General features: G+C 35.2%; 2 protein-coding genes across 2 annotated transcripts in view; both read right to left on the bottom strand.

The window, feature by feature from the left end:
• Window positions 1–10,523, bottom strand: part of LOC138705591 (kielin/chordin-like protein) — a 20,739-nt gene extending 10,216 nt beyond the window's left edge. Inside the window, exon 1 of the mRNA XM_069834193.1 lies at window positions 10,349–10,523. Coding sequence (XP_069690294.1) covers window positions 10,349–10,430 — 82 coding nt within the window. The 5' untranslated portion in view covers window positions 10,431–10,523. The remainder of the gene's footprint in view (window positions 1–10,348) is intronic.
• Window positions 10,524–25,844: 15,321 nt separating this feature from the next.
• Window positions 25,845–60,414, bottom strand: LOC138706018 (uncharacterized). Its single transcript, XM_069834910.1, has 2 exons — window positions 60,298–60,414; window positions 25,845–30,961 (listed from the first exon to the last, which is right to left on the bottom strand). The coding sequence occupies exons 1-2, from the start codon at window positions 60,341–60,343 to the stop codon at window positions 28,623–28,625; spliced, it is 2,385 nt and encodes a 794-aa protein (XP_069691011.1). The 5' UTR covers window positions 60,344–60,414; the 3' UTR covers window positions 25,845–28,622.
• Between the last annotated feature and the right edge of the window lie 11,675 nt (window positions 60,415–72,089).

Here is a 72,089-nt window from a genome sequence, read left to right as displayed (position 1 = left end):
CCGCTGCACTTATTAGAAATAAATATAAAGTACCGGTAATTACATAATTAAAATAGAACATTGGGTCCAGGGAACATTCGTGTTTGATAGTTATACAATATTTCGCAGAATATTAAGTTTTCTGTGAGTACAGATTTCTTTTCATCTTACCTCAGTCTTCATTTGTAGCATTACATCCATCTAGAGAAACTACATATTTCAAATAGTGAAGGTTAATTAGCTTCTGAGATTACTTCATACAAACACACAAAATATTCTCTGTCTATTAATATTGATAAACGTCAAGGCTGCCTTAAATACACGGAGTCACTTGTTTTGATTTCATTGTAGCCATCGTCGTCGTTCCTGCAATAACTCCTATGTCACATATCGATTTTCAGATTATTGCTCTATTAAATAACTTAAATAGTGATGCAGCAAATAATACAATATACTACATATAACTTAATTATATTTCTTTCTTTCGAAAATGTAAGAATTCACAATCTCCTATGCACTACTGCCATAGAATGAATAATTTTTTTTTCTTCCTACTAAAAAAATAATATTTTGCACATAGAAGTTACGGAACAACGACACTATAATCTGAGGCGGCGGTGGAAATGTATTGTATTGTTATTTTAAAACTCTTGTATATCCTTAAATATCAGTCCTACCAAAATTTTGCTTGGATAAAACTTAAATCGGAAATCATTTTTAAATAAGCTTTTGCTATGTAACATTTTTCACAAAAATCAATAATAAGCTAGATATTTCGGTTTATTTAATTCAGGACCCCTTATAACCCCCTTTTAAGTAATATATTTTGAATGCTATATAGCCTAAAATCTAAGTTACAATGAACTTAATTTATATTCCAATTTTCATCGAAATTCGTTCAGCCATTATCGTGTGAAAAGGTAACAAACATCCAGACAGACAGACAGACTTAAATATCAGTCCTATCAAAATTTTGCCTGGTACAAAATTTATCGGAAATCATTTTTAAAGAAACTTTTGTCATGTAACATTTTTCACAAAAATCAATAATAAGCGAGATATTGCGGTTTATTTAATTCAGGCCCCCTTATAACCCTCCTTTTAAATAAAATATTTTGAATGCCATATAGCCTAAAATCTAAGTTACAACGAACTTAATTTATATTCCAATTTTAATCGAAATCCGTTCAGCCATTATCGCGTGAAAAGGTAACAAACATACAGACAGATAGACAAGACAGACAGACAGACAGACATACAAACAAAAATTTCAGAAAAGCCATTTTCGGTTTCAGTGTGGTTAATTATATATGTTAGGACCAATTATTATTGGAAAATCGAAAATTACCAGAAAAATTTCGGCTACAGATTTATTATTAGTATAGATTTAATGCAACAAGCACTTGACTCAAATAAATAATTATGCTTACAAATGAAAAAAAAAAACTTCTGCAAAAAAAAAATAGAAAAATAAACAAAACAGTAAAAGCTTCATTAAATGTAGGCCTAATTTCGCTCTTATTTCGCAGAAAAACACATTTAGCATTTTGTATTCGATTTCGCATTTTATCGCGTATTTTTTATTATTAAATACTTTCCTTAAACAGGGATTGCCTAGAAAACAGAGTATACCGTATACAAAAACAACATTTTGAATAATAGGCCTACATATTTCATGAATAATTTATTATGAATATTAAACCAATGCAAGAAAGAGAAAACAAAATTACAGTGCAATGTCTTATCTGAGGTGATTTCTTATCTACGTAATCGAACCAATCGAATCGGATCGGACACTCGTTCACTTTATCCAAGTTTGGAAAACAGTATGATACAAAAAGTAAGCATGTAATTAGTTTAAAACATTAATTAACTCGGAGTTACCCGATTCCCTCCCAAATGCGCAGCCCCATTCCCTCCCGAAAAAAAATGTACAGGTTTATTCCTGCCCATCTGCAATCAACGTCACGGAGGTTATGGGTCAATTCCCTCCTTCTCATCTGAAATGGAAACACAAATTTCCGTCCCACTTGCAGACTGCGGACTATCGGAAGTTCAAATTAATATTCGTGGCTTTGCGTTAATACAGTTTCGAATTATATCTCGGTTCAGGATTTCGAAACTAACGCATTCATGATTATGCTTAATATTTCGTTCAATCATGATTCACAATTTGAATCAGCTTTAATGAAACACTTAGACCTACACTTTTCTTTAATGCATGTTCATCTTTATACACCGTCCTTCAATGTCTTCTGAAAACTGAATTTAAATCCATTATACAAAATTAAGTCCTTTCCCTTCTCACTTAAAATTTTCGTCATCTCATCATAGTAGTAACTAATCCAATACAACCACATAACAACTGTTACACTACATGTGAACACTGCTACAAAGCAAGTATATATAGAACTATTGCGCTAGAAGTGAATAGCGCATGCAGAAACAAAATCAATCACAGTGCGTTCACAAAATAATATTACTCCGTGTACAGAAATAAGGAGGGAAAGGGGCTACTAAATAAAATTTAGCCGTTAGGGAATGAGAATATTATCTTAAGATTTTAGCCGACCGGAAGGGAATTGGACTGTAGAAATTGACCGTGAGAGGGAACTGATTAAACCACCAACTCTATCAACGCTAATTAACCTAGTAGTTGATACAGCGTCGTTAAATAACCGAGTCAAAAATGGTTTCTGATAATTGATAAATAATTTGACGGTAAAAATAAATCCATATACATTTACATTGTATTAACCATACTTATCGACCCAGCATGCCTTTGAAATTGCCTTTGAAATCGACTGAAAAAAGTCTGTATTTAATTATACATATATTTTCGGAGAACTTACATAGGCCTAATAATATGTTCTTGGCATGTCTTTTATATTTTTCACCATCTAAATATTTTTGTTACAGAATTTGTGCTTGCAAAATAAATTGTCTTGTGCTATATATATATATATATATATATATATATATATATATATATATATATATTCACGAGTTATTAAAATTTATGTATATATATATATATATATACATACATAAATTTTAATAACTCGTGAATAAAAGACTTAAACAGCGGAAAAAATGGAATGCAGTGTGTTAAATTACCAACAAATAAAACAGTTTGTTAATTTTAACAAAGATTGATGAAAATCTCATTTTGTTTAATAATCTCTTAGAATGACTAACGGATTGTTAAAGTTTAACAGACGTTGATGAAACCAAGCAATAGAGTACCATCCTAACCATAGGCGGTATTTGAATCTACGACCTTGAGTTCCAGATGGATTCGAGGTTACATCTTAGACTCTGTGTACACATCGGGTAGGGAGTTTTCTCTACTCATACACATACACTGGTATTATGAAATAACAAACACTTTTTTTTTTTTTCATTGGAGTAACTTATTTCAGTATAACTACGAATACAAACATTTGATAAGGAATGGGAGTAGTTGTGAATGAAATTATCTTCCAAAGAAAAAGGAAAGGAGATTATCTTTTTCAATTAACAATGTAGAACAGATCTAGGCATTATTAACTGGATTCAGTCACTGCAGACTGTCGCTCAACTCCCCACTCCACTTTCCACGGCAATGTCAGTTATGTTTCTGACCGATACGAGTAGACAGGTAGGCAAGCATTGCTAAGTGACGGATTGCAAAAGTCAGAAATCATAGCTTTCGGCTCTCGCTGGTCGCCTAAAATTCACCACGATGCACAGTGCTGACTGTGTATTTGTTTCTAAAGCGAGTAAGCTAAAAGGACATGGGCGGGTGTATCTCCTTTTCTTTTCTCTTCCCCTTTATGCCCAGGCTGATGTAGAAGTTAAGTTGTATTTTTATTCATTTAAAATGGTCCCTTCATTTGAGAATTACTGTACTTACAGAAAATTTGTGGTTTCGAAGAAATATTCTTGAAATATAAATATATAGATATGAAGCAACAATTTCGTGAAAAGCTATGATAGCCTGATGCAGACTTGTATAAAATTTAATTAAAATTGTTTTTAGTTTTTTTTTTAAAGAAAGGACAAGCAACAATTTCGTGAAAAATTATGAAAATCTGATGCAGACTTGTCTAAAATTTAACAAAAATTGCTTTAATTTTTTTTATGAAATGACTTTTTTATACAGTATATATGCACTACCTTACAGTGCTATTTTCTCAGTTTTCTGTGTAATTTCACGTGTCTAATTGAAAATCTTTTCAATAGTGCAGTTTAATTTCCTTAAATTTTATCACTGTACTGAGGAGACCATTTAAAGAGCTGATACATATTTTTTTTAGGATTTAATAATAAAAGAGCAAATTTTTTTTATGTTTTTCGAAGTGTTAAAAAATCTGTTACAAATGTTATGTCTGTTTTATTTGAATAGCTCTAATTGCTTTGTTCTAAGAAATTATCTTGTAGTTCATTATAATCGCTGGAAATACCGCTCATGTAAATAAGTCACAAAAATCATTGACAGTTTTACAAACGATTAAAATCTCAATGAAATCTGTTATGAAGTGGATGAGGTAATGATAGTGTGACCTATCACACAAAAAAAATCAATGGAATCTTAATTTACGCTCTATTCACTTAGAAATAGAAATGTCTTCGATTAGAATGTAATTTTTAATCTTTTTTGTCATATCTGACAAATATTCTATGAGAAGAATATTTTATATGAAATGAAAACGTATCTTCTGATGAAAGCCTATGTCGTTGTGCCATAACGACTAGGCTACATGATAATAGGCCCATTCGTTCAAAATTCTCACAAGAATGAGGACAGAACGCCCAGGATTCTCAATTATTGAATAAGTAGAAGAAGAATATGAAGATGATGATGGTAATGAGTAGATAGTGAATGCGGGATGACATCGTTGAATGTAGGTGCACATTTACTATATGTTACATTTTTTTCATTCAGACCATTGGCTCAACAGGTTTTAAACGTAAACAGACGACGTCAACATGCTACTGTATCTTCGTACAGTCAGAAGGAAAAGAAAAATAACGTACTGTAGTACTGTAGTACATACAATTATTGAATAAGTAGAAGAAGAATATAAAGATGATGATGGTAATGAGTAGACAGTGAATGCGGGATGACATCGTTGAATGTAGGTGCACATTTACTATATGTTACATTTTTTTCATTCAGACCATTGGCTCAACAGGTTTTAAACGTAAACAGACGACGTCAACATGCTACTGTATCTCCGTACAGTCAGAAGGAAAAGAAAAATAACGTACTGTAGTACATACCTTGAAAGTTCAGTCCTCGTCATCATTGATGCAATTACCAGCGTTGCAGTAAACGACGATATATTCTCGTAAGTTGTCGAAGCTGAATCGTCTCCGCCTATCGCTTAGTTTTTGTATCGAGAGAATTTCTGAAGAAAAACTCTAAAATGGGGATCACTCAATTTCTTTAGAGGAATATTTGCACTGAGCATCATGTTGCACGTGTCGTTTAGACCCGCACAACTAAATGTTGTTGATGATGATGATGATGATGATGATGATGATGGTTCCTCAGATTTCATTCCAACGCATTTCCTGTGCGATGTACTGTTGCAATGTTTCTCTATAGCCTGAGTTGTTGTGGTTTTCATTTCAATTTAACATACATTACACACGATATTGTCTTCGTTAATGCATAAAATGTCACTCTCATACTTCTTAATTGCATTTCGTATCTCTAAGCGAATTTAACGTTTTGACTTCGACATTATGAATGGATCAGCACTACACTATTCAACTCGTAGTAAATACTTGAGCAGGATAACACAACTGCACACATTGCGTTGCAATGTGGACCGGGGTTCCTTCGTTATGTACGCTGCTTTACTCGTCAGGTACACAAAAGACGAACGACGCGGCACGTGCCATATACTCCGATACGAAACAACTTCACTTTTCCTTGAGTCATCCCGCATCTACTGTCTAGTAATGAGTGTAATGACGATGGGTATGATACATTTAAATAGGTATATTTCATCCTTATAATGAATTTAGTTAAGTTAGTTCTAAACATGACTAAGTTATATTTAGTTACTCACACTATATTTTAATCGTTTCATGCACTCGCATTGAAATTGTGATCTATACAAAATGAAGATTATTTTAAATTAGCCTTTGTAAGTGAAAAGTGACTTACTTTCCAAAAATTGAATTTCCACCTGATAAATCAATAGAACTTTAAATTGTACGATAAAACAATACCATTTCAAAGAAATTCTTTTTGATTTGTCTTAGCTGAAACCTTTTCTTTTAAGACTCAGGCCTACGTGAAAATGCTCGCGCGAGAATATCTATACTGCCCCACATGAAATTCTTCAGTACCTACATTACACAGTCGAATGTGGTCAAACTCAGCTTTTCTGCAGAAATAACACACTAGAGATGAAAAAGTGGAAAGGCGAAACAGTACATTAGCAGCTAAAAGTTCGTGACCAGTAAATATGCGAATTCTTGCTATCATTTCTTTCATTCGATAGTGAGAGAGGAATTCTATTATTATTATTATTATTATTATTATTATTATTATTATTATTATTATTATTCTGTTCCAGTTTCTCTTTATACTGTTAGTTCTCTGTGATTCTCATAATGTAGGCCCTATTACGTACAGAAAATTCTGTTGGGCTGAGTGAAATGATGATAATTTCATACTCTTGATAGAAGACCGGCTAATCATCCGTTATTGTGAATTCCACAATGCGAATATATCCACCGAATAGAAGTTCACCTTGGTTTTGTAAATGTCATAATATTAATCGAAAAATTATTTGGGAAAAATGGCACAAAATGATTACTTACTCGAAATCTGATATAACTGTTGTTTTCTCATTTCTTTCTCACATGAGAAATCGTGATGAAAAGATGATTAAGTAACTGTGTTTTGTAACCTCAAGTGTAGCACACGTTTGCATACAATGTAAAAACGGGAGACGCAGATAAACAACCTACGATTTCTTTCAACTGCATTGGTCATATAGCCTGATTTAAGTACGATTATGAACGTGTTAATAGTTGTAGTTTTATTTAATGACGTTTTGTCCTGCAGACATTGTTCAGGCCGAAATTCAATGTGGGCGGAAAATGAGCGAGACACTTTTCCTGAAGCCTTTTATCAGGGACATAGTGTCTCTACGTATCGTAAATCTACAACAAGGATCCGCAGTTTTACTTTTCTCTTGAGGAAAGTCATGTGAATATTTTATTATCCTTTAAAATTCATCCCCTCGGCCGGGTTTGAACCTCTGAGACAACAGCTACCGTTATTAACTAGTACACCACCAAGGATGATACGATGTTGTTATTAGAAAGAGACTTAAAAAGGGTGATGAGAAATTTTCCTGGTGCAGTTTTACATAGAATAAAAGGCAATTATTTCTCCACTATGGCTCGAATGGTAGCATTTATAGCGATAAATTCAGCGGATTCAGATTAGATATGCGGAAGGGAAGTGGTAATTTATTTCTTTCCCTTCGGTACGGGTGAGAGTGCCTTATTTATTTTATTTCCTATGTTTTCTATATTGATGTCTGGCACCACGGTGAGTAAATAACTGATCTTTTAATGTTTATTCAATGCTGCTTCAGAATTATTACATGACAGAGCCACAATATGTGAATGATGATGATGATGATGATGATGATGATGATGATGATGATGATGAACAACCTTACTTGTCTTTGCAGATAATACATAATGTTGTGTATATGAAATATTGCAACTTTTATTTCAGTAGGCTTAATTCGCTTGCACATTCTGTATGTGATATAAATCAGAAATAAAATATTTTTAAATCGTATTATTTAAATTATTTAGGCCTATCCGATTCAAGATTTATCACTCAAATATAAAAATTATAGAATATTGTTCGGCTGGTTTACACTAGCATTTTTATTTTGTTTTGAAAATCTCGATGTTGGAAAATTAATTTAGAAAATTTCACACACTTATACACGTGCAGAATCTCTTTAAAAAATTATAATGGTTCATGTCATGCTGTCTGTTCATTTTTCTCTCCATTTACTTAAAGTTCATTCATATATAATACGAAACAAAACACGTCCAATAATTTTGCACACGAAGTAAACAATATTTCGCTCCAAATCTGACTTTATAAACAATAACACAATATCACTATTTACATACAATTAATTGCAACTATCTTTCTTGTTCCTTTGAAGAAGAAACAGTGCTAAATTAAATAATATGAACCTCATGTATCCATAATGCTCAGTTCAAGGAAATAACAGGACATACTAAGTACTGGACTAACAAGAAGCTACAGAATGATTTCCCCGAAGAGGGTTGACTTCATTTACAGATTCGTAAACTCTGCCATTTAACTAGTCGTTGCAGAGACAACGATAACTTAGATAGAATGTGTTGGGATTCAATCCTTTAAGTCAGTGGTCGTCAGCACTTGCTGAAATGTGCAATGGGTACGCGGTGCCGTCCCGTGTGCACTGTCGTGCCACAGGGAGAGAGAGAGCATACCCGCTAGCAGCTACGAGAGCACTATAGTGCACTGCGTTTTCCGCGGGTAAGAGAGGCTAGCTCCAGCGTGCTCTGTGCTGACGAGCCCTGCTTTAAGTTATAGCAAATTTAGGTTTATTGTGAGCATAGAATCATTTATATTAGTCATATTAGTTCTATTTCGCTATCCAATTCAATGGTAGTATGGAAGACATGGTGATTTGGCATAATGAAATGTACGGAATATTATGTTTCCACGGAAACGAGTTTCTAGTATTTATAATAAAGGATAATACTTGCAATATGCCATACGTGTCTGCTCCAACTTGCGTAACTTACAGTTTTTCTCTTAAACAACTGTACAGAATTTTCTTATAATCAAAATGTGAGTTATTTCATCCGGACTACACATGAAATTTAAATATTTTGAATATTGAAAACATGAAACTTTTAAGCAATTTCCCGAAAAATGCCAAAAATTGCAATTTAATTTAAATAGGCAAATAAAACATTAACCTTCTTTTGTAATTGATCATCGTCGTCATCGTCATCATCATCAACTATCAACAAACAGTGACGTGTCGTACATATGTTCATGAAGCGAAAAAAGAAGACATTTATTGTTGAAATTTTATTTTAATCGTGAGAACTACGAATTATCTAATTTTAAAATGTCACAAAATTCTTCTCTGAGGCCTGTCCTGGTCGCGGCGAGGCGCCTATACTGGACGATATGGATTCCGTTATTTCCGTTCGATGATTCTGTTGCTAAGGAGAAGAGAATTTCTTTGTTCTTCAAATATATTCAGGTGAGTTGGCTGCTGTCAGTTTTGTACTATACATATACAAATTTATATTATTGCTTCTCTCGCATCGCACGCCACTGCCTACAAGGAATTATCTGTTATAGATAGCCTGACTGTTGGCAAGTAGATAATAATTATGTCCTTTCCCTCTTTTTTTCCGTTTTACCTCCCCTGTAGTACTGACTTACAGACCACTGCGCTGTAGGGGAGGGCGAATTGTCTCTGAATCAACACTAGACACCTACACATTGCGGGCCGCCCTGGATGTGGGATTGGCACAATGCAGGGCTACCGCAAGGACATCATAGGTCAATTAAAACACGACGGACAACCATTCAGTCCCATAGACGGAAGATACATTTCTCACATTACGTACGCCGGGAATCGATCCACTGAACGCCTGGCTGGGCAGCGCGTACGCTACCTCACAGTTACTGCGGCGAAGTAATTAACACATGAAAATCTCAGGCGAGATAAACAGCCACTCCGTAAGGAAGAAAAACAAAACTCTACTACTCCGCCGGAAATGACATCTGATTTCGCTAAACGTGAATCTGGAAACGATAAAAGCTTTATCCACAACGGTAGACATTATAACATTTTTATGAAGTAATTTCACAAATAACCGGCGTGGTCTAAGCGTTAACGAGATGGGCACAAGTTGCGAAACTACGCTCGGGCATGGTTCGAATCCCGCTTACATGATTTCCGAGATTTTCTTCAACTGTAATGTGGATATCGAGTAATTCCATGAAGAGTTCTCGAACTAATTTTGCCAAAATGCCACATCTCTTTCATCAATGCCATCGATTTTTAAATAACCTAGACTGATACAGCGTCATTAAATCAACATTAAAAGCATGATTTGACTCAAATAATTTTGTGTTATAATTTTTAAACCATGCTCAATATAGCTTTCAAGTATGCGATAGGACACGAAATATGTAGTTGAGAAACACACGTTGATTATAGTCAGCCGTAGTAGAAGATAAGCTGTCATACTTTTGTAATACCGGTATGCTATTTGCCAAAGAACGAAAGCATTGACAACGATAAGCACATTCACTCACCTCCAGAGATGCCAGGCACCGGTCCGACACGTGTTGGTATCATAGCAACGCCGGTATGAGCGCCCCGTGGCGCTCTCCGCATTGTTATATCTACAGTCTACACAAAGGTCACGGGCTGAAATAGAGAAAAATAATTGCACCCTTCACACGACGAGTCTGCAGACACCGCTAAAATCCAGCATCTTCCTCAAATTCCCCCTCCACGAGTGAAGAGAGGGGAGTATCTGCATATTCACAATAAGCTTTTGTTATTGATATAAATTAAGAAGTGAACATGCTGCATCGTCCTCGCAACGCACTTCCTCTTTACGTAACTATTGGCGCGTCATTGCAATCACATGAATCAACGTCAAATAGCTGCACTAGACTCTTCACCAAAATGTTACCCCACCACAGGTACCTAATAAACTGTCAAGTAACGCCTATTTTTTATTATACCCTACCAGGTCGGTTTTGAATTGTTCCTTACCGTGTGTGTCCTTCACATGTCATAGACGAAGATTCAGTCTCAAGCGGATTGTGATTCGATGATCGACAGACTTTACATTTTCATTACCGAATATTCTAAAAGTTTTGATTCATTTTGATGAAAAAGTAATATTTCCAGTTTTGTTTCATATTAGCCAAGGAACAAGAAATAATGACTATTGTTATAAACAAATAATAAAATTAAAACTTTCCAAATAGGTGGATGGATAGAATTGCCGAATATTATTGACTCTGTATTCACCTGATTTGAAAACTTAGTTTCTATTTTCTGAGAGCTTAATAAAGTTTAGAGCATGCAAAATAAAATTTAATAACTTTAATTAAATTGACATTTGGACTCTCACTTTGAGAGAGGAACAGAGGTTAAGGATGTTCCAGAATAAGATGCTAAGGAAAATATTTGGGGCTAAGAGGGATGAAGTTACAGGAGAATGGAAACAATAATACAACACAGAACCACAGTCTAGTATTTACAATCACGAAGCTCAATACGTAGTAAATATGCATCCATAGATAGTTGCTAACCACTAGGATCGCTAATATCGCCTCATTACAGACAATTCGAAATAGTACCTGCACAGTCTATTGTGCCTAGCACCCTCACAACTCAAGTTTCGTGACTATATATACTAGACTGTGACAGAACTGCACATATCGCATTCTTCACCTAACATAATTAGGAACATTAAATCCAGACGTTTTGAGATGGGCCGGGCATGTAGCACGTATGAGTGAATCCAGAAATGCATATAGAGTGTTAGTTGGAAGACCTGAGGGGAAAAGACCTTTGGCGAGGCCAAGACGTAGATGGGGGGATAATATTAAAATGGATTTGAGGGAGTTGAGATATGATGCTAGGGGCTGGATTAATCTTGCTTAGGATAGGAACCGATGGCGGGCATATGTGAGGACGGCAATGAACCTCCGGGTTCCTTAAAAGCCATTTTTAAGTAAGGAACTTTAGTTAACAGAGGAATCGATTTACATTGTATTTGGGACCATTACAAATAATTGGATAGAAGATATTTTCAGAACAACTAAGTATGCAACATTTAGAGCATTATACATAGAATTGGAACCTGGACCAAGATTTAACCAGTCTTTTCTTATTTTTTAGTTGGCTATTTAACGACACTGTATCAACTACGAGGTTATTTAGCGTCGATTAGATTGGTGATAGCGAGATGGTATTTGGCGAGATGAGGCCAAGGATTCGCCATAGATTACCTGGCATTCACCTTACGGTTGGGGAAAACCTCGGAAAAAACCAACCATGTAATCAGTCCAAGCGGGGATCGAACTCGCGCCCGAGCGCTACTTCAGACTGGCAGACTAGCACCTAACCAGTCTTTGTAAGTACTTTTCCCTCTGTAACAAAGACGAAGGACGTGATGCTGACCACTTTATCTCCGTATAATATTCACGTTATTAACTAAATAAATTACATCTTTCTATCTTCATATGCTTTATTTGCATACTGGCATGTAAGCTTCAATTTTTTAAGTTATTAGATTTTAATTATCTCCTTGTGTCAAGGAATTTTCAAATTTTGGAGACAGTGATCTATGTACCGTACACATAAACTGTTGAATCGATATGCAGTAGACGTATAGAGTGTGAAAAGAATATCACTTGGTGTATTGGTTGGTATTGCATTATTGTTTTATTTTTGTATTAGATACGTTCGTGATGTAATATTTGTGCAGTAATTCAATGAATATTTAGCGTACGTAAAAATAATTATAAAATACATTGTCAACATTCACATTCTTTGAAATCCCCCTTTTCTTAAAGAGTGAAAGCTTTAAAAATACAACTAATAACCAGTGAATAAGTCTTAGGAATAAATAAAATTATAAGTTACTCAGAGCGAAATATATATGGAGTCATAGGCTATATAATTTTTTCTTTGAAAAACATCAAACCAATTAGGGTCTATTTTGGTAAATCACTGTTTTATGGAGATTTGGTACTGTATAAGGACTCCAAATAAAAAAATTAAAAATTGTAATTTTATTTTACAGAGTGAACCGTAAGTAATGTCATTAATAGAGCGGTGCAGACGGAGCACATGACAGACAGAATGGCATCATAGCAAGGGTTCCGACGTTACTCGGCGTGTTCCCTGTGTACAAGCGACGGTAATGTACACGATGTGTTGACGTACAGACGACACAATAGAAATGACACAGTTCCCTGACGTTTCTGCAATTAATTTTCTACATATGCTTTAATAAGATTTCAAAATTACAAAACTAATTAACCATTTCATCCCAAACAAATAATACATACTTTACATGTATGATTTCATATAGAACACAAACAAAATCACTGTTTATTTGTAACGAGTTCACGATATTCTATTCGCAAAAGCACTTGAACAATTGTTTTTTGTCTTTCCTTTTCTTTGCAATGAGTGTGATTTATTAATTCACATGTGATACGTTATCAGGTTTCTTCCAAATATTGTTACAATGCACAACAAGTGACATTTGTAAGTTATGAACAGAAAACGAATGTCGTCTATCTGATAGCATGGCCTTATATGTGGAGAAGCTTCTTTCTACGTCTGTTGAAACAACTGGGGCATAGACTACGTAAAATCCTGTGCAACATTTTTTTCAACTTCTGTTAGTTCTTCAAAGGAAGCCTTATCTCCAGAAATACTGTCAGTAATGATGCAAAGTTTATAATATCCACCATTTTTTCAACATATTTGTTATTTTCGCAGATATTATTTTACCAATTTTATCGACTACTTGAGTCACTTTCTTCCACATTTCTTCATGGAACACGGATGAAGAACTATGACCCTCCTCACATTTTCCACCTTCTTCTTTCAACTTCATGAGAGCACGTTTGTGTACATCCCTATTTACATGTCTTCGAACATTATATACTCTATTTACTGCTGGTTGGCAAGTTGGTATATCGCTGGCCTTCTATGCCCAAGGTTGCGGGTTCGATCCCGGGCCAGGTCGATGGCATTTAAGTGTGCGTCGTTAAATAAACCATAACATTAACATTCTATTTACTGAAACTGATATTTTACACAATTTTCAGAATAGTTTATCTTTGTTGCGACAAAAAATATCACCATATTCGGAAATAAGTCCCTTAAACTTTGCCGAACGAATTTGCTCCCCCTTAGGCATCGTAACACTACGTAGAACCGAACTGTTCTTATGTTTCTTCAGTACTGACGTTTGCTTTACTACGCTGTACCTACTGCTTGCAGCTATCCTGTATACCGCAGAGTCAGACCTCTGCAGGTACGCAAGGTGAATTAACAACCCTTGCCCTGTTGCTGGTGTGTCGAACAACTGCTCCCTTTGCACTGCTCTAGTCATTAATTTGAGGGGGTTATTCTTTGAGATATTTCAGACGAAAAATTTAATACAATTTTACTCGGTTTTGCTTTCTTTGCGAAATAAAATATTGTTTTATATGAAATATTTCATAGCGTATTTTGGGAAAGCCATTGATTTAATTCCCAAATGCTCTGTCAATTTAAGAAAGCAATGTATGTATTATGATAATAAATGATTGAAATAATTTTAGTTTCTTCCTTCAAATACGCAGAAATTTGATTCGAACATATGTAACATTTTAAAATTCCTTTTCAGAACGAAGATGAACGGACGAACACATATTATATCCCGAAAATTGTTGTGGTATACCATAATAATTGGTATAAATGTTGAAGACAATAAAATAAAAATAAATATCCCGATAATCAGTTTTCCGATATTAGGAATTCTGCAATCGTATATTTCAATGAAAATTTCGAGGTAGGAATTTTGAATCACAATATTTTCTTCATATTCTGTATATAAAGCAGACTACTAAGCAATTTTATTATAATATTATACTAGATCAAAATTAATGTCAGTGTGGCGTTCACTTTAAAGATGGAATGTGGTTACATCTGATGTGGAGAATGTGTAAATAAGTGAAACCAACAAGCAGAAGACCACACACTAGAGTAATTTATTGTAAATACTACTCTCTTTAAGCAAAATAAAATGTAAACAAAAATGAAGTCATTCTTATATAACGAGTCCATATAGGATCCCTTCAGAGACCTTGGCGAATTGATATATCGTTTGTTTGTTTCGCCCACATGGATAAGACATGAACAACTCCTTTTATTGCATTTTATATACTGCAAAAGATAGCACTATGCATCACTTTTCACTTCGCTTAGCCGTTACGTTCAGTTTTCTTACTGTAAAAACTCGGATTCAATCCCCGATATCCCAATCTAGACGAAATTTTTTTGTTGTTTATACGGGCTTCATCAGAACGTACTATGTATATAATATTTAATTGTGTTTCATAGATACAAATTAACTACTTCAATTGAATCAGAAAATTCAAACAAGCTAACAAGCCGAGTTCTGATATTATTTTCACAAAAATCGCCACTAGACTATGTTGACTCTCTTGTATCGCAGTGTTAGTACACGGGTTTATTATTTTCCGATTCTGACGTTGAATGTGGTAATGTTTGTGGAAAACAACATGGGGGGATCAAAGTTTTCCCAAATTCTCCATCCTCACTTAGTAATATACACAGGGTGGAAGTTAAATAATCCTGCAGATTAAAAGGGACTGTAGGGTACACGGAATGAATAGAAAACCTACGTATATTACGTTTTGTGATTAAATGCACGATTAATTAGAAAATCAAGTTGGAAGTTTCAGTAGTCTGGCAACATCGCCGCTAACACGCTCGCTTTTCTTCTCGTAATACAGATGTAAGAGGTCAACGAACTCAGGTCTGTCTCCCGAAAGATGTACCTCTCACCTCTCTCTCTGACTACAACGTTGCAATCTGTTCGCATCGTTCGGTGGATTGAAATTAGTGGTTTTTAAATTAAAATAACACGAAAACCGTTCACGCTACTGAAGTACGTCAGAGGGATGAAGGATTCTTGATAAAGCGTCGTAAAATAACCTACTAAAATAAAATACATACATACATACATACATACATACATGGTGCTTTTTTTCTCCTGATGACAATTGTAATTTTATTTATAATATCAAAATTAGGGCATATGTCCGCCGAGTTAGCTCTGCGGTAGCGGGCTCGGGTTCGATTCCCGGCGGGATCAGAAATTTTAGTGTAAAATTTCTACCTCGGGACTAGGAGAGGTGGAGGTGCACAACTTCTGATCAGCAGATTGTGTATCAATATATCTGGATTAAATACCAAATCTCTCCGCAGTGCATATGAAGAGAATTCATACATATGTCACTGCTGATAGTTATTCGTCCGTCGTACTGGGACGTTAAGCCTGGCGGGACCCTTGGTAGTATTTGACAGGAGTAGGCTACGTGCCGGCACCGGGTTCCCCTTCTCCCTTCCTCACCTTCATCATCATCCTCACCCATTCTCTACACTACACTTACACTTACCCTAATTAGTACACGACATAACTCTCCACAGATACACATCATGTATAGCGTGGCCCCCGAAGTGGTGTGCAATTTGAAATTTCAATAAAATTAAACCTTAAGAAATGAAATCACTACCAAATAAATAACTTAAATTACCCCAACAAAATAAACCATATATATGAGTAGAATATATAAATAAAAAACATAAGAGAAGTATTAACCACAGTCCCGCCATCTGTCCGCAGCAATATGCGGAACCCGAATCACAATTGAGTAGGCAATAAATCCTACTTGATATTCCAGACAAATTCTGACATACAAAATGAGTTGGAATAAAAACGCTAGGCCTAAGTGAACGTTCAGAAACATGTAACGAAATCGTTAATCGTAATTGAACACATTGCTAATGTCTGATAGATGATAATGATTGCGAATGTGGATTTTGTTTGTAGAGAAATTAATGTGATGTGTCTAATATCTTTTAGTTATTTTCTCTTATAGCCTATTGTTAAATGGTTTTGCTTTAAGAATCAGCTATTAATAAAGTTTTCCTTCAGATTAAAATTTATTCTTCGACATTTCCTTGTTTAATTTTAACAACAATAAAGCTAACAAAATTGTACCTAGTTATCCTTGTATTGTTTTTAAATCTGTCTTTAATTTTTAATACGACAGCAATATGTGGTTAAATATTCTGTAAAATTATCATTATTTTCAGGACTGAAACTTTGAACTTAGGCATTTCTTATTCCTGAAATGAAGTTTCGCATTTTTGAACAGAAATACCTGCCCTTCACAAACATGAGCACTGTGTGTATATGGAGAACGGAATTACTTGGAACAAACCTGAAAGCATATTCAAAAAGATCGTGCAAACTTCACTTAAGGAGTGTTAAAACCCCAAAGATTACAAAATTGGACTTAGACATTTTTTGCACTGGACCCTCCAATTACACTTCTCTCCTCCTCTGCAGGCAATGTTTACTTCTTCTGTCATACATTATGGAACGAAGCATAGATCGGCAATGAGGTCCCGATCGCTGAAACCTGGTCTTGCGGCTAGCCGCCATCTTAAGATACTACAACGTGTATGATATTGTATACATGATCGTTACTAACGAAACGGTATAATAATGCTTTATGGTAACGTAACGTAACATGACATAATGTGTTGTGTACAGAAAGAGGCATGAGTTCTTAATTTTATGCCATTATATCATTATGAACAGGTTGTTACTACATCCAATATCGTGCGCAATCGGCTTACTATGGCACGCATGCCAATAATAGCAATGACGTATTCTCTATGACGTAATACCGGAACGCTTGGGTGGGGATGCAGGCAAATCGTCTGCCTTTCTTGCTTACCGCTTCTACGCGCCACGTAACAGGGAATGAAATGCAGAACAGAAGGTAACGTAGCCTATCATTTATTTCCAATCTTTAACAATTTTGCGTCACTTTTGTAATATCACATAAAACAATTCTGTGGTTCAGAGAAACTATATTAACAAAATAAAAGAACATGTGTAACATAAAATTAGATACCTAAGTTATAACTGGAGTTTGTTTTTTCTTTTTTATTCGGTTATTTTACGACGCTGTATCAACATTAGGTTATTTAGCGTCTGAATGATATGAAGGTGATAATGCCGGTGAAATGAGTCCGAGGTCCAACACCGAAAGTTACCCAGCATTTGCTCGTATTGGGTTGAGGGAAAACCCCGGAAAAAACCTCAACCAGATAACTTGCCCCGACCGGGATTCGAACCCGGGCCACCTGGTTTCGCGGCCAGACGCGCTGACCGTTACTCCACAGGTGTGGACTAGAGTTTGTAATACCTGCAAGGTCATCTATTTTTCTTTATTCAATGTCAATTCTATATGAAGACTTTGTCTTTTTCGCTGTGTTAATTACTTCTTCCGGAAAGTCAGCCATTTTTTACTCATTCTTTGTTCAATCCCACTGCCAGGCGCAACTAATCAATACGATCAATACGAACATATCTACACTTATGTCAGTAATGGATGCCGAATCATTTCATAATTTATTTCCTACAATTTATAATGTAAGATGTCATAAAGTGTTGTGTCCAACTCGTGGATAATCTCATTATGACACTCGTGAAAATTCACTCATGCCATAATCATCAAGATTATCCACTTGTTGCATAAATAACTATTATTGCGTTTAGTTATTATTGTAATATTGAGGATATTTTCTCTTAGATTAGACTTTCAACAGTTCTGAACTTCATACACAGCCTAAGATTTTCTCTGAAAATAATAATAAAAATAATAATAATAATAATAATAATAATAATAATAATAATAATAAACTTAAGCTTAAATAATGTATGATATATTATAATTTATAAAGAGAGGCTAGTAATGTTATAGTTTTATAAATTTACTGGAAATGGGATGGGCCCTATTCCATTCAGCCATTGAATTGTCTAACCCTACTGGTATACTGCATATGATTTCATGTTAAAGTTGCAGTTACTGCGTACAAAAGAAGAATACACAGCAGAAAAAATAATGACATTAAATCTGCAGTCAACTCCGGATATAGTGAACCTCTGCGGATTTGCAGATTTCGTTCACTGTATCCGAAGTTCACTAAATCCGAATTGTCTTTCCCCTAACCTTAAATGACAGGAATGAATGAAGTTGTGAACAAGAAAATAAAATACTATACAGTAATTAAAATATTTCATTTTTGTTGAATGGATTACGCTGTATACTGTTACTCACAGTTGATTTACTTAAACTATGCTGTCGACCCACGTCCGCTTGCGAAAGACCACGTTCAATGTCACTTGTCTTATAATATTCGCCTTATCTCCCAAAGAAAACACTTTACGCTTCGACATTTTTATACAGTACATTCACTGTTGGAACACTAGAAACAGACTGATCATCAGTTAGAAATGACAAACGTTGTTATGGTGTGACTGCGTACTCAGTCTTGGAATTTCCCGGATCACTTAATGGAAACTAGGAGAGGATTGATAGAGTTTGAAAGCCATCGGAATCTTATCTCCATTTATGTTCTGGTTTACGTCCAGCTAACCATTGCTAGGTATGTCTTTGTCCATTACAAATTTTTGTAGAGACAATGAGGCTTAAGAATTCTACCTTTCGGCACGAAGAATGAGTGAATTAGTCACTTGAATATCTAATAGCCAGGTCTAAGTCTAATTGCATGTGGTACTGAAATATTAATGAGTTTCCTGCTAAAGTTAGTGAAGTGTATTTCCAAATTGGATAATCATGGTCTCTTTCACATAATTTTTGTTAACATTTCCTCATGAGATTAACTGCTTTATTGTTCTTAATGTTGCGTAATACGAAATAAGAATGAACATGACAGCAATTCCAAGGAAAATAAAACAGAAACATCAAATAGGAACCAATAGAACCGTATGATGACATATTTAACTTATGACTTGCAGATAGGAAGATATGAAATTTCACTCCTACAGTTTCTTACTTCTCTTAAGATAAACATCAGTTATTAACGGCCATAGTTAGAGTAGGCTGGTGCAAAGGTGCGCACTTGATATTTTTTTGGTCTTTTCCTGCTACTTTTCTAGTTATATGACAATGAAAATTGTACACGACATACCTAAAATCATACATTACACAATGCCATAAATTCAAGACTGACTATATGATTTTCTAAATTTAAAATAATGTCACAAATTGAGAAAGTGGATTTTGCCCCTCGCCTGGGGTAAACATCCTATTACTATAAGGCAAAATTCATCACATGCAGAAGCCATAATTTTAATATATCAGAGTTTAATTACAGTATTTATTTTTCAGGTAGTGGCATTCGTAACTCGTAGTTTTTGAAGCGTAAAGTTAAAGCTAGTTTTATTTTAATAAGGAATCGCTGTAAAATAGGTAACTATAAATTAAAACCCATTAAATGTGCTCAATAAATCTACGTGTTCAGTATGAAAAACGAGAGGAAAAAGAGAGAAACGTCCACAAAGGTACGCATGCATATGAGGTATTGATAATTATTTGGGATTTTGTTGTAGAAAATGCAGATAGCCATCAGTTACATAGCAAATATTTAAATGGAACATTCCAAAAAAGTAACAGTTCATATCTCTAAAGCTTGAAAGCACAAATCACTGACATAATACGTCTCACTCTTCCACCATAAGACCTCTCAATTGGAGAAGCAGGACTGCCACATCACACTCAGAAATAGGAAAAAGAAACTAGATTCGGATCTTTTGATCTTTTGAGCAAATGTTTCACAAATAAAAATATACAACTAGAAATATATTAAAAATATATAACTGAAGGAAATGTGAATGAAACACATGTAGTATGATAATTTTGTCTCCAATAAATTTTTTTTTTGAAATTGTGATTTATACTTTATGAACCGCAAATTTAGATTGGTATCGTACTCCTACTTTCTAGTTTAATTTCCTTCTCTAAATAAGTATTACTTTTAATTTTGTCCTCCAAAAACTCTTTCTGAACTCGTGGTGCTTCAGCAAGGAGTAAGGTAACCACTACGCTATCGAGTTTGAAGAAGAGAAGAAATGAAAAAGGAATTATTATGGTGTTGATAGGGTTATTTTACGACGCTGTATCAACATCTAGGTTATTTTGCGTCTGAATGATATGAAGGTGATAATGCCGGTGAAATGAGTCCGGGGTCCAACACCGAAAGTTACCCAGCATTTGCTCGTATTGGGTTGAGGGGAAACCCCGGAAAAAACCTCAACCAGCTAACTTGCCCCGACCGGGATTCGAACCCGGGCCACCTAGTTTCGCGGTCAGACGCCCTGACCGTTACTCCACAGGTGTGGACTATTGATAGGTGTATGCGTTCGTGAGAACGCAAAATTTTTTATACATTCGTAAATGAATGACTGCATGAACAAAGAAAACACCTCAATAAACTAATGAATCAAACACAACTATTTTTACAATATATATACAGTGACTCCGCACTCCAATTTAGTGAAGATGACGTCCCTTTTACCACGATACAATACTTTTACATTTTGCGTGCTATACAAGTAACCCATCAATTAATTCAATTGAAGCTTCTAACAACGTATGTGTTGTATGTACAAGGAAACCGTAACCAAGGATTTAGTTTGCGTAATGTTTACATTCTACTATAACTACTTGAAGTAAATAGAACCTTGTTATTCGTTATGAACAGTTACTTGGAAATAGCATGTCTCATTATGAATAGTGGAAATTAATGTCTTAATAAATGATTAAATACTGAACTTTAGTATTTGGCCTCAAATACCTTTTGCATTACGTTAAAAATTCCATAGTATTTGTAAAACTACTGATGTTTGAAAATACATAAATAACGTCATCAAATAAGATATTACTGTCATCCCTAGCATTTGGTACATAGTTGCATGCAGAACTTGGGATATTATAATAAAGAGAACACAGATTTTCTACGAAAAGGCTTGTCATTCAATGAAAGTTGTTCTTGTAATAAGGGAATAAGTGAATTACTACATATTTTCTTAAATATATTGTATAACAAGAAAGGACAAATAAATTACAATGCTAAACTGTATTTATGTGTGGGTGACATCCCAAGTCCATTGTACCTTTGATTAGTCAGAGACGTGCCTACTGGCGAAACGTGAGTTTGAAGATGAAACCTACCTAAACAGCGTTTTTATCCAACACAAATTATACTTAAGACTCGTTGCGATTTAGCCATTCGACTAATGGCGTGTTTTTTTCTGAGCTATAAATTGAGACTAATAGACCTAACATATTTGAAAATGTAGAACTGATATGGAGTGACTACAATGCTTTGTACTAAATTGAAGTTCGCAGATTTTATACATCAGTCAGAAGGAAACCCAGCGAAACGTTTTCGATTTCTTGAATAATTTGTCGCTTCAATTCTTTAAGCCTTGGTTTTTCTGAACCGACGCATGCGAGTTGCGAGGTGCGAGGCCCGTCTCGCACAAATCCGGACTACACGAGAGATAGTGAGTGGTTTCTACTGCGTGTTCAGTTCAAAGGGTGTCATGGCTCGCTGTATGTCGTCATGTGGCTACTCGGTCAGTCTAGAGAATTCAATCTTGCTACACTTCCGCAGAGGTGTATTACTTATGTGCCAGAGATGTTGCCTAGCAAGTACGGCGTTCATTCTGAAGAGTACTTACAGATACGTACTGTAACGCCGGTAGTGGCAGGAATGTGAACTGTTTCGAAACATGTACTGAGGTGAGTTTTTTCTTACTGTCGGGATATGTGGAGAGGGTTAAGGCGATTACTTACGTATTTGTTGACATTAACTTCGACGGTCAACATGGACACGGAGCATTTGATTTGTATTGTGGAATGTTGCCGTACGCAACCGATGATAACAAATACCCTGCGTACGACTTGGCCGCGCAAAACACAGTTCGAAAGAGGTTATGGTAGCACACAGACCGTACAGACCGCCATCTGTTGCTACGACGTTCAAGTTATACCGTACACGTTCTCAAGTTCAGATTGAACGCCTTGATTAATAGGCAACTTCTCTGACACAAAAGCTGAAACTCGCTTCAAATCGCTGACTCGTCAACAGTGACGTCATGACACACTTTGAAATGAACACCCAGTATAACTGCGAGGTACGCAGACCTCGCATCTCGAAGTCATGGAAGCCACTCACTATCTTTCGTGTTGTCCGGATTTGTGCGAGGCGGGCCTTGCACGTCGCAACTCGCATGCGTCAGTGCAGAAAATCCAAGGCTTTAGTGTTAGGAGTACGATGAAGTAATACTTGAGGATAATGCGTTACTAAGGGAAATAAAAATGTTTAGCTTGTGTTATTTATGAAGATAAATTAAGTTAAAAGAACAGCCTATTACGGAATTTAGGCACATGAGAGAATCTTGTGATTTTATTAGAGGGCTTCAAAAATTGTAGTATCAATATCAGCCTCACGTCAAAATTCGCTCATACCAGGCCTGCAGAACTCGCAAAGTAGGGGAACTATGACGTCAGCCTCACTCCACTTCTATTGGGGATGACCGACTTCCGCCCCGTGAATGAATGTTGATGCAGCCGAGCATTACTAGAACGCCGTGATCGCACAGGTAGAAAAGGTGGGTGGGGTAAAAGAGGGGAGGAAAGCAGTCGCTCTCAAGAGCTACAGTTCTGGAAGCCTGGCTTATAATAATCTTAATTTTTGCCTATAATTTTTTTGTCACAAAAAGTCGCGAATGTTATTGACCTTGCAGATTTCATCACCTCAGAAATGAAATTCTTCACACTGTCACACTAACATAATTCAGATAAGTCTTAATCAACAGTAACTGGAACTGATAATAACCAACAAACCAATTAACTTACAGGCCAAAAGTAATCAACCAATCCGTTTAACTTTGAGTTTCAATCCTTAAGCATATATGCAATATGTCATGGCATTATTTATATTTTCGAAGGAATTTAGTTAAAGAATCTCATCTGTTTGAAGAAAATTTTCATTTTTTTTCCTTTCAGACTAGGCAATGTGTACAATTTCTGAAAATCGGGTAAGAGCATTGAAATATGAAAGTCATTCTCGCAAACATCTTGACAATAAGGTAATCCAGTTGTATTATTTACAAGCGTATTATATCATTCATATACTTCGGAAGTGACCACAGGATAACTTTAGTGGATTAATAATAAATTAATATAGCTTTCTCGTTTTAATTAAGATGTATTTACCCAAGCATTTATCCAGTTTATATTTATTTAATTTATTATTGGATCTAACTTTGTTATTTTCTTTATACTCTAGCACTCCAAGAAAAAGTACATACTCTTGCTCAGGGGCCATCCCACAAAATTTTAAAACATGCATTTAATTAATTAACAAAAAAGAAAAAAGTAAAAAATAAAAGAAAAGCACAGATATGACAGTAATTGAAACTTTGTATTGTTTTCCTAAACAGTAATTTTTATTGATTTTTTTTAATAAAGAGCATTAGCAAATTGAATGTTTGGTAATTTAGCTGTTAACTTGTTATAGAGCCTTGGCCCAGAGTTGTTTCTGTGAGTATAAGTTATAGTTGTGGTACATTTAGGTTCTATCTAATATTTTAATTTTATATTTATGTGAATACAAATTAAATATATTACAGTGTTTATTTACGAAATTCAATAAGACATTGTTATAAATTCTTTGGATATTAAATACTTTAAATTCAGAATACAACAGTTCTGAGGGATATCTTATTAAGTCATATTTTTATTGTTATTTTCTGTAGCAGTGTTATTGCCATGAGGGAGATACTAAAAGCACAATCCCATCCTATAATATTATATTATAATATAGCTTGTACTAATGCGAGGTAAATCATTCGTAAACTATGGAGAATCAAGTAATTTCGTAGTATAACAAAATAGTGAATATTTTTTCTTAATCTAGTGCAAAGAAAAAGAACATGTTTATCCCAACGTAAGTGCTGGTCGATTTATTATTCCGAGATTCTTAACTTGATTAGATTAATTTAGAATAGGACAGTTACAATTATTATAAGAACAATTTGATGTATGAATTTTTAAATACAAGAGCGAATTAGGAGATTTCATATCAACAGATGTTAACGAAAGTGGTACAACCGTAGTTCATAGTTTTAGTAAGATTTACATTATCACCAACATTTGAAAGTGAAGAGAGTGAATCTGCATCGTTGTAAGCCAGCGCTTTGCCAACTAAACTACGAAGGCGACTAACAACAGACAATGTTCAGTTAGTTATTTAACGACGCTGTATCAAACAGCGGATAATACTAATGGTGGGAAAATTATAATATATATTATTTTAATTATATGTTATGAATGTACTCTGCTGTAATACGGACTGAGTTTTTTGTGCAAATGATACTATTATATCAGCTTACATATATCATAATGATTTAGACCTACCTGTTATATATTATTTTAAAACATGTTTTTAGCCAGGCACAAAACCTACGCTGTAACTGGATAACTTAATGTATGAAAGTCGCTGTCGTAAGTTTAATAAACATCCATTGAACATTTTTTTTTTCACTTGCTCTTGTTATGTCATGTGTTCTCTCAGGCGCTGTTGCTTGAGAAGTGGAAGATGAATATTTCCGTAGCTTTCTTAGTCAAAAGCAGAATTTTTTCTTAAAAGTAAGGCACAAAATCGTTAGCTATATCACCTTTCTGGAACAGACCACAGTAGTATTTTTATTACTCTTCATTCTTCGCCTTCACCCTCAGCCTTCAACTGAAGCTCAAGGATGGCGTGTAAACCAATCGCTGCACAAGACTAAAAAAATCTAAGGATAATGGTGAACCGCCGAAAGTGTATTGGAACTTTGTGTAGGAATAATGTTATTAATTGAGAAATAGAAATTCATGCAGCAATATAATATTTAGAGGTTATAATATTCGATATTTTGAACGTCACAAATTATGGTGTAGCCTTACTTTTTGTAGGCTGTGTAATGTTAATTGTTAGATAATGTTAGGCGTACATTAAGTCATGCTTATCGAGAAAAATAACTTTCTTTTTTAGGGCGATGAGGAAGTCAAACAACCTATTATCTTTATAAATAATTAGAATGTGACGAAGTTTGTTAAAAAATTTATTAAAAAACTCTACATTATTGTCCAGTTTATTATACTAAAATATACTACCTAAACTATTACAATCCTATATAAAAGATATGGCAGTTTATAACAACAAACTTCACATGATACCGCAATAAACAAGCAAGCAACATTTGTAAAGCCCGTCGTAATCTTGAAATATTGAAAATGTCATTGACCGTTATAATTTTTAATTTATATGTTGAACTTTATGATGCACATAACTACAATATCTTTTTTCGACATATTAGAATAGTTACGATTTTCGGACTGTTATCATGTTTTCTGTTTTCTTAGAATGTTTGCTATCAAATGACGAAATTTATTTACTTCAGCCGACAATTTAAATACATCTGTTTCAATACTGATAGTTTGGAACTAAATTATTGAAGTCTCGTCGAATATTATTAAAATCTTAGAATTCATACTTTTAGTTTTGTTAAATTTTAATCAACTGTAAGAATCGAACATAACCCTTGCACTTTGTTTAGAAACGCTTTGCAATATTTCTGACGCAGTAACTTAAATGCTTGTGTGTACATAAGATTAATGTCCTGGAAACAATTTTGTCTTGATTGCTGGATACACATTTTAAATATTCGAGTCACCGTCGGGTAGTACATTTCTTTTTCATGTAGCAATAATAAGTTCATGTTTTTGTAAAATGAGAATATAATGCCTAATATAAGTGTAAACGATGAACAGTTGTCATAATTTATTGAGTTTCATTTGATTTGGAACAGTATCATGTCCAACACACAGAAAATGAGCAGGAAGATTACAGTAGTCTTAGAAAAGTTCCTAAGACATGCTTGAACTGAAATTGATGCATCTGTTATAGTAGTTAATAAGGGGAAGTAGCGATTTGGAAATTTGGTATACATATAATTGATATCATCATCATTATATCATTGTCATTAACCATCACGAACTATGCATAAATAGATGTGTCGACTTCATCGCCTCTTCATTGGTGTTTCGGAACGTCTGCAACAGTAGGATTATAATTTATCATTTGTAGAAGGATTATTGTATTATTCATTCGATAAGCACGTTGCAATCAAGTTTTCTGCATATCGACGGCCAAGTCCAAATGGAAACAACACAAATTTTAAAGTTTTGAGAAACCTGAATTTCCAAGCTTCATGTTCCTGTGAAAAATTCAATTAACACACTTTATTTTGAAATTTATGGTATATGTAAAACATCATTAACAGAATTTGAAATAATTTAAACGATCTTTTGATTTTTCGCTTCAACATAAAGCTTGAAAATGCAGGTTTCTCAAAACTTTAAATTTTGAGTTGTTTTTCTTTTGAACTGAGTCGTCGATATGATGTCACGTTTTTAAGTCTTTTAAAATACCATCATTTTTCTTGTGGTTGAAAAGTGTATAACCTGCTAACTCAATTTGTATTCAAATTAAATTCGTTTTAAGAGCAGAGTACAAAACTTAGTCCAGAAATAGAGAAGATAATTGATTAAAATACAGATTCAGACGTAAATTTTAAGTGCAGTTGTTCCGATATTTCGTGGATCCGTTATTCTACACTATTAAACTATTAAGTCATTTAGTATTTTATTGTAAAATTCATTGCCCTTTAGATGTTATTCATATCTACACAACATAACGGCCAACACCGATACCGTGTTGGGAACAATGTAAAGGAATTATATTCTTATTTCCTTTGTCTGACATCTACCGAAATACATTTATAAAATGTTATGTTCATTTTATCGAGTCCTGTATTCAATAGATTTCCTGCATGCTATTGTATATTGACTGACAAGTTAAACAGATGCAATATAAATATTATAATATTATAAACCTAAGAAACACTAATGCAAATAGCTTATCCGAACTGCATATCGGCTTCACTAAAGTCGATGTATCTTAGTAACATCTTGAAAGAATCATTTCACACATGCAGTGTTATTCTGTGGACATTAAATAAAGAAATGGAAATTTTTCATAAGCATAATTCCGATAAAGGTAGTTATGTCAAATGCCGCGATTCACCACAGTAGAAAATGTCTTAATAACTTGATATATTCAAGAAATATAATTATTAATATGTGAAAGTGAATAAGTTGCTAGTTACAAATAATATGTGAAAGTGAATAAGTTGCTAGTTACAAATTATGTAACTTTTATTAAACAATATAAGTAAAATTAGAAAGAGAATGGTAGAAAATCTGGGTCAGTGATTATAATTTAAAGTATTACTAATGCTAATCCCATACATTATATTCGATAATACAGTTGTTGATTATCCAAGTATAATTATTGTCTGTAGTCAAGTGACTTAATGTACCTATATATTTTAAAAGACTAATTTCAGGAAGAATAGCTGAATGTCTGCGCTGGTAACTTCTTTCAAATCCCTTCATTCGGTATAGGTTTTTTTAATACTGCGTTTCCAGATCACGACCTTCCCTAACAAGTCATCGAAGCTCACATTTTAAGTCCTTAAAATTAGAGAATCCGGCTATCTAATTAATGAAAATCCCATATGAATTTATTTGCGTAATGATTTCAAGAAAGTCGAAGTCAATAGTCTGTCTAAAATGAAGACGAATTATGAAACTCATATAAAAATACATATTCTTATCCGACAACATTTTCAAGAAAGTTCTTTTCAAATGAGACACAACACAGAAATCTGTATGGCACTGTAGTAATTGTAACATGAAGTAACACTTCAGTTGTCGGAAGTTCTGTATTCAGTAGAAAAACTCGTCTGCAATGCAGGCACAATTATCCACACTTAGATGTCAGAGGTCTCTGACTGAACATTGTCGCTACTGAATTGTGTACGTTGTTCTGGCAGAACATCTTTAACTGTGTTGCGCGCTTTATTCGATTATTGCATTCTACATTACAAGGGTAATCACAAACATTGTACTTGATGTTATATAAGAAGCCACACCCACATTTCATAGGTACGGCAATTTTCCCCATACACTTATAATACCAATCACAGTTGAGGGGATGTGCGAATGTCTCACCATCTTCATTGCAAACAGGGCATTGAGGTAGTGGGTTGTCACAGTTCTTATTTGGAAAACACATAGGACCCTTATCATCGCAGTCAATACCAGGTACACATTTTGGTGTTGGTGGAGTGGGTCTAGTTGTCGGACAGTTAACTCCAGGAATGCAGAGGGATGTTGGCGTAGGTTTTGTTGTTGGACAATTAACCCCAGGAATACAGCCTGATGGTGGAGTTTGTCTACTTGTCTGACAATTGACTCCAGGGATACAGAGCGATGTTGAAGTAGACTTGGTCGTTGGACAGTTAACTCCAGGAATGCAGCGTGATGGCGGAGTTGGTCTAGTTGTCGGACAGTTGACCCCTGGAATACAGAGGGATGTTGAAGTAGATCTTGTGGTAGGACAGTTTACCCCAGGAATGCAGCCGGGGGGTGGAGTAAGTCTGGTTGTTGGACAGTTAACTCCAGGAATACATCGAGATGGCGGAGTTTGTCTGGTTGTTGGGCAATTCACTCCAGGAATGCAACTGGGAGGTGAAGTAGGTCTAGTTGTCGGACAGTTAACTCCAGGAATACACCTAGTTGGTGGAGTAGGTCCAGTTGTTGGACAGTTTACTCCAGGAATACAAAGAGATGTTGTTGGACAGTTTACTCCAGGAATGCAACCAGACGATCTAGTTGTTGGGCAGTTTATTCCAGGAATACAGCGTGATGGTGGTGTTGATCTAGTTGTTGGACAGTTTACTCCAGGAATACAGCCAGGCGGTGGAGTCGGTCTAGTTGTTGGGCAATTTACTCCAGGAATACAGCGTGATGGTGTTGTTGACCTAGTTGTTGGGCAGTTTACTCCAGGAATGCAGCGCGATGGTGGAGTTGATCTAGTTGTTGGGCAGTTAACTCCAGGAATACAGCCAGACGGTGGAGTTGGTCTAGTTGTTGGGCAATTTACTCCAGGAATACAGCGTGATGGTGTTGTTGACCTAGTTGTTGGGCAGTTTACTCCAGGAATGCAGCGCGATGGTGGAGTTGGTCTAGTTGTTGGGCAATTAACTCCAGGAATACAGCCTGATGATGGTGTTGTTCTCGTTGTTGGGCAGTTTACTCCAGGTATACAGCGAGATGGTAGAGTTGATCTAGTTGTTGGGCAGTTAACTCCAGGAATACAACCAGAAGGTGGAGTAGGCCTTGTTGGACAATTTACTCCTGGGATACAACCAGACGGTGGTGTAGGTCTAGTTGTTGGACAGTTTACTCCAGGAATACAACCAGAAGGTGGAGTAGGCCTTGTTGTTGGACAATTTACTCCTGGAATACAACCCGACGGTGGGGTAGGTCTAGTTGTTGGACAGTTTACTCCAGGAATACATCGAGCTGGGGGAGTAGGTTTAGTTGTTGGGCAATTAACTCCAGGTATACAGCGTGTTGGTGGAGTTGGTCTAGTTGTTGGACAGTTTATTCCAGGAACACAACCTGATGGTGGATTGGGTCTAGTTGTTGGGCAGTTGACTCCAGGTATACAGCGAGATGGTGGAGTAGTTCTAGTTGTTGGACAGTTAACTCCAGGAATACAATCTGGTTTTATGATGTCAGCTTTGCAGTTAAGACTTGAATCACAACGAGCTTTACACTTTTCGTCACAGCCCCCACGAAAGGCGTTGTAGTGTTGACCCGGTGGACATTTTGTTCTAATTTTTGTTCCTCCTGTACACTTGTAATAGTATTCGCAGGATGTGGGGTCTCTGTAACTATTCCCCTCGGTTTCGCAGATGAAGTCAGACTCTCCTCTGTCAGGGCCGCATATGGGAGGCAGGAGACTCTCTTGTCTGGTCGTGGCGTTATGCTCGCACTTGGCATCTAGAGGCCATACGCAGTTCAACACCGTAGGACTGAAGTAAACTGTTGGTCCACAAGGGCGGCATATCGCTTTCCTTCTGGCGTCACACTGAACATAGTAATGGCAGTCAGTGGGGTGCGGAAAGTAGTTGGAGGTGTCGTCCACGGGATTAGCTGGGCATTCCGGTTCAGGTCCTGGTGGACAATTGTAGTCTGACCCCCAACTCCAGCTTTGTACACAGCCGAATAGACTGGACACCACACAAAGGCCTGAAACAACAAATTAAATTATTATGGAGTATACGAAAGTAATACAATTCTAATAATGATTTATACACTTTGTCCACACTAAAAGTATACAGAAATAAGAGCTTATATTGTAACTTGGATAAGTTTTATTAAATAAATTTCTTCTGCATTGTATAGAGTAACTGAAAAAGTTTTTATTTCCACTAGTACACTTCAACATGAGCACTATTTATAGCTCGACAGGTACCAAAACGATACTCAACCTCTCGCCAGGTGTTCACCAACATATCAGGTTTTATAAGCTCAACTGCTTGAAAGATACGCTGTTTCAAATCAATCAAAATATGAACTTTTCTGCTGTACACAAAATTTTTAATAAATCCCCACGCAAAAAAGAATCCAAAGAAGTTAAATCCTGAGATCTAGACGACCAGGAAATTGGTCCACCCCTAACAATCCAATTTCTTGGGAAGGTTACGTCAAAAAACGTTTTAACATTTCGATGGAAGTGTGGTGGAGCACCGTCCTGCTGAAATGTTAAACCTGGCGGAATTGTGGAATAGCTAAGTTCTCCAGCATATCAAGGTACGTGATTTATATGGACTTATAGCAAATGATTCACGCACCTGATCCACAGTCATTTCGGCTATATGCTATTTAGAATGTTTCTCTGTCTTTGAAATCAAGCTTCCATTATCTCATAGAGTTCTATCCCACTCGTAAATGGATTTGCTTGTAGGAGGATCCACATTTCATTCCCTCCGTATGCGCCGCTGAACACGTGTAACTGAATTCAGTTCTGCAAACCAGAGAACGCATTGAACTTTTTCCTGTACCGTCCACATCTCTGTTGACAAGGAACTAGACTGATAAATGCAATTTTTCATTCATGCAACAATAAGCTTGAAACAAAACATTACACACAACAATGGCCATGGAATAGGTATAAAACGAAATCTTGGAGAGTTTTTCTATTGATTGAGCTTTATCTTAAGGAATTATACTATACGGTTGTGAAATTATAAGCTATTATTTCTGTATACTCTTAGTGTGGACACAGTGTGTATCATCAATGCAATTTGTAAACGATTGAAAAATGAATACCTGTGGGGCTACATGAATACAAAGCCTTCGGACGCAGAGATGTAGACGTCCAAGTGAAAATTTGGTGGACGATTTGAACAACAATTGAGACATTGGCATGGAGAAGGTTGTAGATAAGTTAGAAAAAATCGATTTTTCGTTTTGTCATGGAAAAAAATAAGCGGTCGTGCCAATGGCGTGGAAACAGTAGCAGGTTAGTAGCCTAGATATACTCGATTCGTTCCATTGTTTAAGACGATGCGCTGCTGAAAATAGTCGAATTGTCACAAATGTTATTTTTTTATTTTCGCACTAAAATGTTTCATGAAAATTGTATCTCAGTAGGCTTATCTTATTATAAGTACACTTTTATATAGGGGAGAGTCGGGTAGTATCGGACATCGGGTAATATCGGACAGTGAGTTTCTTTCATCTACCACACGATGATAGTACCTGATTGACATGGTTACGTTTCTGTGATGTCGCATAGAGAAACGTAGCCACGTCATTCAGGTACTACCATATGGTGGTAGGTGAAAGAAACGCACTGTCCGATACTACCCGATGTCCGATACTACCCGACTCTCCCCTAATTGGTAGAAGTTGTGTTGATGTACGAGCTATGTGTAACCAAAACTTTAAATTTAACTATCTCAAAAAAGAAATGTACGTTTTCAACGACAAGTATTCATTTTATTTCCCAATAGTTAAAGCTATGGCATACTTATTCATTAATATCTCTGCTGTGAAATGGAGCATAGTTTTATTGTTAGAAAATTATATATCTTAAAGCAGTATTATTTTTAATTAATGTTTGAACTTTGAGAACTTTGAAGAAATTATATATATATATATATATATATATATTTACAAATTAACAAATTAGAATAAGCCATTATTAATGCTCCATGGCACAATATGCAGTGTTACCTTTAAAAAAATTGATAAAAATAATAATTATTATTTTTAAATGGGGTTTTGACAAAAAAAATTAAAAAAAAAAGTTTATTTATTTTTTTAAGTGTTTGTGAGAAAAGATTGAAATTTACAATGTGTGATTATGATATTTATTATGCATGTTCAGTAAAAAGTTCAACTCTCTAGCTAAAAACTTGTGGATTTTAGAAATTTCAGTAGCGCCTCGCCTTAACGTAAGACGGTGATGTGTCAAATCCACGAAGTCTGGCTTAGGAAAGATTGTAAGTGACCATTCGCCGACGCGTCCGATCTGTTTCACTGTGTGACAGTAAACAGAATGCTTTATTGCTATTTCCTGCCTGAAAGAGTGATTCTGGTGTCCTAAATACTCCATTCAGAATGCAAGTCTTCATTTTTGTTTAATCATCATCTCAACAATATGAAGTTCATAGTCATTCTTCGTTTTTATGCATAGGTATTACATTTATTTCGTTATTTTTTTGGTGCAGGCTACTTGTAAATGCCAGTACAAGTGTAATCACGATGATGCCTGATGATTTTTATGACTTTGCCAAGGAATGTGACAGAATTCTTAATACTGTGCCATCAAAATTAGCACTCTCTCCTGCGTAAAGATTTCAAGAGCCTACTTCCCATTAATAAAGCCAAGGCAGTCTTCAATGAGAACGAACCGTGGAAAGAGTTAAAATCTTCAAAAGAGGGCAGTCTTTCCAGACCATCGCAAATATGTACTCATTACAATCTCTTACAAAGAGACCGGTCTTAAGTGAGCCCAAAAAGTAGGACCTATTAGTCATTCTGAATTTCTGGACAAGAAGTACTGCGAGTTTTATCGGAAAATTTGTGCCTAAAAATGAGAAGTGCATAAATTGTTTATGTTAAACTCATAAACTTATTTTCCTTCGATGTTTAATTACTTTCGTACAATCAGAATAAACTTTTGTTAGATAAAATCTGCTTGCTAGTATTCTTTCAACAAAAATACTGCTTTCTTGTAGTCAGATAAGTGTTTTGATGTTCCTAAACAATAATATTTTTTTTTGTAATAAAATATACTTGCTGGTGTTCTTAAAACTATTTTTCGCCTTTCCTGTACAATTGCATTTTTATGACTTACAACATTTCTCATGTCAGCGCTTCTATTAATAACTCAATTTCAGATTTCATTGGATAATTTACGTTAGTTTATATCGATTTAGCGTAAGAAATAATGTTGAATTTAATAATATACGTTATGTGTTAATAGTTAAAAGAAATAAATTATTTATAAACATACGAAATATCTTATACCCGAAGTCGCACGTAAAAGTTTTTATGCTCGACCATGCCGAAATGTAGTAATTATACACCTGGTAGCAGTACTTTAATGCATGTCATTAAAGTACACCTATTCATTAAAGTTCAGGTTTTCGATTATTCTCGGTTATGCAATCGAAAGATAACGAGGGAAACGTCACGGAGGCTGGAAATCCAATACTGTCGCAGAAGGTTATGTTCTGTTACCATAATAATTAGCGTTAATTGTAAATAATATTCAAATAAATTCAATTTGTCACCTCGTTTTTCAATTCTAAATCAATTTCCAGGTTACACATTCTCTGCATTACATCAAGGTCAATGACATTATTGTTCCTCGGAAAAAATCAATACTTTCGCGTCTGCGCACATCTCACACTTCCGATCTTGAGTCAGATACAAATAAAATGAATACGTCTGAATAATTTCAAGTTAGAAATATGGTCTAGCATAAAAAGTCGTATGAAACTTGCCTATAATGGGAATTAAGACGCTCGTATGAAAATTATGAAAAGAGCGCAAGCGAGTTTCATAAACAAACATACTTGCGTCTTAATTACTATCATTATAGGCTCGTTGCATAATGTACTATTACGAAATTTTATTTGTGCACTTTATATTTATATATTTCGTGACGTCATGCAAGATTCAGTAAGGGAATGATCATTGCTCTTATGTAGGGTGTAACGAAAATTGATGGCAAAATTTCAGGTATGGATTCCTCATATGTAGGGAAGAAAAAGAGGTTATATAAATATGGATTCGAAAATGCCTGATTGTCGTTCTGCCTGAATACAGGCCGCAGTTCGCCACATTGACGTCCGGACCTGCTCCCAAATTCCTAGCGTAGCACGTATTGTCCGACAGTGTTGCTCAATTCGCACACATTTCAGTCTGGATGTACGTAGATATCTTAATGCAACATTCCCTGGCCGATGTATAGGGCGAGGTGGAACAACTGCTTGGCCTCCACGCTCACCAGATTTTAACCCACTGAACTTCTACTTGTGGGGGCACTTGAAGTCGCTTGTGTATTCGACTCCTGTGAATGATGTGGAAACTCTCTGCCTGCAAATTGATCTCATTGATGTCCATCATATTCACTAACGTTTTCTACCGAATTATCTAATATTCTTATGAAGGTCTATTGATATTCAATTACTTTTTTCTTCCTCCTAAAAATTATGGTCTGTACTGTGACATAAGAGGTTTCATAAAATCAACGACGTTATACTATTTAAGATCTTTCGGTTCAGTGGGAAAGTCTTATCTTCATAATATCATATACTTAAGAGTATGAATTATTTATTATTGCTATTACATACATTTTAAACTTAGCTCTATTATGTAGGGTTGTGCCCTTGGGAGGCTTCATTGCAGAGTACCCACATATTTTGCAATTCAAATCCCATTGCAAACACTTCCCAAATGCCAGAAGATAATTCATTAATGTCCTCCTACAATCCTTGACCTCGCAGACTAAGCTGTACAGTAAGTGGACGCCTTTATTACAATGAACAAAGATCTCTCCCAAAATGGTGCAATTCTAAGCCAACATACACAGAAGTCTGCTTGTCCCACGCACAGCATGATGATGAGGAAGTTAGGAGTGCCTCATGGGAGGCCCTCGACATTAGGAATAAGTAATTTCTCATCGCATGTATAGTTGAGAAGGCGAGATATGAATTATAACCTTGAAAACCACAGACATGTTAAACATGATATCACATTTGTTATTCTGTCTAACAACGCGTAGTGTAGCGCCTTGCTGGTTGCTGTAACCGTTTGAGTGCGTGTTGAACTTCCTTCGCCGTTAGAGCAAATTGCTTTCGGTACCACGATCAGTTGTATTTAGGGTCACTCAGATTCGTATCACCAACTACTGAATGAATGAAATGGGAGAAGCGAAGGCGGAGTCAAAATTTGAAATCCACGCGATTGTTCAATTCTTGCAAGGCTGTGTGGACTTAGGTATTTACACCAATTGCCACGCTCCAGATTCTGTGCCCCATTTATTTTCTCGTATCATATCGTACACAGAGATGTTCTCGTTGTAACAATGCTGCAGATTTTTTTACGAAATACACCTTTTCAGCAACTCTAATGTCAAGTAAGCGATCGGTCATTGTAACGATTTCTCCTAAACTGCTGGATATACTTTACTTGCATTCAATATATTCCATTAAATTTAACTCTAAATGATGCATACAAAATCCAGTCATCTATACTAATAATAAATCTGTAGCCGAAATTGTTCTGGTAATTTTCGATTTTCCAAAAATAATTGGTCCTAACATATATAATTAACCACCCTGAAACCGAAAATCGCATTTTTGAAATTTTTGTTTGTATGTCTGTCTGTATGTTTGTTACCTTTTCACGCGATAATGGCTGAACCGATTTATATAAAAATTGGAATATAAATTAAGTTCGTTGTAACTTAGATTTTAGGCTATATGGCATTCAAAACACTTTAGTTAAAAGGGGGGTTATAAGGGGGCCTGAATTAAATAAATCGAAATATCTCGCTTATTATTGATTTTTGTGAAAATGTTACGTAACAAAAGTTTCTTTAAAAATTATTTCCGATAAGTTTTATTCTTTACAAAATTTTGATAGGACTGATATTTAATGAGATAAATGCGTTTTAAAATTAAAATAACGCCATCTAAGACGGTGCAATGAATTAAGAACAAATGACTTCGTCTATAAGGGGCCTTGGACAACAACAATCGAAACAGGTAGTTTCTCTAGATGGACATAATGCTATAATGTTATTATAGTAACGTCTGAGTAAATCGAGGACAGGTAAGATTAAAATAGCTTCTTATGCACAGAAAATTTGATAGGCTATTTTGTACATTCGTTTTCTGTATTTCTTAAAATAATATTTATGTACAGTCATTTTAATCTCAGAGAATTAATGAACAACGAGAGTGTATTGATTTAGTATGCAGTAATAGTACGGTAGCTTAGCAATCCATTATTTTATAATTCAAATTTTAACTATGCTCAATTGAATCGTGTTAAAATACATAAAATATATATGCAATAAATGCAATGCAAAAAAATTGGGTAATGAGCGAAGCAGATTATCTTGCGCTGTTGTAAAAGTTGTTCCCTGGATCAAACATCCTATTTTAATTATGTAATTACTTTATATTTATTTCTAACAGGTGCAGCGGAGAGCACGGGTACGGCTAGTTTTAAATAGATATACTGTGTTGATATCTAAAAAAAATGAACACAAATGGCGATTCACTCGAAATTTGTTCTTTGATTGTTATCTAAGTATTGTTTTACAAATAAAATACAGTGATACATGCAATTGTAGGAGCGATATGCTCACAAACCCTATTGTGTAGTAGAAATTCTTCCTTACATAATTGCATGTCCAATCAAAACTACGTAACACACAGGCAATCAGAAGGTAACAGTTGAAATCACATTTCATCCAGCATTACCATCAATAAAACATTCCACAACTTAATACACATTTTCTATTCAACGTAAATGCTTCGGGTCAATGCTCATCATAGTTTGGTTGACCCAATTTTAAGGATTTTAATGAATGTAGATGGGAGGATAATATAAAAATCGATTTGAGGGAGGTGGGATATGATTGTAGAGTCTGGATTAATCTTGCTCAATAAGGATAGGACCGATGGCGGGCTTATGTGTGGGCGACAATGAACCTCCGGGTTCCTTAAAAGCCGTCTGTAAGTAAGTAACTATATGGTGTGTGAATAAGCTTCAGGGCTTCTACCGCGTTGTCTTGGTGTTATTGGCTGACGTTTCGACCGCTGTGTTGTGGCCATCTTCAGAGCAGTTGTTGGAACACTTAAGTAACTATATGCCTATTCACAAATAAAGTACTAATCATACAAACAGAAAACCATATTTTAACAAATATTTGAAATAAAACAAAAAATTGTTCATGCCTTTTGCTCTTAAAGTACTTAATGTACGCTTTTCGGTAGATTAAGTGCAGAAGTAGATTTACCCTAGACCGAAAAAAGGAGTGCTTTTCCCACGTAGTACAATATAATGGTATTAAACTGACATTCAAAGATATCTGATCCGACTAATCGATAGTGATCGATAATTTGTTGGTGTAGGCCCTAAATGTGGATTCTTTAGTTATTGCTTCTATGAATACATGGCGAAGATAATAGTCACTATTGTATAGATAAATATTCGCGCATTATGGAATTCAATTTTTCATCCCACTCATCTGATTGTAAAACAACACTGGGGTTAGCTGGAAACCGCTGATATTGTCAATTGTGACAGTAATTAATGCTTAATCTACATAATCATTTTCTGACACTTTTTTAACTGTCCCAATAATGGTGCCACCTATTGGGAACTAGCGGAACTGTTTCAAAGTTTATCAATTTGTTATATCTTTGGTTGTGACTTATCCCGTGGTTGGAAAGTTCGCTTACACGATCATAAAATCGTATGTCGGATACCTTTGAACGTCAGTGTACCATGGAGTTACGTGATGATTTCGTGTGAAAATGCCAGAGAAAATTATTGGTTGGATATATAAGAAACGATGATGTTTCGGTGGTTAGAGTGGTGTGCTACAATTTTGAGGTTATTTTTAAGGACTTAAGTAGGCAGTGTTCCTCCGTTTATTGTGTATAGAGGGATCGAAGATTCATCATATTTTCAATTACAATCTATTAATATTATTCTGGATATGTTTGAAATATTTATTCAATATTTTGTTCATTTTTAGTAGTGTATCTTTAAACTAGAAGAGATTGGTATATTGAGGCACCTTCCTCTACCAGGGACTTGCTTAGGAAGTAACTGTGGCAAACCATGGAAAACACACGCAGGTTGGTCGGTTCGTAATTTATATACAGGACCTTTTGAATAAGAATTTCAAGGTACTAGAGACTGAGCTACCCCACTGGGTCACAAATTTTATAAGGCCAACTTCTTTTTCTTTCATATTATAGGCTATGAGCTTTACTTTGTAAAAGAAGTAGGCCTATATGCTGTTAGCTTCTCCGAGTTTGGATATTAAAACGATCTCTTTATTAGTTTCGTGTCTAAATGCCTATTTTTTTTATATTTTTAAGGGGTAAGGTACAGGTTACAGCAGCAAAATTTTTGTAAATATTCAACATTTTTTCCTCCATTGCTGTATCTTGTACAATAATGAAAATTAGTATGTGTAAAACACTGTCCTTCTGCTATATGGAAAAAAATATTTTTACGATTTAAAAAAATTATTTATATATATATATATATATATATATATATATATATATATATATATTTTTTTTCAAAATTCAGTTCACTGTGCAGTGATGAAGCGTTTCCCACGTAACTAAAAAACTATCCAACATTCTGTGATGAAATTTTTTGTGTGTATTTATGCATATTATATCTACACTATGATGCAAGATCACGTCTGTACGTTTGATAGATTGTCTGATAAAAAATAAATTAATTTAAAAATGGTCAAATATCAGTATTTTCTTCTAACACAAAATAAAAAAAATATTATCTATTAAGTAATGTAGTTAAAAGAGCATATTATTGTAAACATGAGTTTCAGAAATAAAATAAAAGAGAGAGCATGAAAAAGTTAACAAGTTTATGAGTTATGAGGGAAACGCTTCATCACTGCACAGTAAACTGCCACCATTTTGAATTTTGAAAAAAAATATATATATATAAATAATTATTTTAAATCGTAAAAATATTATTTTCATATAGCAGAAGGACAGTGTTTTACACATACCAATTTTCATTATTGTACAAGATACAGTAATGGAGAAAAAAAAAGTTGAATATTTCCAAAAAATTTACTGCTGTAAGCTGTACCTAACCCCTTAAGTTAAAAGTGCCTACATCTTTGAACTCTAGTAGTAACATTACCGGTATATGAGACGTAACATTTGAAATACGCTAAAGTTAGACAATAGCTTTTATACATTTCATAATATAATCACTTCATACAGACATTTATTTAATAACAAAACAAACTTTTGGATAACGTTCTGCTTGACAACAGCAACCGATGGCGCAAAGATGGCGTATAAATGCTTATAAATTGGTAGAATGGGATGAAAGGACCTGACTAACAGCTGTTCGACAGCGACATCTAGAGACCTTGTATGAGACTATATGAGACCGTCCGTGGATGTGTAGAGTAGCGCAATCACCGAGTCGGCCACCATTGTTATTCCTTTTCAACACGCTTGGGGTAGGAATATTTAAAGTAAAACTCAGATATTTTTAATTTTAAGGGCAAAAACTTCACAAGGATATTCGTATATTTTGGGACATTATTTTCAGTCACATAGCCCTACTAATGTACAAAAACTTCATTTAATAATTATTACAGCATAAATATACATTTAAGTCTTCACTATTTTCTTCCTATACATCACAATTACAGCAATATAAAGTTAATAAATTGAAGTAAGAATGAAAACAACAATGTTGCAAATAAAAAAGTAATAGTACATCTAAAAGTTTCCAACTGAATTTCTTGTGCCCACTCTCCGGCTTTCGCATTGAATAGGATCTCCATGACATTTCTTTGCATTTTCCAATCGAACCAAACAATATAATCTTGTTCTCAAGAATGAATTCAGAAATTTAAGAAATATATTATGGCATTTATAGAAATAGCAATCAGGATTGAATTCAGAAATGTTTGTTGATAAAGGGAGAAGATGTTGAAATTTGACATTTTTTTCCTAATTGGTACTAATTTCAATTTGTTTTATGTACAAATATCATTGCTTCAGCAACTCTAATATTCTAGATTAGTTTTATAAAAATATTTTGGGGCCAAATTTTTGAAAAAAGAAATAACTTATCAAGATACAGTAATTCATTAATTTCACAATTAATGTAAGCTCACTTGGGTAGTGGATCGTTCTATTTCACTTTCCTTTTTGCTTATATCTTTTACCTTGTGACAGAGAAAATAAATGTGCGCCTTTTTCAGTTATCTTTAATTCTGAACACAGCAGCATAAAATTTTTTGCACTTACATTACAGTCGTTCCCTGCACTACTGTATACTGCATAGTGCGCACTGGGATAACAATGTCCGATTTGTCGGTATTTGCCGGCGCAAAGGATTGCGGTACTCTGGATATCCAGAGACTCTGTATGATATTACAGCGGTTTCTGATGATGGACTTGGGGAAATATTTCTAAGTAATTTCATAGATTCTTTGCGAAGGTTCTGAACACTTCCATAATTTGCGGAAAGAAACTGAACTGAATTAACAGTAGGTGTAGATATCCCGTTTTTAAGACATAGACATAATAAATCCATTGGGAGAAAGTGTTCTAGGGTAACTAAGTTCACCTCCTGGTCTCTTTTAACATATTAATCAGGAATTGGTAGCAGGCATATGAGGTTAATAATTTTCAACTTCATTAAACTGAAATTTCTGAAATTTAATATTTAAATAGAAGGAGAATCTTTATATAAGGCGTTCAGAGCTAAAGTGAATCGTCACAAATTTTCATAAATTGAGTTTAATTCATTTTCTGATTATCTGGAGTTGGATCTTTCCCGAGCAGTAATGGATCAAGTCTTAATTCCAAGCATTCGCCGGTAGGTGACACCAGTCACTTTTGGCTCAGTTTGTTCACGATGTTCTGAGCCATAGTGGAACAAGTCACCAAAGTGTTGCATCAGTTAACATCACAATTGTTTATATTTTATAAATCTAGAATTTGAGAATGAAGTAATAAAATTATTGCTAGTGAAATTAATTAATCCACTAGAACAAGTTAAACTTTAAGCCCTATTATCTCAAAACTATGTGCATGAACTTGGTCCACTTTAGCTCTGAACGCCTCATATATAGATCTTCTACAAATAATATGTATGTTTAAGGAAATTTTTAGTTTATTTATAACATTAGTAGACCTATATCTAAAGTTTATGCATCTCAGCTTTTGACTCTCACTGGTTGCCTAAAATCCATCACTGGTGAACAGTGCTTTACTACGTGTTCGTTTCTAAAGCGGAGAAGCGGAAAGAATATGGACAGGTTCTCTCCTTTCTTTTTTCCTTCCCCTTTATACCCAGGGCCTTAAAATATAGAAAAGTTTCTGCAATGGCTGATTAGTCTAGACCAGCTGTCATCAGCACAATGCACCCTCGGGCTAGTGTCTCTTACCCGCACTATAGTGCATCTGTGGCTGCTGACGGGTATGCTCTCTCCCTCTTCCTATTCCACCACGGGGCATATTACGATGTAGGCATACTACTCACCCATGAATAACTGCGAAGTAAACTATATACTGACACCTTTTCAAAATTGTTATATATTGACGATTTGTTTTTCAAAAGAAAACTAAGATAATTCAAATATATTTTGTTTTTACACACATAAGCAAACATCCGGGTTCGTCATTATTCGTCAAAGTTTCAATTCTAAATTGTTATGTTCTCTAGAAATAATTTTGCCAATGTCAGTTTTGCTAGAAACTATCCTCATAATGAATCTATGTGGAAATCTGTCAAACGTGGTCTTCGCCTAGTTTTTTTAAGATACATTTGTGAAGAAACTGTACGCACCTATAATAAGTGCTCCCAAATATTGTGATTACTTCTGCTGCAAACAAGCGAGATGGAATTTAAACAAATAAATCATAACCACAGTAAAGGTTTTAAAATTCTTAAAAAACATAGCGATGTAACTTGTAGTTATATTTAGTAAAATTTTGGACTAATAGTTTCAAATGTTTTATATTACAGATAATGTGATTGCTGCTTGGAAGCTTGAATAATCAATCTTCATGCTAACATTCAATAACAACTACTGCTGATTCCAGAACTAGTATTGCGATTTGAGTGTCAATTAATTGTCTCCATAATCACACTGATATCCCTAACGTAATTAATTTTGTAATGAACAAATTGGATCATCTTCCCAAAAATAAAAGTATAAATAAAAAAACAATTAATTCTTCCTATCACTCCAATAAAATAAATTATTCACGCCATCGTGTTGTTTTTAGTGGTACTGTAAAGCAAGCAATCGTATGTTTTGTACTATATAGGTACTTATTCACCCCTGTTGGCGAAGTATACACGACGAGCTGATGCTGACGTGACTGGTCTAGACCTTCGGCGTATCACGCAGCCGTACCGGGTTCGAGACCTAGTCAGATCTGGTATTTTTCATTTAAAAATTCGTAGTGACACTTATGACGGAAAAGGTGTGAGTTTGACTTTTTTGGGGTTCCCCCGTTTCTTCACGTTAGCTTCAAGATAATTTTTCTTCCATCTCCATTTCTTTATCATTCTATAGCATTCTTCGATGGCCGACTGGTAACGTACGGAGGGGACTGCCGCGAGTAGAGTTGCCTAATCAAAACCTGAATACCCACAGTGAATCTTAGTATAGACAGCCGGTGTGTGTTGGCAGTGTTACCGAGATGGGTAAGAGCTTGGATCTTTATTTTCCTACCGGAACAAGCCACGCTAAGGGTTTTATCGGCTTTTTAAAGTCCATCGCCATCGGTCGGGTTGAATCCAGGAACTTCGAATCCACAGACAGTATGGTAACCGCGAAGTCACAGAGGACGATAGGTTATAGGTATAATGTGTATAATAAACATTAAACATTCCTTCTGTGATCTTTTTAAATAGTTTATTTCACGGCATTGTATCAACTACAAGGTTATCTAGCGTCGATAGAACTGGTCATACCGAAATGCTATATGGTGAGATGAGACCGAGGTTTTGCCGTAATGTTACCTTTTATTTACCTTATAATTAGGAAAACCTAGGAAAAAAAATTGACGGATGCCTAGACTAACTTTACTATGGTGCCTATCTTTATGTAGAAGTATATTTAGGCCTAGATGTTGCGAGAAATGAAACAAGGAGAATGCGAGGAGAACTAGGGAAACAGGCCTACAGAAGGGGAACAAGGGGAAAATAAAAAGATACAAGCGAAGACAAGGAAAACAAGGGAAAAACAAGAACAATTATAACACAAGGAGAACAAGGAAAATATATGATAACCAGGGCAACACTAGGATGACAAAAGAAAGAGAAGGAAAACATGGTAAGCACAAACAGAACAAGGGGAAAACATGGAAAACACGGGGAAGACAAGGAGAACAAGGGGAAAATAGGGAGACCAAGGCAAACACAGAGAGAACAGGAGGAACATAAGGAATACAAGGCGGAGAAAGGGACCAGCAGGAAAACAAAGGGAATGCATGGAGAACAAGGACAATAAGGAGAACAATACAAAGATAAGGGGTAATTATACAAGGAGAACAAGAGGAATACATAAGGGCAACACAAGGAGAACATAGAAAGCCAGGAGTTACACTTTTGTATGACAGTCAATTTCCAAGTTAATCCTGCCCCATGCCTTGCGAGGAGGAAGACGTAGTTCTACTTCAAAAATGCAAAAATGCAATGAGTGTTGCCCTTACCTAGAGACGTCAGTGGCCATCTATGATCCCCAATTGACCAATTTTAATTGCATATTAAATATGTATAAAGTAGATATAACTTAGAATTGGCTATTTTATATATATATATATATATATATATATATATATATATAGGCCACTATATATACTGTATACTTATAGGGCCTACATATAAAATAGTCAATTCTAAGTTATATCTAAATTATTATTATTAAAGAAATCGAAATACCTACTCTTGAAACATTCAATGCCTTGGAATCCGTGTTACGACTGTTGACTGGCTACTGTTCATGAGATCAGTATGCGCTTATACTCGTAAAATAATGTTCTATAGTACTACGTTGTTCCTCGAAGCCCTTCTGGTGCGCGTAGAGTGGTTTACGGGTTAATTTTTCGAAGATCAGGGAGTCAAGGCTCCGTCTGCATGGGAGGGGAGTAAACTGTAGTTTATAATTTGCAGTTGAAGCTCTTTACATTCACTTACTCCGAAGTCCGAACTATAAGTTACTGCAGCGCCATCAGCATATCATTAAGGCGTGGATTCGCTAATACGTGTCTCGCAACGGTGCTCCTCCAATCAACAACGGCTTCTGTCTTCATCGACACCCTATCCCACTTCTTGCGTAATGTGTAACGTGTTTAAACTGCGTGACAGATATCCCGATGAAATTACCATTAAAAACAAGGATGAAAATTAATTTGAGACATCTCTTCGTGCTTTGCCATATTTCAGGGGTGCCAGAAATCTTATACATAAAGTTATAATAGCATCTTTGTCACCGAAGAAGTTTTATGGAACATTTAAATAGAAATTACGAACAGTGTTCAGAAATTTAGTACTGTTTGACTATTTTAAAAGTCTGAATATCCAATTATGTAACAAGTTGCGTAATATGTAATTATTACATATGTTGGAAATACATTTTTTAGAAGCTGTTTTGAAACAGTTATATTAGGTTCGGTTTAACAATATTCGAGTTGTTTCTCATTCTTTGTGGGTGGACGGTAAAGACAGACCACATTGAGCCATGCAGGAGTTCCAAGAGCTCTTGCAAGGACGCGATTATCATCGTGTGTGCCTACTACATATTTAATTAATAATAATTCTTCTTCTCTTACTACAATCAATCATCCATCTATCCATCAACTCAATGATTCATTCATCCATGGATTCATTGATTAATTCAGTGATTCACTGATTGGTTCATTAACTGATTCATTCATTGATTCATTAGTTGATTGATTCATTCAGATATTACAGTTGGTATATCAAGAGCAAAATATATTTTCTTAAAAATTACTTCTTAATGAAATAATGTATCTGCTTACAGTAATTAAAAGGCTTAACAACTACCGTTTTAGAGGTATGCATTTTGAGTTTAAAGTTTAAAGGTTACAATAGAATATATGTAGACCTAATTATTTTCTCTTCTATTTAGTAAGTAATTGTAATTTATTTTATTCTTGCATTTGTTTACACACCAGACTTCATATTATGCATTACACTTATTTCCTTTGTTGTTACCGGTGTCCATTTGTTCACCTATATAAGTGTAATAAAATATGCAATCAATTGTTAGGCCTATATTAAAGAATTTTTTTTTTAAATTACACATGGTAAATTTCCTTCAATTGTTACTCCGTTTGTGTCTCAGAAAATGTCAGTGTTCTGTCTAGCCTGCAAAACATCAGGGGCAACCAGTTGAAATTCAAACATTCGGTCGAATGATCTACCTTGATAATAGTTATTTATGCAACAAGTGGATAATCTTGATGATTATGACATGAGTGAATGTTTGTCGCACTAACGACAGTGAGTGCGGCAATTTTCACGAATGTCATAATGAAATTATCCACAAATTGGCTACAACACTTTATGGCATTTAGCATTTTAATTTGTAGGAAATAAATTATGAAAGAAATTCGGGATCCATAACTGCAGAGTCTTCATATGTTCGTATCGATTAGTTGCGCCTGGCATTGACGCTGAATAAAGAGAAATGGACGACCTTGCAGGTTATGCTACAAATGTTCCTTTATTTTGTTAATATAGTTTCTCTGAACCACAGAACTGTTTTGTGTGATATTAAAAAAGCGATACAGAATTGTTAAAGATGATACGTTACCTTCTGTCCTGCATTTCATTTCTTGTTACATCGAGCGTAGAAGCGGTAAGCAAGATAGCAAGCATTCCGGTATTAGGTCATAGCGAATACGTCATTCTTTTATTGGCACGCGTGCTATAATGAGCCAATTACCCACGATTTTCGATGTAGTAACAACCTGTTTATAACGCTAGGATGGCATAAATGTATGAAATTAACATTTTCTTAAGGAATTAGAAGAATCGGTTGGAATTTGTCGTTAGTATTATACGATTTTATACGTAACCTATAAGAAATAAGTGATAGTATGAGTTACTTGGAGTCATAAAACCAAATTACTTAGAAGAGGAAGAAACTTGACTCACAGCTGCTTTGTGTATGACAAATTTTACATGTTCTGCCGTGATCTGTCCGTGAACGTCGAAGAGTGTCAGATGATTTCAGTCATAAGCATAGACCTATATGTCGAAACACGACTCAGATTTGAATGGCGATGAATGTGGCGTTGGTAACGACGATGATAATAGTTATGATTAGTATCAATTATATCGATTCATTATCGAAAAGGACCCTACCTGTGGACAGTAATTTGTGTTTATGTGCTGAATTTAAATAAGATTTGATTATGGGTTAAGTGTCGAAGGGACAAGCATGACGTGAGCATAATCCGTTCTTCATTATGTGGAAGTGAACGCAGAACCGGATAAATGAGAAATAACCTTGAATGTGTTAATAAGAACTGCGACATCCTGACAAGTTGTTACAAAGAACTGGAGTTTTTCTATTAAAAGTACAACCAGTCTTAAATTAAGGAAGTCGCAAGTCATCCAGTAATATGCAGACGTCGTCCGTGTGGGCGGTGCATCGTGATTTATGAGAGATCGGGACCTTCAGATGTAAACAGCAAATTTTGTTTCTAAATCAGATTCGTGATTATACCTTCTGAAGGCATTCCCCCCATTTAAAGTAGCAAGAAACAAGAGTTAAGAACGTAAATCTTAAGTTGCAAGAGTCTTTTGTGAACTATAAAGTTCTTTCGAACGTATCCAACTGTGGATAACATTTTGGTACGATAAAACCACAGTCTAGTATATACAGTCACGAAGCTCAATACGTAGTAAATATGCATCTGTAGATAGTTGCTAACCACTAGGATCGTTAATATCGCCTCATTACAGACAATGCGAAATAGTACCGGCAAAGTCTATTATTTTTAGCACCCTCACAACTCAAGCTTCGTGACTGTATATACTAGACTGTGATAAAACTATGTTCTGGAAGCCTGTCAAATCCTTTCTTCTCAATTTTAAAAGAGAATTATCACGCTTACAAACATTTAAAATCAATGTTCCAGTAATAATTGAAAGCAATTAGTTCTTGGCTGCCTTTACTTTAATATGTGATTAGCAGATATGACAAAAATAAATGTAGACGGTAACAAAAACAAGGAAAATGTGTACAATATCATGTTAAAGTCAGCACGTAATAACTACTAAGAAAGAATAGGCCTATATATTATAGAGGAAAATCTTATAGGCAGTCGCAAGAAGCCATTTCTAAGAGATTCGGGAACGAAGTTTTAATTCAAACAAAATTAGAAGATGAGACATTTCAGATAGCCCCTCACCTGTGAGTCAAGTAGTAGCGTATTATTGCTACATTTCCAGAGAACTTGTGTTCGATTTTCGCCCAGGGAGTGGAGATCTATCCACTTTCTAAAGAAAGTATGTTTTTGAGTGATGACCATGTGTCATGACTGAGCATGTAAGCAGAGAGGCCATAATCCTCACAGGATTGATAACGGCTAAAGTGTTCAGTACTTGAGAATAGATGGATGGTGTTGATTTGATGACGATGATGACGTCATTTACTATCAAGTACGAAAACAGCGGAATGTGGTAGAGATAATTAACTTCAAGATTTATACGATCTATAATTCTCTCGTATAGAGATGAAACGGGCCTATAGGTTCTCGTCTTAAATTCACCGTACGCCTATATGAAATAGGAACAACTGGAGAATGAGATGCGTTAGCGCCGACTATACTCGCTACTAATGACCAGGCCATACTGAGTCATATCAAATAAAAAATAAATTATACATTGCCAATAAAATTCGTGACTAATTTTTTTAAGAATTGACTGCAGTAGACAATTGTTTGAATACATCTCAAGTCTGATTAGTGAAATATGTTACTAGTCAGCGATGTAGGTTATACAATGGAGGAGAGAGGAACTGGCTATCATATCCCATTATCTTCTGGCTTAGTTGCCTAATGAGTGATGCCTTGTTGGTTTCAATTATGAGGTTCCAATTTGTTTTGGGACAGTTGCCTCGACAAAAACAATAGTCAAGTGTAAAGTTTATCGTGTATAGTATCGGTTTTTAAATGCTCTAAAAGAAAAGGCAGATTTTGAAGTAGGTGTCTTCACAAAGCGGTAAATATTTATGGACGTTTTGGCGTTGTAGTTTTGGTCCAGGGAAAATAACTCGTCTTTTATGAACATACTAGTAGCGGCCATAATTATTTACCTCTTTGCGAGATTCCCCTTTCAAAAATATTATAACGCTTTATCAGAGCGAAATTAATGAGAAATATGATGTGGTCTAGGAAATGTCGTTGAAATCGACAAAAGTAAAAAGGATATAGAGTTGTTATTCTGGCAACACTGCTGAAATGTCCTACACCTTGCCCCTTACTCAGCAAAGGCGTTAGTCACGTCCTCGTTCATCGACCTTGTCATTTCACTCTCAATGCGATTCATGCATGTGTCATTACTATTATTTTTCAAGTAACATTACCTAAATTACTTTACATACTTAAATTATAAACAGTACAGTAATTTCAACTAATTTTATACAAATGTCACTTAAATATTTTATATTACGGCGCGTGAAATATTTATTACTGCCAGTGTTGCTGATGGCGATGACGAATTTTGCACACTGGTTACTTTAAAATACCTGGAAAGATCCATATTTCTATTTCTTTGCATAACTTTAATTCTGTTTTGCAAATTTTCTTATTCTTCTTGACGTGCTACAAACCATCTAGATCACCCCTGGGCATAAGAGAGAAAGTGAAAGTGACGGAGAAACCCCCGCCTTATGTACTTTTTGCTTACACCGCCTTATAAACAGAGTAAGACTCTGTGCATCAGTGGTGGATTTTAGGCTACCAGCGAGAGCCGAAAATTCATAAAAACTATGATGTGCGTCTGATACAATCCGTCACTGACTTTCCTGCATTCTCGTGCCAAATTAGAAAATTACTGTCTCAGTCGGGGAAGGTGGAGTGGGAAGTTAAGGGATGGTCAGCAGTGATTCAATCGAGTCATTAACGCCCAAGCCTCATCTAGATGTTTTGGTCTTTCTTTGGACCAACACTTGGCTCTTTCACAGTGCGGGTCTTCAGCATGACCCAGGGCCACGTCAGAGACGTTACAGGACAAGTATAGGCCTAACACAAGAGATGAACATCCAGTCCCTTGGACCGAAGATAAATTTTCGCCCATGAAGGAAATGTAACCAGGGCCGCTTTGTTGGGAATCGCTCACTCACTGAGCTATATTGGCGGACCATTTTGCATATCACTGTAAATTAATTTGATAAGGATTATACTAGTCGAAATTAAACTTTTGCATAAATTTAAGTACTGCGAAAGTGACTTCTTCAAAGACAGATTAAAATGTATTTATTATTATTAGGCCTATTGTTATTAGTATCATCATCATCATCATCATCATCATCATCATCATCATCAACAACAACAACATCATGTTAAAGTGAAAACTTGCTAAAGTTCCCGTACAACACAATAAAGTGGTGCATTTTTAGTAAAAGCTACTGTACATTTTTAAAGAAGTAGAACATAAAAGACATACCGGTACGCTATAATTATACAGAAAATAGGTTTATACTGTATTAAAATTGGTTCCCTATAAAATATTGTCATTCTTTCTTTATTACTGATTTAACTTTTTTGGTGTTGATACTGATTGCTAAACTCACTTGATCTTTGTCATGTATTTAATTCTTATGAATGCAAGAACATCGCGGAAGATGATAGGATAAAAATGATTGATTATATATATATATATATATATATATATATATATAGGCTATATATAAAATTTGAAATTACTAGTCCAAAATTTTACTAAATAACTACAAGTTATATCGCTGTGTTTTTAAGAATTTTAAAACCTTTACTGTGGTTATTATTTATTTGTTTAAATTCCATCCCGCTTGTTTGCTGCAGAAGTAATCTCAATATTTGGGAGCACTTATACATAGGTGCGTAATTTTTTTTTCACAAATAAATTTCAATAAAACTAAGCGAAGACCACGTTTGACAGATTTTCGCATAGAATCATGAGGATAGTTTCCAGTAAAACTGACATTGGCAGAATTATTTCTAGAGAATATCACAACAATTTATAATTACTGCTATTGCTATTGCTACTTTTTGAACATCCACGGCGGATAATCTGTGCGAAGGCATGTATATCCCTTAAACGAAGCCGTGGATATGCGTCCCATGACCTGCCCTAGGTTTACTAGGCATTGCAACACTGCAGTGAGTTGCCTGTTGTCTTCTGCAATATGGAAAAAGAGTATCACAGAACATCCGGTCCCGAGGACGGAATATAAATTCCTCCATTGTCCACGATAATGAAAAATAATTCAACTTTAAATATGGCCGATACATGCAGTATTAGACCGGGCGCAAGCGGAGCCATTAGCCACCGCCATTGGTGGCTACCACAAGTTGCGATCTGTATTTTGTAAGGAGTTTTAATAGATTAAAAGTCAGCGCAGACACGGCGTTCGTAGTGGCCCTTTTGGGCCACACGCTACGGCATTGGCCGTGTCTCGCTACTTGTGACTGTGTTCGACCACCGTTTGTCCCGAGCAAATGCTGCTACTCGCGTCCGTCAAGCCATTCCTATCTCCCCACGTATTACCTTACACAATCAATTAAATATCTTTGTTTCCCTTTAGCTCCTAGAAAAGCATAGAAAATGGTCGCGTTCGCTGCACGTTCTCAGTATTGGATATACCAAAACATGACGTTGTCTTTGTCTTCATTGTCGTATTATTAGTATTGCAACAATACTTCCATATCGGACTTCATTTTGCTATTGGTGCACGGTTGGACAAAATGTCTGCATAAAATGGGGGATCACTATATTTGTTTTTTTTTTTTTTTTTTTTAAGATGGGACATGACAGTTAAACGGCCGAGCTTGGAACTACAGTGCCATGTTGCCAATATGGATTACCACGCTGCCAGCTGATGGAAGCTAGCAATTGTCGTTAAGATGGCTGACGTTAAAACATTCATTGACAATTGACGCGAATGTAAGAAAACAATACAAAAATCGACAGAGAATCAAAGACGAAACGTACCAATGCTAACATTGTGTGCACAATAAATGTCACCAAGAGAGCTATTAAGCACTCGCCACGTGCGAACTGTAAGTTTGGCAACTCAACCGTTGTTACCATAGCAACAGGCCTACCACGCTATGTGATATTCAGGTGTTTTTCCAATCGCAACTCTCCTGTCATGTCCCATCTTAAAAAAAAACAAGTATAGTAGTAGTAGTTTTTGTTCATAGGTGGCGTTGACTAGTGGCTTCCAGTGGTCATGTTTAGCCACAAATGAAAGCCAACAGTGGTGGTGGCTAGTGACTCCCTTTTGCGCCCGGCCTTGCTTAAAGCTAATATGCGTACAGCTTTGTGTTCTTACGTCAACACGAATAGTTATACGCTAGGTACCATTAATGAGTCAGTAGAATAAAAGATAAAGAAAAATCTGCTATGATCTCAGCGAAGTGTATCTTAAAACAATAAAAGTACATCGCGATCGCGGAAGAACTTATCTTGTTAAAAGGGTACAGAAGAAAAAGAAAGCAATAATACTAATCAATACAAATAACTCAGATACCCAAGATTCTTTGAATTATCCACAAGTCGGATAATCATCGACGGTTGTTATTGAATTATCCCTTCCTTTGTTGATTATATCGCACAGTAACAGATGATCAAACTCGTTTGGTCGTGGTCTCTGTATCAAATTGCCGAAAATAATTGGTATTGCTTCCGTGTATGTATTAACAAGAATCTGACTCCTGACCAAAATAAATGACATCACGTTCAGAGCGTAAGCGGCACAAGCGTGTATTTTTTGTCAGATAAGCATCACCTCTCAAAATTTGCCGCTGTATGTCCGAGCCCATATACAAGGCTTGTACTTGAATACACTATTAACTCTAATCAAAGGGTATTCTTTGACCTCTAAAAATATATTGTTGGATAACTGAACTGTATATGGTAACCGAGATTTCTCGTCGTTTAGTCTCTTCTTTCATATGAATGTCGAAAGTTTTCTTATTTTTCTACTTTACAATTCATCTTAATTATATTTGATGTACCAATGCTGAATGACTGCAATTGAAAGTATCAGGGATGCGAAATTATAGAGGAAATGTTCAGAAGATAAGTTTTTATTCTAGGAAAGGATAGTATAATTTGCTATTCTTTATGTGAAGGAAGTGGAGGAGGGGGAGATTAAGATGTATGAGGAGGAGGATAAGGGGGGGCACGAAGGAGAAGAATATGATTGAGAAAAAGAGGGGGACGGAAGAATGAAATAAGAAGTCGAAAATTAAGAAAGGGTATTTGGTGAAAGGAAACAGAAAAGGAAGGAATATGGGATGAAAAACTAACGAGTAAAAAGGGAAATAGAAAAACAAGAAAAAGTGAAAAATCATAAGAAAAGACTAATAGAGAAACAGAAAAAAATAAAATAAGAAAGAATGTGCAAAAAAATAGAATAGAAAGAAGTGGAGGAAGAGGGAGTAGATGATGGAGAAGAAGGTGAATTTTTGTAACAGTAGTAATAAGGAAGGGAAGAGAAGGAGGTGAGAAGAACAAGAAAGAATAGACGAAGGAATAACTCTCTATTCTGATCTACAGTTCTTGGAAGTTTCTTCCTCTCCAATTTAACGGACTGTTAATGATGTCGGAATCCAGGAAATGAAATATGTAACGAACAATTGTCGTGAGAGAGATTTGCGCGTGGTTAGCATGTCACCACGGCCTTGGATCTCCTGCCATCCTCTTCATTCTTAGAATTGCAACTGTCCCTTCCGGCTACTCGTAAATTAGAAGACTGGCATCGTCCTAGACATTTACAAGAGACACCCACGCAAAATCTGCCAATAAACACCTTTGTTGGACATCCCTATTTGTGAAACGTGACTTGAAATGTTGTATGATCAGTGCAGTGAACAATAATTATTAAGCCTGCACCTCGGGGGGTTCAAGGCAATTCATAACCTCCTATGTGCCTCATTGGGTTGGCGGTTTGATGAACAAAGCGGTCATGGCTCACACATAGGTCCGGGTTCGAGTCCTGAGACCGTTACAGAGGTCGATAATCAAGACAAGGTACGTAGATAACTGTATACTTTCGTTTGAAATTGACATGAGTGCGCTTTGCGTTGTTTGACTTTTAAATTCTGTAACGTTAGTATCAGGAGACTACGTATTCATGACATTTTCTTTTAATGACAATTGCTACTGAAACACCAGCACTACACAATAAACCACCGGTCTGACACGTAGTCGCTCTGGGTTCGAGTCCCGGTCAGACTGTAGTGAAACTTGTGGCGGACAAGGTCGCAGTTGGAGGTTCCTTGGGGTTTTCCCGCTTCCCCACGTCAGGCATCATCATTCCGTCATGATCTCCATAGCATTCTCCGATCGATGGCTGGAGCAACGCAGAGGAGCTGCTTCGAGCACTAGTGAGGTTGCTTGCTCGCAATCCGAATACATAGTGAATCTTATCGTACGTAGTCAATAGGTAGGCCTATGGGTTGGAAATACGCTTAGCTGGGGAAATAGTACAGTAAGCCAAGGATGGTCTCCGTGCTGGGTCATAATGACCCTTCCCCAATACTAAAGTAAAAAAATAGTAGAGTTGTGTCCACATGATGTTTACCTGGTCATTTACCAAGGAAAACACATTTTTATATGCCTAAAGAAAAGCGGAATATCAAAGAGAAGGTGGACTTAATAATTTCAATGACTGATTTCTGAACGGAATAATAGACAATCCTTGAATCCGAAGAAGAAAAAAAAACTATTAATTCGTGGTAATTAATATGCATGCCAGAGCGTATCTATGTAGAATTAGCTTATTAAAGAAACAAATTCTGAGTAGTATTCCAAGAAAGCAAATATGAACAGTGAAAGACAGATTAAGAAAAAACTAGATTATCAGTAGCAGCGAGAAATATTGTCAAACGGATCAGTAGCTATAGAATGAACAATCAAAATTCTTCACAAGGCAAAGGCACTACACGAGATGGAAGTGGAATCATTTATACTTATTTATGTCACTACTAATGCTACAGTCGTGAATTGACGTTATTAAAATATGAAATTTGAAACTTTATATATTTTCAATTCACAGAACGTTTGAAGGTGTTAATGGATTTTTTTAAGGGTCTCCAAAGTGAAGAAGAAATTAAATGTATTGATTCATAAAGTCGCTTCGTAAATTCTGACTAATTCTGAAATAATGGAATAGAAACATGCGCAAATTGAAAAGTCGCATCGGTTAGACCGAAACCATTTCAGAAGAATCAATGACTTAGTTCTGAATTGCTGGGTATAGGTGGTTCAGTGATTAGTATTAGTGTTTTAAATGGTTTAGACATGTAGCTAACAGACTTCGGATGTTGAGACAAATGCCTATTTATCTTCTTCTTCCCTTCAAGAGTTAGGCCCTATGGCCTGTTATGACTTCACGGTTCATTGGATGACCTAAAACCTATTCCCGTTTAGACGATAGTGAAACATGCTTGTTTTTTTCTCCTTTACAAATAGAACAATTCGGCTTTCATGCATAATATATCATTCATAAACAAGGACTCTGTTTTTAGTACCAAAAATTTCCTTTTCGATTTAGTACTTAGGCCTATTTCATTTTCTATTGTTTATAACTGCTTATATCTTATTTGTTTCTTTGTCTGTCTATTTATTTGATTATTCATTCATCCATACATTCATAATGTCCTCCCCAAGGACAGGCCTTTCTCTGCAAACCCAGCATTCTCCAATCTTTCCTATTTCCTGTATTTCTCTTAGCTTCCGCATACGATCTATGAATCTTAATATCTATTACCTGTTATCTTCTTCTACGCCGAACGTTTCTTTCTGAAAGTGCTGGAAATTAGCGAGGTTATGTGTGTCTCAACTGAACGGGTGCGAAACATCTTAGTCAATGTCTTGGGCATATACAAGGTCTCCTCAAGGTGCGATCCGCGTTTGTTAACACCGGAACAAAAACACGTCCGAAGTCAAATTTCGAGGGATTGTCTGGCTGGATTCGAGAAAAATACGCCTGATTTTTGAGGCGGCTTGTGACCACTGATGACACATGGATCTACTACTAAGACCAGAGACAAAACAGCAGTTGAACAGTGGAAGCACCGTGATTCTGCGCCTTCAAAGTGAGCAAAAGCTGTTGAATCGGCCGGGAAAGTCATGGCGTCTGTGTTCTGGAATTGTAAGGGGATAATCATTATTCAAAGGGAAGAACAATAACCAGACAATATTATTCACATCTCCTGCAGGAACTGAAAGGGAAAATTCGTGATAAGAGGCCGGGTATTGCCAAGAAGAAAGTGTTGTTTCATCACGACAATGTATCTGCTCACACGTCTGCAATTACGATTGCTAAATTACATGAACTACTGTTCGAATTGTCGCCTCATCCTCCCTACTCACCAGATCTCGCAAATCCTCAGACTTTTTCTTTTCTCAAAGCTTAAAACTGAACTTGACTAGGAATAAATTTTGTTAAAATGGAGAGGTTGTCGCAGCAGCAGAAGGCTTTCTTGCAAACCTCGAGAAGTCTGTGTACAAGGAGTGTATAGCAGCATTGCAGCACCGTTGGATTAAGTGTGTTAATCTCAGGGATAATTATGTTGATAAACAAAGATTGTTTCAGAATAATCCTAATTTAATTTCCATGTCAGGCTACAAAATTTTCAAAAAAGCCTAGTAGGTTACAAACATTTATTGTTCTTCCTCTGATAATATTGTCAAGTGAGATGTACTGCCTGATAACAGATGTACATAGCAGTCAGAATCTCAATCAGAGATATAGTAACGAGAAGAAGCAAATTTATTAATTAACATCCGACTTCTTTAAAAATTATCAACATCTGGTAATTGAAATTACATATTTGTAAATCTTTTGTGAATGATGTAATTTACTGAGAACAATCTGTAAAGAAATTGTCCTTATGGACCTAAAGTCACCTATTAAAATTTGAAATATAATTTATATAACAGCACATAATTACAATCATTTGTAAAAATGATAAAAATATGTAAAGGTATCCCCATAACATGCCGTGAAGGCACTTGGGGGGGCATGGAGGTAGAGCCCCATGCTTTCCATGACCTCGGCACTAGAATGAGGTGGCGTGGTCGGCACCACGCTGTGACCGCCTTTAACCCCGGGAAAGACCCGGTACTCAATTTTATAGGAGGCTGAGTGAACCTCGGGGCCGTTCTGAAAGTTTGGTAACGAGAAAAAATCCTGTCACCACCTTGGATCGAACCCCGGCCCTTCCAGTCCGTAGCCAGCTGCTCTACCAACTGAGGTACCCGGCCGCACAATCATCTGTACTTATGTTACATGTAGGCCTACTCTAAATTCATCTGTATGTTCTTTTTTTATTTAATATTGTTATATTTTGTTAGGTATACTTTATCATTTTAGACATGTCACTCTGATGGTAAGTTTTGTAAATTAAGTTAAATTATTATTATTATGATTATTATTATTATTATTATTATTATTATTATTATATTATTACACAGGCTTTAAATGTACTAAATAATCTTTTTTGCCCAGTTTTGATTAAATTATTTTTTTCCCTTCATTAATTATTTCTATCTTCCTAGCCACCATCCTGTATTCCTGATTCCGTCATTGTGTCAATAACACCGTCAAATCTTGTTTTCTTTGGACTTTTTCTTATTTTCTTCCCAGTTACGATCCATTCTAAATTCCTCTTTGGTAACATAATTTGTATCAATCTTTTTCTCACGTCCAAAAACCATTGTAATTGTTTCATTTTCATAAGGAGTATAATAGAATTTTTAAAGTTCTTATTTTTCTCTTATCGCTTCGTTTATATTTATATATAATTTAGAGCATCGTACTGATATAAAATTCTGTTTCTCTTGACTGTAACTATTTTGAATGTAATTTTGTGCTGATATCATTATTGATTTATAAATAGCCTATAAGGGTTTTGGTTACTTTTAATGTTTTTATCGCACAAAATTCCGTTCGGCATTGCTGTTGCAAATCGACGCTTAATTATTTCCTTAGCTATTTCAGAATCATTGTTTCCTTCTTTTGTGATTAATTCAACTACCAAATATTTAATGTTATCAGAAAGTCAATACATCCTTCAGCATATTCTTCTGATAACAAGCTTTGACCACTCTGCACTGTCAACATTCACTGTGTATTGAGTTTTATTAACATTTATTTCTAATTCCAATACCCTTGTCAAATATTTATAGGTTTAAATGCGAAAAATAAAAGTAATGTTCTGACTTCTGGTAACAACATTATTGCTAAAGAATTAAAAACATCTGTGAAATGTTACTCTCTTTTTTCACTCCATATGATTTTCAGGACATTTTCACATAGTTATAGTTCTTACTTCATTGTAGTATATTGTTTAAATTTTGTCTCTGCTGTTTCTATATAAAGCGGTTTAGTTCTATAACTGACAAATATAGTTACAGTAAATAAGTAAGTAAATAAATAACTGAGTGAGTAAAAAATTAAAAACCAAATAAATAAACAAATAAAATTAGTTATAAGTATTTATAAAGACTAAAAATGAATATGACATGAACGGAATAAAGATATTTTCAGACACAATTTTACCAACCAGCGCCAGCGTCCTTGTTTATTTATACACTAGCCGTACCCGTGCGCTCCGCTGAGCAAGTTAGAAATAAATACAAAGTAATTACATAATTAAAATAGGACGTTTGATTCAGGGAACATTCGTGTTTGATAGAAGGATAAATCGTTTATATTATATTATATTATATTATATTATATTATATTATATTATATTATATTACATTATATTATATTGTATTGTATTATATTATATATTATATTATATCAGAAGTTACTGTAATAACATTATAGCATCATGTCCATCTAGAGAAACTACACTTTCCAATGGTGAAATAATAATTAATTATACAAATCGGTTAATTTAGCTTCCTATATTAGTTCATACAAACACAGAAACATTCTCTGTAGGCTATCTTTCATAGCTTTCGATTGTTGCTGTCCAAGGCCCCTTATAGACGAAGTCATTTGTTTTTTAATTCATTACACGGCCTTATATGGCAGTTATTTTAATTTTAAAATTAATTTATCTCATTAGATTAAATATGAGTTCTATCAAAATTTTTCAAGGAATAAAACTTATCGCAAATTATTTTTAAAGAAACTTTTGTTATGTAACATTTTTCACAAAAATCAATAATAAGCGAGATATTTCGATTTATTTAATTCAGGCCCCCTTATAACCCCCGTTTTAAATAATGTATTTTGAATGCCATATAGCCTAAAATCTAAGTTACAACGAACTTAATTTATATTCCAATTTTCATCGAAATCCGTTCAGCCATTATCGCGTGAAAAGGTAACAAACATACAGACAGACAGACAGACAGACATACAAACAAAAATTTCAAAAAAGCGATTTTCGGTTTCAGGGTGGTTAATTATATATGTTAAGACCAATTGTTTTTGGAAAATCGAAAATTACCAGAAAAATTTCGGCTACAGATTTATTATTAGTATAGATAAGAATGCTAAATGTTAACGAACAAAATTGGCATATTTTGTACAAATGTACGATGTTTTATAGTAACACAAGTAATTCTAGTACTTCTCTAACAGTTCACATTAACTTTCATAACAGTTCAATAATTTATGATAATTGCAAAAATGTTCAGATTTTTTTATGACTAAAGGGCTGCTACTTTAAAATGAATTCAATGCTGCTTTGTCGACAGTGATTTGCATAGGAAGAGATTCACAAAAAGAGAAATCCTACATTCTACTTTCTTACACTAGAAATGATCATTTAATGCATTTACAGTATAATCACACCATAACATCGAAATTAAATCTAAACAAATAGCGAAAAAAAAAAACAGATCATTTTTATGTAAAAGTATAAAAATAAATTTAACTTTAAAATTCGTTTCCTAAAGTCGTTATTTTTTCACATTTTACAGTTAGGATCACGTGTAAGTTTTTGCGTGGGATACGAGATGTTATTTTGAACACACCACACTACACTGCTCTGATTCAGAGTGATCACATGATCTCGTTTGCTGCCCAGTACCTGCTAATGTATTCCGCAAGATGCTTCTTCCTGGAGCACCGTCCATGTTGCACACTGCAACCGCCTCCTCATTGTTGAGACTAATATAGTTTGGGGAAAGGTCACGGACTTGATGGTCAGCGGAGTAAAAATAAAGAAGATGTATTGCAACGTTGCCGCTCAATCGGAATCCCATTAAACACGCTATGGAATTTTATTAATGATGTAATTGTAGGCTTAAGCACGACTCTCTGCTACTGCTTACTATTATTACGAAAGCTGGAAAATTTATACCCGGCGGCTAAATAAATACGCATTACGTGTTTGCGAATAATACTATTTTGTATTTTCAAATGCGTGAACTTTAATTACATCTCCTACCTGCTTCTCATGAGTTCCAAGAAAACTGTAAATAGTAATAGACTGTTTTTTCTTATGTTTCTAAGATGATTTTATTTTTAAACCACCTTAATTTCCTGGTATAGCAAACTGTTGCGAATTTATAATATGCACTGTTTCAAAGAAATTTGCGAAAAAATTCTCACGATGCTGCTCTTATAATAGTGTGTTTCAATTTAACTTTCACGAAAAACAAGTGGTTGTATAAAATATGCTGTGACGGTAAAATATTCTCAGGAACATGAAAATAATATTGGCAATATTTTGTCACGAATACTTATTGTTTCTTTGAAAACAATTTCCATAACAATGAGAACACATTTCTGCATTTGATGTAACATATCTCAGATTAAGTTAAGGTGGCTATTTTGTAGAAGACACGAATCTCTTTATGTTTTTCTAGTCCCTTTATGATTCATGAATTATTTTTAGCTTTCAGTATGTCGTAACTTCGCTTTGTGGCTTCTCCTTCAATATCTTGTTCACGTTCATGGACATGAACAAAGAACTTAACTTATTTCGGTCATGTTACATTCTGAATTATTTCCGATAGATTTTTAATAGGCTATTGTTTTTTTCATTTCTTTCATTTTTATCCAGATAGTTATGTGATATGTTAAGTTTAAAAGAAAGCAGCATTTCGATGTCTAAATGTAAATGAAAGAGTATTCCGAAAACTTGAATATTTATTACGTAGTAATATTTTATTATGGTTTTTAAATTATAAATATAAATTTATTACCTGTTACAATACAGGGTTTGACAAACCTACGCTTATGAATACATTGTGGTACCTACCGTCAAATTTTGAAGTTTGTTTAGTTAGCAGTCCGAAGGCTGGTTGGAACCTCACCAGTAAGGCATCACTCATGAGGCAACTAAACCATGGGATAATGGGTGGCCACTTCTTTTCCCTCTCCATTGCATACATCGCTGACTAGTAACATAGTTCACTAATCATAGTTATTTCTCTGACACATACCGTCAAGTGAGATGTACTACCTAGTACTGTATCAGCCACAACATCAGCTCCTCATTTTAGCGAAGGCTGATAAATTGTATCTTGTATCTTCTCATTTAGAGACAAGGTTCTTTTGATTGTTGAAATTCTACTAAATGCACCTCCCAGTTCATTTCCGTCATAATAAAGACACGCTAAAGATTTTCATATTCTTAAAAATCCGTAGCCTCCAGCCGTGTTTGAAGTCGCATACCTAAAATCCAAAGATAATTGCGAACTTTTTTTCGATATCATGAACACTTAATATATTGAGAAAACAAAGTGAAATAAAATTTATTTCACTTCCATAGAAGTACAGACTTCGATCTACCGTGAACATGCTTTGACAGTGTCATTTAAGTGCACAGGTTTTGCACCGTGGATGAGAAATGGCCGACGAATTTAGACTAGAGCAGCTATCCGGTACAGGGTTCTATACGTGCCATAAATCTACAATATGAGCCTCCCAGCTTTATTTTCCTCCTATACGGTCCACCGTTGTGGCTGCGGGGTTAGCGAGTCTAACTCCGAACCCAGCAGTCCCGGGTTCGATTCCCGGTCAGGACGAGTTGCTTGGGTGAGGTTTTTTCGGGGTTTTTCCCTTACTCCTATGGATGAATATCAGGTAACTTTATCAGGCGATTGAAATATCACTCATATTCGCCACTTTCTTTCCTCCCCCATCATCCTTTCCTCAACATCCCGTTTCTGCTTTTTCAGATCACTCTACTGGCGGCGTCCCGGAACTACTGGCTCTCTCGACCAGCCTCCGTGGAATGTAGTAAACGAAGTTGGATGGCTTCTGCAACGAGCACCCAAGGTGGACCTACTCGGGGGAGGAGTTTCGCCTCGGACCGACTTAAATTCCATTCCATTCCCTCCTATATGAATCCACGCTAAAAATTTAAAATCCATCGTTCTCGGCCGGGCTTGAAATCGCGGACTTCGGATCTAACGACTACCGTTGTATCCACTGGACTGCCGAGGGCGAGCTGAGAGTCTTTATCGTAATATTTGTATCTGTTTGTTTGCCAGTCTGTGCTGCAGTATTGTGATCACTGATCAGGAAGACTCTGTTATCTTTTAGCCTACTTTAAGAATTGGTTCCTTCTGTCCTCAACCTTGTAAGAATTTTGAATAAGCATTAAAAGTCAGAAAATGAAGGCTTTTACTAATAAGTTCAAACAGTAAATGTAAAGCTATCCTTATTACAGACTATGAAGACCCACAGGATACCGGGAGGTTAAGGTTTCCATATTTACAGTCGGTGTTAGCAGCAGTAGGGATGTGAATCATACGCACTTGCCGCCTTTATCTCCAAGCGTATGTCGTTGATCTTAATTTCTCTTAGAGGCTGAGTGAATCCCCAAAAAGACTGAATAAATGGAGAAAATCAATGATCTCATCGAAAATCGAATCCGAAACCCTCCCTCTTGCAACACAACGTAAAAACCTCGACGCTTTGCGCGCTCCATTTAAATAGTACATTATGTAACTTTTATAGACTCGATATTTCACCATATCAACTCAATTTTGGTAATAAATCCTGACCTAGGTTATTTTTTATTTTAATAAATTTAAGAAAAAAAGTGAAGCAAATTATCTAGTATTCATGTTCTCTTTTCCTTTTTTCAATATACTAATTTATTCATTCCAACTTATAGTCTGTTCTTGACTTGATTCTCTTTTTTATCTTCGTAATTATTCCTGTTTTGTAATAATTGTGTTGGTTTTGTAATTTTGTTGAATCTTTGTTATGTTCTTCAGTACAAAATAGTTATTTATAGGAACTGCCCCCGAACATGAGCTTGCTCAAATAGTGTGCGCTACGCCAATAATATGTATTTCCTTTGTATTTTATGTAGCAATAAATATTAAATACTAAAAAAATGACTACTGTGTAACTTAATTAATTTTGTCAGTAGATATAAATAAATAAATAAATAAATAAATAAATAAATAAATTAGTTAATTAATTAAGTAAATAAGTAAGTAAATAAATAAGTAAATAAATAAATGAATAAATAAATGAATGAATGAATAAATAAATGAATAAATAAATGAATGAATGAATAAATAAATAAATAAATAAATGAATAAATTCCAGTAGCTTCTTTCTTTTACCACTTCTCAGTTGATTTCTTTGATAATACCATAACTAGAATGCTAGAATTACAACTATGAAGAATTCAGTACTGCATATGATTATGCTATAAATGACTTTGAATAATTAAGAAGTGTTGATGGTTCTTATACTCGTATATACAGGATGATTCACGAGGATTTATCGTCCCTTACGGAGCCTATTTCGGAAGACATTCTGAGAAAAAAAAATCATAGAAACATTTATCCTAATCTCAGTATTTTCAGAATTACACTAATTTGAAGTAGTTTGTAAAATATCATTATTCTTGAGTTTTAAGGGTAAAAGAATGTTATAGATAAAGAATGAACTATTCATGAGTATCATTTCTTTAATTACTTAGTATTCTGAAGCTAAAAATATCTTGTGAATTTCATAGTTGCTTCGTACACATTTCTTTTTCGATTTTTAACTACAAAATTACATTTTTTTACGCATTTATCATAAAAATTGTTACAAATCACGCCACTCTTGTAAATTCTTTAAGACTGTACATTAGGGTGCATAATTAAACTGTAAAGAATCAAGTTCCTAAAGTCGTACGATTTGTAACAATTTTTGTGATAAGTGCGTAAGAATGTTGTCATTTTTAGTTAAAAATTGAAAAACTAAATCTGTACAAAACAATTAACAACACATTTTTAGCTTCAGAACACTATCCAATTAAAGAAATGACACTTCTGAATAGTTCATTCCCTATTTGTAATATTTTTTACTCTTAAAACCAAAGAAACAAGATATTTTACTAACAGCTTCAAATTAATGTAACTTTAAAAATATTGAGATTAGGACAAATGTTTATATGACATTTTTTGCTCAGAATGTCTTAGGAAATAAGCTCCGTAAGTTAAGATAAATCCTCGTGAATCACGCTATATAATACAAGTTGAAGGTTTTGGTAATCATTTTAGGGTTTAACTGATTTTTGTTGTGTTTTATTTCATGTTAGACGAACTCGTAGCAGGATTATCGTGACGTGACGTTAGCATGCTACTGGGCCTCCACTTCAGACAAAAAGAAGAAATCACATTTAGTCTATAGTGACAAACATCCATCTCTATACGAAATTTGAACCCATGACCGTGACTTCCACACAATGTTAAAACGGTATTACTGAGTTGATGCGTTAATGGAATTATTCATTTTAATGCACTAATATTCTCAAAATTAATCTACAATTTTTTAAAGTTTCTACACATAAGATTTATTTAATTTCTGATAAGCATGCATGTTGCTAATACAAAATATTATTTTGTGCTTGATCATTCCATTATTAACCCATAAAACAGTCCATTCGTTTTATTACTGTTAACATATTCAGATTTTGTTAAATTGAAGGCTTGTTGAAATATTAGCCTATACTAAGGGATATTGATAAATAATAGCCTTGGACTTTCGTTATGAACAAAATCAAAAGCAGTTACCATGGAAAAGAGTGTTGTTTGATAAATAGTTACTCCGTGTTTGGTGTTAAGAAGTTCGGGCTATTCTGTATTGCGAATTTTTAGACATTTTGTCAGATAAAAAGTTAAATTTTTATAAAATTGAGTATCGGTCGGTGATAAAGTATTTTTGAAAAGTTTTTCCGGCAAGTTAATTTATGCCGATATGGTGGATAGATTGAGGAATCATTGTCCTTCGTACCCCACAATAAAAATGGTTTGAAATTTAAGAGAAGGAAAACGGAGATAAAATGAATACCATATTGGAAGACTTGTTTCTGTGACCACTCCAGAAAACATCGATGTCACGCATGACATGAATTTGAATGCAGACTAACTGCCCTGAAACGTATATAAGGAGCTTTGAAAATTTCCTGTCAACGTTATGAAAGTGTATTTCGCATCATGATTTGAATATGAGAAAATTTATCTACTAAATGGATCCCTAAAGGGCTGAAAGCTGATCAGAAATTACTTAAGAGTGACATTTCCAAGTCGCTTTGCCATCATTTAAATCGTATCGTAACTATGGACGAAACATGTTTCCATTATTATGATTCAGAAAGAAAATCAAAAGAATGGAACAGTGTAGTTCTCCCCGCACAAAGAAATTTCGTGTTGAAAAATCGTCAGAAAAGTCCTCACATTATTCTTTGGGACAAAGTTGCATTAATTTTTTTCTTGGTTATTTAACGACGCTGTATCAACTACGACGTTATTTAGCTTCGATGGGATTGGTGATAGCGAGATGGTATTTGGTGAGATGAGGCCAAGGATTCGCCATAGATTACCTGACATTTGTCTTACGGTTGGATAAAACCTCGGAAAAAACCCAACCAGGTAATCAGCCCAAGCGGGAATCGAACCCGCTCCCGAACGCAACTCCGGATTGGCAGGCAAGATGCAATAATAATGGCAGACTAGACTGGATAGAAAAATATGACGTTGACAACAACGTATTATTCTTCATTATTAACTAAGATTCGGGGAATAAAGTGTAGCGAAACATCGCGACAAAATTTCCAAAGTTGTTCTATTCTTAAAAGACAAGCCCTCACAAGCCCCTAATTGCGTTCCAGAGAATAATGAATTTGGCTTTGAATTTATTGACCATTCCCCATATTCACCAAATTTATCTCCCTGAGACTATCACGTATAGTTGTCTGAAGCTAAAAAGTCGTAGAAAAAATAGAGAATTTTTCATGGAATGAAAGAGTAATAAGTACTATGAAAGAGTGGTTTGCAGACTAAGGTAACATTTTTTTTTTTTTAATTTCTAGAATTGCTTTATGACTGTTGCACTAAATGTATAGAGTAAAAGTGATAATGTTGATGAGATACAAATTTGTTTTGTGGTACAGTAACTTTTTCCATGTTAGGTTAAGAACTTAGCAACTTTTATGGACATAGTGATTACTGATTACTCACAATCAATACGAAGAAATATTTGCTTTGGCTGAGTGACTGCTTGCTTCGTATTACCGAGAGCTTACTAACAAAATCATTGGTTCTCCTTAATTGGTCTTCTCTTAGGTGATACACATTTTCAATTTAACCTCATCCCACATTATATGCCATGTATGTAAACACATACGTAGAAGTGAGTCTCCGGTGAGATTATGAGTAGACATTTTTCCTCGCTTCTCCATCACAGTTTACTACAAGATTTGAAAAGGGAGCATAACATTTTAAGATTTTTAACTTTCTTATTATACGAATTATATTAACAAAATATTACGGTGCTACAAGAAATCGATTAGGGATTTTTAGAAATGATCAGCCTCTTAGTCTGTGGTTAGCAAGAAGGCTTCGGGTTCAATTCCCGAGTCTACAAAGGGATTTTTTCATGATTAGAAATTGTTCCTTGGTATATATGACCTGAGTGTTTATATTGTCCTTATATTTAAGTTAGATTTAAATAGATATAACATATAAGTGCTAGGAGGAGACTGACACACTCTGCCGAAAATCCTCTGTGAATATCTCCTTACGGGATCACCAGGTGTCGTTCGTGATCCGATGTACTTGCATCCGCCCATAAATAGAAATACGCATTATTACTCTTTATCCTCATAACTAAAAAGAGTTTTGCTGATATGCACACAATCTGTCTGTTAATCCGAACACAAATAATCTACCTCTAAACTGTTTTCCTTCATCGTTTCTGGGAAATATGAACATAAAATATAACATTTATTTAAAATGACGGTACGTAACAAAATAGAACAAAATAGGGGGTCCATTCTAAGTTGTTTCTAATACTTTTCTACTTTTGTTAGGTAAGAAATAGTACAGGACGGAACACTGTATACGTATACATAATGCTGTCAAAAAACTTAGTTCGATTTAGATCAATTAAGAATTATCCATTAAAACTTACTTCAATTATGTTCAGCTTAAGCAAAGTAGAAGTAACGTGTTGAATTATAAAAGGAACGAACATTAAAGATCCTCAGTAGTTACTAATGTTAAAATTATTTATTTAACATGAGCGATTTTAATTATCCAGTTTTTAATATACCCTGCAGAATAATGATATGATGGAAAAAAATATATATGCGCAAGAAATTTACGGCATAATTGGGAGATTTTTAAATATCTGAATGTGCCGAATGAACATATTGTGCAGAAATCGCAATGCAGCTACTCAGCCCTGGCCCGAACCACTTGTAGATTTCGGTTATGCAAACAGCTTGCTATCGGTGATACGCAGCGTAGACAGTAATTCGACATATCACAAATTACTAATATACGAAATATTACTAAATGTAAACAAAAACACTTTCCTTTTCTAAAGGATTTACGACAGTTTTGGACTAATTTTTAAAGTATTCCAGTATAGAATTATCAGAAGAATGTGTTGCCCCCCCCGAATTAACCCCTTGTGACTATCCTGAGGAGCTCTAAAATACAAAGTGTACAAAAATAATTCACATATTCTGAAACAACTAAAAAATAGCATCCGGGAAAATATCCACTCCGTTTGTCAAAGGACTGTAGCGAGTGATACATCAATTCTTAAACAGGTGCGACAAATGTTAGGAACCAGACATTTTCAGTTTATCATTTCTTAATACATTTTAGCTACTTATATTCAGTAATGTTTTAAAATTGTCTATAGTTTATAGCGTGTCGAATTAGCGACACTGCGACGTGTATCACCGGCAGCGAGCTCTCGTGTAACCAAGCTCTACGAGTGACTCTGCCGAGAGCCGTGTTGCCGCGTGAAGTTTCTCTGCAATCTGTTCACTCAGTACAAGATAATGTCAGTTTATATCTTCTATAGGATAGCAGAAATTATGAGCAGCCTCTTCCCGCACAGAATTGCGATTTGTAAATTAATCACAGGATATACTGAAAATATGAAAGGTATTTAAGATATTAAAATATAAATAAATACCGTAAGTATCATTTGGATGTTGAAATAATATTGTGGTATATACTAAGAGAGTCACTTAACATAGATTAGAGACTGAAGAGATTTATGTCTATGAAGACGGGACAAACCAGAATACTGTGTTGTTGTTGTTCTTCTTCTTGGTGGTGGTTGTGGTGATGATGGTGGTGGTGGTGTTGGTGGTGTTGGTAATGATTATAGTTGATTTATAGAGAGAAAGACTTTATTTTCAAATCATCTTCCCTCTATTGGGGTAATCATTATGATCCAAAATGCAGTGCAATATTTTTATACATAGGTTAAAACAGGATAATTACATAATCTCATGATTCAGAACAGCTATATTATAAACTATTAAAGTATAAATGATATTGAAGTATCTGGAGTGAGTCCTTAATATAAATATTATTAAGTTGGAAACATGTTCTAACAAAGGTTTCGGGGATTAAAAAATAATAACTACTCGGAAATATTTTTATATTTATGTTCTTTACTTTATTAATGATTGTAATGTATATTTTATTTATATCTCGAATACATAGGCCTTCCATATCTTAATACTATGAATTTCTGCTGAAATATATACATGTAAATTTAATCCACGTAGTTTATTATATTTATTTGATGTTCTTACGTACCGTATTTTAAATTTTTGTTTCCATAGCTAAAATTCCTTTCTAATGTAAAATTAGACGTTCTTATATTACTTGCATAGCGACACTTTTTTTCCTTGTTTTTTTAGTAGGTTATTTTACGACGCTTTATCAACATCTAAGGTTATTTAGCGTCTGAATGAGATGAAGGTGATAATGCCGGTGAAATGAGTCCGGGGTCCAACACCGAAAGTTACCCAGCATTTGCTCATATTGGGTTGAGGGAAAACCCCGGAAAAAACCTCAACCAGGTAACTTGCCCCGACCGGGAATCGAACCCAGGCCACCTGGTTTCGCGGCCAGACGCGCTGACCGTTACTCCACAGGACTTTTCCTTGTTAGGAGGGAGGGAGGGAACATCCCACGTACTACGACTTGAGATCTGTTGTACACCCCTCGATATGGGATGAGTTGCGTACCCACCGATCCTCTACGCGCACTGACCTAACCACTTGACACCTTTAACGACCGGTCCCTACAGCCAACGGAGTCCATGTACCACTCCTGCTTCGGCAATCCGCCCAAGGCTCCCTTAACGGTCCGAGGCGGAAGTCCTCCCCCGAGAAGGTCTGTCCCGGGTTCCGTTGCAGAAGCTGTCCATCATCACTTAAATACAATCCACGGAGGCCAGTCGAGAGAGCCAGCAGCTTCGGAGAACCACCTGTAGAGCAATCTGAAAACCAGAAGAAGTTATGGGATAATGAATGAAAGGAAGATGGGAGGAAAGAAAATGGCGAAGATGAGTGAGGTTCCAATCGCCTGATAAAGTTACCTGATATTCGCCCATAGGAGTGAGGGAAAAACGCCGAAAAAACCTCACTTAGTCTTAATAAATAATTACCCTAATTACTTAGTTGGCAAGTTTTAGCTCATTAGGCTCCCCTTCCAAAGCTTTTCACACAGTTTCACTCGAATCTAATTGACTGCAAAAAATAGGAAGGTAAAAGAATTCTTTACGATGTAATGCAATATTTTTGAAAATGCTAACAGAAGGGCTATGAGAGAATATTTTGAACATTTGTTTTAGATAAAATAGAGACTTTATTTCTTATCATTTAAAGAGCATAAAGCGAAAGTATCTAAATTTATGTGGTGCTGTTTACTTCATAAACTACTGTAAAAAGTTTTAACAAACATTTATATTTTTGACAGTTGTTTAATGTGATATCTTACTTTTTCTTTTGACGTGAATGCATACGTCATTGTTAAGTTTACGTGCAGATTGCAAGTGTAATTCGTCTCGGGTAATCATTGACCTTTCGTTTGGCACCTGTGTGCATTGAGATCGCCGCTGACGCAACATAATTTACATCACGACGTCTAATCTCAAAGCATCACGGAAGTATGTTCACAAAGCCGCTATCTAATAATAAACCATTGTCCGAGCAAGGGAAGAATGCTCTGCAAACGGCCTCGTGTAACAAAAAGGGATGTGACAAAGAGAAGCTCGTGGAAAATACATTATACAGAGTGTAAGATACAACCCCTAGAGTGAATAAAGGAAAGGGTAGTTGTCACTCTTTGCAGAAGTGTATGTTAATAATTCTTGTTGCACAGTGTATAGTAGGCCTTTACAAAATAAAGGATAATGCTTACTTTATGACCTTGTTAAAACTATGAAACTGTAGAGTACAGTCCATAAAGCGTGAAATGTATTATTGTTTTACAACTCTTTTACATTACAGAATCCGTGTACACAATGAAAGATCCTTTTTCAAACCATAGAATACAATCTACAGATGAACAGTAGGTAATGCTATTAATTTTTGGGGGCTATTGTTTGAGATATTTCAAAAAGAGAGTTTAATCATACATACATACATACATACATACATACATACATACATACATACATACATACATACATACATACATACATACATACATACATACATACATACAGTACATATAAGGAAGTTTTTAATAGAAACAGGAGTATTTTCTGTAGACCTCTGGAAAAAGAACTAAGGAAGAGAATAGTGAAGTGCTTTGTCTGGGATGTGGCATTGCATGAGGCAGAAGCATGGACATTACGACAAAGTGAAGAGAAACTGCTGGAAACATTTGAAATGTGGTTATGGAGAAGAATGGGGCGTGTAAAATGGGCAGGCAGAAGAAATGAAGCTATGCTAGAAAGAGTGGGTGAAGAAAGAATGTTGCTGAAAATTATCATGAAGAGAAAAAGAAATTTGCCGAGTCACTGGCTGAAAAGAAACTGCCTACTGGAGGATCCTCTGGAAGGGATGGTGAACGGGAGAAATTTTCGGGGCAGAAGAAGATATGAGATGATAGACAACATTAAGATATAATTATATGGATCATATGCGGAACTAATAGAAAGACAGAAAATGAGGAAGATTGGAGATATACAGTATGGAGGGGAGGCCTATATATAAATACCGTGTGAGATCTAAATATCAAAATTAGAGAAATTTGGAATGTCAAGGTCCAAAAAATTCAGAAGTGGTTGATTTGAAATTGAATTACCAAATTAGAATATACAGCGGGTCTATTGGGGTTGAAATACTTAAGGCTAAACTAACGGGTCTCTGGGTCATTTGTTTTCTGTTAATTTACATTGAAATCAAATGCTCATTTATCAGTGAGTGTCGACCAGACATTTTCTGAACAGGGAGGATTGGAACTGTTCCGCCATGTTCGTACACGCCTCCATTGCGTGCATCACATACTTATACAATAACGCTACCTCTTCATTTAAGCATTTGAACAGTTTTATGCTGGCATCGCTTCAAGTTAAACTCACACACGACCTTGAAGG

Source organism: Periplaneta americana, chromosome 9 (assembly GCF_040183065.1).
Source record: "Periplaneta americana isolate PAMFEO1 chromosome 9, P.americana_PAMFEO1_priV1, whole genome shotgun sequence".
Lineage (NCBI taxonomy): Eukaryota > Metazoa > Arthropoda > Insecta > Blattodea > Blattidae > Periplaneta > Periplaneta americana.
The sequence above is the reverse complement of the archived record's forward strand: the minus strand, read 5'-3'. Positions and strand labels throughout refer to the sequence as shown.

Coding starts and splice junctions, on each gene's coding strand:
- LOC138706018 (XM_069834910.1), bottom strand. CDS start 60,343: ATGGACGGTGCTCCAGGAAGAAGCATCTTGCGGAATACATTAGCAG. Junction 30,962..60,297: donor CTTGCGGAATACATTAGCAG/GTACTGGGCAGC, acceptor TTGTTGTTTCAG/GCCTTTGTGTGGTGTCCAGT.